At 53.7% G+C, this 63,367-nt stretch overlaps 3 protein-coding genes across 13 annotated transcripts; 2 read left to right on the plus strand and 1 right to left on the minus strand.

Annotated features, from left to right (window-relative positions):
* The first annotated feature begins 1,658 nt into the window (after nt 1-1,658).
* On the plus strand, nt 1,659-20,028 carry SUSD3 (sushi domain containing 3). The gene is made up of 5 exons (XM_060102271.1): nt 1,659-1,746; nt 13,378-13,566; nt 15,149-15,296; nt 16,160-16,312; nt 19,833-20,028. Exons 1-5 carry the CDS (start codon nt 1,659-1,661, stop codon nt 20,026-20,028), a joined length of 774 nt encoding a protein of 257 aa, XP_059958254.1.
* Nucleotides 20,029-27,611: 7,583 nt separating this feature from the next.
* On the plus strand, nt 27,612-41,431 carry CARD19 (caspase recruitment domain family member 19). Of its 8 annotated transcripts, XM_060102423.1 has the most exons (7): nt 27,612-27,747; nt 36,679-36,733; nt 37,515-37,734; nt 39,141-39,298; nt 40,496-40,555; nt 40,803-40,874; nt 41,165-41,431. In XM_060102423.1, exons 3-7 carry the CDS (start codon nt 37,547-37,549, stop codon nt 41,278-41,280), a joined length of 594 nt encoding a protein of 197 aa, XP_059958406.1. In that variant the 5' UTR covers nt 27,612-27,747; nt 36,679-36,733; nt 37,515-37,546; the 3' UTR covers nt 41,281-41,431. The 8 variants fall into 8 exon arrangements, with proteins under 8 accessions (XP_059958406.1, XP_059958403.1, XP_059958408.1 ...); XM_060102420.1 differs by lacking the exon at nt 36,679-36,733; XM_060102425.1 differs by lacking the exon at nt 36,679-36,733 and having other exon boundaries at nt 37,515-37,657; nt 39,141-39,294.
* An 8,340-nt stretch (nt 41,432-49,771) lies between these two features.
* NINJ1 (ninjurin 1) lies at nt 49,772-60,726 on the minus strand. 4 transcript variants are annotated; one of them, XM_060101212.1, is made up of 5 exons: nt 60,568-60,726; nt 52,939-52,953; nt 52,498-52,723; nt 51,529-51,687; nt 49,772-50,368 (listed from the first exon to the last, which is right to left on the minus strand). In XM_060101212.1, the coding sequence occupies exons 1-5, from the start codon at nt 60,640-60,642 to the stop codon at nt 50,334-50,336; spliced, it is 510 nt and encodes a 169-aa protein (XP_059957195.1). In that variant the 5' UTR covers nt 60,643-60,726; the 3' UTR covers nt 49,772-50,333. The 4 variants fall into 4 exon arrangements, with proteins under 4 accessions (XP_059957195.1, XP_059957197.1, XP_059957196.1 ...); XM_060101214.1 differs by having other exon boundaries at nt 51,529-51,691; XM_060101213.1 differs by lacking the exon at nt 52,939-52,953.
* Between the last annotated feature and the right edge of the window lie 2,641 nt (nt 60,727-63,367).

Raw genomic sequence — 63,367 nt, forward strand, 5'->3', positions numbered from 1 at the left:
GGAAGGGGCAGGGCCCTTATGTATCGCACTGAACATCAGCTTCTACCAGGCTACGAAAGCAAAGGTGGGGAGGGGCTGGCCTGCTGGAACCCTGCTCTATTGTCCCACAAGACACCCACCTCTTCGCTGCCACCTGCCAGGCACTCCAGAGCCAGGCCTGTCCAGCTGGGCCACCTCACAGACTTGCAGGAGTGACCACACTGGACTTCTGGCTATACCTCAAGCTTCCGAAGAATTAAGATCTCAAGGCCCTGCATCAGTTGTTCTCTCTGTCACTAACTGCCTAATGGTGGATCCCTGGATTTATCTTGGTATTCACTCCTAGTCTGATGTTTGATCCCTGGGTCTATCTTGGTTTGCACTCCTAGTCTAATAGTGGATCCTTGTGCCTAGGTTGGTCTCCACTATTTAGTCCATTGTTGGATCCCTGGATCTATCTTGGTCTCCACTACCTAGTCTAATGGAGGGTCCCAGTGTCTATCTTGGTCTCCATTCCTAGTTGAATGATCCATTCCTGGATCTATCCTAGCCTGCACTCCTAATCTAATGGTGGATCCCTGTGTCTATATTGGTCTCTACTAGTTAGTAATGGAGGAGCCCTGGGTCTACCTATGCTAATGGTGCACCCCTGGATCTATCATGGTCTCCACTACCTAGTCTAATGGAGGATCCCTGTATCTATCTTGGTCTGTACTCAAATGTTGGATCCATGTGTCTCTCTTGTTCTCCACTACCTATTCTAAGGATGGATCCCTGGATTTATCTTGGTCTGCACTCCTAGTCTAATGATGGAGCCATATGTCTATCTTGGTCACCACTACCTAGTCTAATGGTGGATAAACTCAGTGATCCACCATTAATCTAGAAGTGCAGCCCAAGACAGACCCAGGAAGTCTCCATTATACTAGGTAGTGGAGATCAAGATAGATCCAGGGATCCACCATTGGAATAGATAGTGTAGACCAAGATAGACATAAGGATCCATCATTAGACTAGGACTGCAAACGAAGATAGACCCAGGAATCCTCCACTTACGTTCCCTCAGCTCTACCGGGCTGGTCACCTGATCAGGAGCTGCCCTGAGATGCCCTGGCCGGGGAGGGGTGAGGGGCGTCTATTGAATCTGTTGTCTTAGAGCTCTCTCAGCGGTTGCCTGGGCCTGGGCGGGGTGCTGCGCCTGGGCTGGGCGGGGTCCTAGGGAGAGGAAGGGGCGGGCCGCAGCTCTGAGCCTAGCCAGGGGCCCCTTCAGAGGGAGCTGGGTAGGAGGAGCAAGGAGAGGGCAGGCCCCCCGGGTGTGTGAGCCCAGGGCCAGACCCCGGAGGTCTGAATCCTGACCCCACGACTCACTGAGGACCTACAATATCAACACCCACCACAGAGGGTCTGACCCACAGTGACGCAGATGGGGTTCACATGTGCTACTCACCGAGAACACATGGTCTGTGGGGGGCCCTGGTGGTCGGAGGCGCAGGGGCAGAGGTCAACACCTCCGCAAAGCCCTGAAGCGAGACTTCCCGCTCTGCTGGCTTCGCCCCCTTGGGGATTTGGGTTCCTGCGGGGTCGGCCCCGCCCTCAACCCTGGATGGGCGTGACCAGGCGGCCCCGCCCCCGCTGGCCCCTGCGCGGCAGTCTGGCCGAACGCCGCGGAGCGCGCAGGGATGTGCGAGGAGGCCACGACCCTCAGCCGCAGGGCGAGGCCCGGGGGGCGCATGGGGGACGCTACGCCCGCCCCGGGGAACTGGACAGGTGAGGGCCGAGGTCGCAGACCTCGAGCGGGGCTCTGCGCCCATTTCTCAGACGGGGAAGCTGAGGCGCGGGGTGCACAGCCCTGCGCGGGGGCGGTGGGTGCGGCACTGCCGCGGTGAGGCGCAAAGTCGGAGGACAAACCTCCCCGACGCTCTCCGTCCGCCCAGCAGGCGCCCCAGCGGAGCCGAAGCCCGCGGCAAGCGGCCAGAAACCAGGCGGCGGCGTCCAGGTGCCCGCCAACCCAGGTGCGCGCCTTCTCCCAATGGGGGCCGCCTCAGTGCGGGGGATGTCGGCGTGACGGACGCGGGGAAATCGAAACTGGCCTCACCTAAGGGAGGTGTTCTGGATGCTCAGCTAGCTCCCCAGCCCCACTTCACAGGCGGGGAAACTGAACCTGGGAGAGGGGAGTGACTGCTCAAGGTCCCGCTGCAGCCGAGCCTGCGGGTGAGGCTCCGGGGTCTCCGGAAGGAGGGGTGGGCTGGCTGGATGTTATCTTCAATGTTTGATTTCGAGATTGTTTTGTAGGGGGTTCACCTTCCTGCCTTGCTCGGATAGGGGGATTGCAGCTGAAGCCCCGGACTCGAATGTCGGCCTTGCTCCACGAATGCGTCTAAAATCTAACCCTTTTAGAAACAAAGATAAAGCCGGACCTTGAGCCGCAGATGTTCCTGGAGGTTTACTTTAGGGCACACTGCCCGCTCCCCCTTAAACCTGAGGGTGTTTGCACATCTGTGCCCCAGGCCAGGCGCTGAATTGCACAAGTGGAAGCTGGGCCTGAAAGAGCAGGCTGGCACAGGTCTCACACACCCACACACACACACCCGGGATGCAGCCAGTCATGCTTAAAACAGTGACACCTGCCACCTTGGGGGGAATGCTGGCTTCCTCTCAGATGGGGAAACAGGCCCAGGGAAGTAAGTCACAAAGCAGAGGCATGTGGCTTGGTGGTGTGGAAGCTAAGACCTGATACTGCCCCTGGTGTGGTGGGGTCGGTTTATTTTCTTTGACTCCCTCGGGCAGCCTGATGCCCAGTCCTGAATTTGGTGTTTTGCCCGGTGTGTGAAGAGGACAATGTATGTGCAAGTTGTGCAGCACTGCCTGGGGAGGTGAGTGTCCACTGTGAGGCGGAGGGACTTGCCCAAGGTCAGCCAAGGACAGGGAAGGGGAGGCCCTGACTACATACAAAAGGCTGTTTGCAGAGGACTCTCCTGGGGGAAAGAGGGTCTCAGAATCCAGTTCCTGCCCTCTGGCCTGCCAGGCCTGGCCCCAGCCCTGCTTCTGACCGGCTGCTGCTCAGCCTCCTCCCAGATGGGAGCCCTGTGGGTCCCAGCCTGTGAGTCCTTCCCAGGAATTTAGGGTTGGACCCCCCAACACACACAACGACCTGCGGTGCGTCTCTTTATCTCTGTGCCTCATTTTCTCCATGTGCTAAGCGGTGGGCCCTGTATACCTGCCCCAGGCTTATGGACAGGCCAGGGGGAGCCAGGGAGGGCCCAGTGCACCCACCCTTGCATGGCTCTGCTCCAAGGTAATGCTGCTGTCCTGACTCATCCACTACTCTGCCCCATGGCCCCAGTCTCTTGGGCTCTGAAATGTGCACCCACCTCTCCTTTGTGGGGCAGTGAAGTGATGGGTGTGGGGGTCTCTAGAGACAGTTTGGCACTGTGTAAAACACAGCAATGGGATGGGTGTTTTTCCTGCAATCTGTACAATGGGCACATTATTCTGCTTTTCCTGGAGGAGGTGTGAGAGTCCAGTCAGACACAGAGTCCTAAGATTCTCCCCTCATCTCCCATGCACGATGACCGGGGAGAGGCAAGTGGGGGAAGGCCGTCTCAGAGCAAGGCCTTAAATCTTTATGGCCTTGTTCTGAATGGCTGACGGGGAGGCCATCCTCCCACTGCTCTTAGGCCCCTGGCCTGTCCCTGGCCCTGTTCCCAGGGGAGCTCCAGCACTCCCTGATGGAGGAGATTGCCCAGGAACACGGCCCTGCCAGAGGAAGACCAGTGGCCAGAGGTGACCCTCCCCCATGCCCCTGAAAGCGGGCAGCAGGAGGACTGCTGGGTGGGTGAGGACATGCTCTGTGGACATCCTCTTCGCTTCACTCCTGCCGCCCAGCCACTGGGCCAGCCCTGGGCCCATTTCATGGAGGAGACCAAAGCCCAGAGGGAGTAGGTGGGAATCTAAATGTGGCTTATGTGCCCCTAAGGCCCAGCTCTGGCCTCCCACCATGGTACAGGCAGAGCTGCTGGATGAACAAGGCTCCCTGGAGCCTCGATGTTCTCCCCTGAGAGATTTGGGGGGATGGGGAAGTGCGCTCTTCCTGGTTTGGAATTTACCTGGTTATGTTCTGGAGGAGAATATATATTCCGGGTGTGTGAGCTGACCTGCTGTCAGGGAAGTGCCTGGGAGACCCGGGTCTGGGCCATAGCCAAGGGCCAGGCTTGCAGTAGCTCTGAACCCTGCACCTGCCTCAGGACACACGACCAGGGCATGGGCCTCCTGCATGTGGCTGTCCCCACTGCTGGGGTCTTGGGGGGTCCCACTCTCCATAGATTACCTCTGTACACATGACTCTTTTAATTTCTCTTTGAGAAATTCCTCCTGAGGGTTCCTCTTTCCACTTGGGAAAACTGAGACTCAGAACTCAGACTCAGAAGCAACCTTCCAGTCCCGCAGGGACCCAGGCCCATAGTGGGCTGGTCCAGTGGCCTGCTTCCCCCCATCTCCCACTGTACCTATTGTCCACAGTCACAGCCAGCATAAAAGGTAACTTATTTACCTGGTCTCAGCGGGTGAGGTCAGGGTTTGGGGGCCATGTCGGCTCCAGAAAGGAGGATGGGAGGGATGGTCCTGTGGTCCAAGGTTCCAGATAAAAGATTAACAAGCAAGGATTGTTCTCACCCCCACTGGCCAGGCAGGCTGGGGGAGGCATGGGCTGGGAGGACAGGCTGTCTAGGTCAGGCCATGCACCCCCTGTGTGTTAGGGGGTGGGAGAGAGCATTGCCTGGGGCTGGGGAGTGAGCTGGGAGTGTCGGGCGAACACCTGATGGGCAGGTCTGCCTCTCTACTGTCCAGTGAGCCTATAGGGTTTGCTTTTGGTTTGTATCTTGCTTGCATCAAATCCATTCCCTTTGCTTTTTCTGTTGTTTTTCCTCTCCTCTGAGATTTATTTGTACGTAGTAAAACAGATAGTGTCATGTGGGGTGCAGAGAAAAAAATGCACCAAAGGTTGAGGGGTGCAGGGGTCCAGCCAAAGGAAGGCTGGGGAAGTGTAGCATCCAGTGTCTGAGGGGGGCCGCAAGTGGACGGGGCCAGGAAACAGGATAGGATAGCTGGGGGTGGTCCCCTTCCGGGACCAGTCCTAGGAAAGGTATACAGGGGTAACTCGGTGTCTGTGAGGGTTTTCAGCAGGGGATGGAGGAGGTGGGATTCGCCTCTTAGACACCAAGTGTGGGGAGGGACTGTTGGGGGCCCAGCTAGGGGGTCCAGGGGTCTCCAGGCTGTGGAGGGTGCAGTGAGGAGTGTGAGCAGAGGCTGGGTTTGCAGTGGTTAGGGGATGTGGTCTCTGGAGCCAGCTGGTGGTTTCATGGAATATCCTTAGAAGATGGGTAGACTGAAGCCCTTGTAGTCCCTTGATGCTGTGCCACCTTCCTGCCCCATCTGGGGTACGTGTCACAAGTCCTGTAGAAAGGTCTGGTGGGGGCCCTGCCAGTGTACACGTGGAGCCTTCAAAAGTCTGTGGGCCTCAGTTTCCTCACCTGGAAAATGGGCCCAGCCCAAAGTGTTTGCTGGCCTTCCAGGCCCAGAGAAGGGATGCAGGCCATCCTGTTGGAGTCTGGCGGGTAGCGGGTAGGGGTGGCAGGTGCAGGTATCCTGGGTGCTGTGGACTTGGGGTGGGGGGTAGGATGAGGTATTGAGCCTCCTCCTAGGGGACGTCCCTGAGCTCCCAGGCACAGGTTTAAGGTCTCCACCAGGTGGTCCCACTCCTGTCACCCCGGGGGGGCAGGTCACCCTATTTTGCAGGTTGGGAAGGTGAGTCTGAGCAAGGCAAGGACCAGGTCCAGGACCTGAGGCTAGAGGTGGTGGAGCAGAATCAGACCTGGTGGAGAGGGGCTGGGGGGGGTTTGGGGTCCTAGCAGACCAGGCCCACTTGGCTTCTCTGCCTTCTCCTCTGAGCCTGGTTGGGCTCTTGGATTACTGGGGGTTGAGCTCCTTGCCTCCCAGGTAGGGGAAGGTCACTGCAAGGAGGGGGCCATGGGCAAGGCTCAGCCTCCCTCTACCCTTCCTTACCAGAGTTATTTCCTCTGACCTTTCATTTTCATTTTTAAAAGAAGAACCGTTCAAACAATACACTTATGCTAGGAGCAGGGGCTCCCTGCCTCTGATGGGCGTGAGACCCCTGTATTGGCTGGCTGGAAATGCAGAGTACGAGGCCTGGGGAGAGCGGCCATGACTGCATTTAAAGCCCTCCATTCCGAGTCTCTCAGAGGCCCCTCCTGTCCCCAGCCATGCAGCGTGCATAGTTATGGGGCAGCGGCATTTTCGTTGGGCCTGTGCTTCAAATGTTCTTGTACCTTTCCCTTAAGTCTTCAGTTTGATGCACACCGTGCAGGCATCTGCAGGTCAGGCTTGTTTCCTTTCTGTGGCTTCACCTCTCACCCTCCCACCTTGATGAGGCTCCAGGAGACAGGGCAGGCTCTGGGCCCCTTGGGGTGAGGGGTTAGTTCTGTCTTTTAAGATATGTGACCCCCCTTGGGTGGTGAAATAGCCTGCAGTGCTGTGTCATGATGGGCACCCTTAACCATAGCGGAACCCAGCAGCAGCACAGGATGTGGCTGTTGACAGGCGAGCCCTTTCCCTACGACAGTGGTGGTTTCCTCGCTGGGGCTGGAGCTGCACGTCATCTCAGTCAGCCCCTGTCCTGCCCTCTGCAGCGTTTACAGGTGGGTCAGAGGACCAGATTGGTGACCTGGTCACCCAACTGGTTAAGTGTGGTTTACACCCACACACGTTTGGCTGCAGAACCATCCTGCTGCCTCTGTTTCTGGAGCTTTTTCTCCTGTCTGTGACTCTCCATGCCAGGGCCATTAGGTAATGCAGGGTCTGGGCTGTGCTCTGGTTAGGGAGCCGGACAGCCACCCCCCATGGCTTGGCAGGCCAGCTGGGGCATATCAGGCAGTCAGCAGTGATGCTTGAGGCATTCTCCCCACATTTAAAATTTTTTCAAACATACCACAGAGTTGAAAGAATTTATAACCACACCCCCCCAGCTCTATCCTACCCATAATTTTCAGTAGGCCTGCTTCATCATACCTTTTGCCATCTCTTTGTCCCTCCGTCAAGGCATCTTACTTTTTTGATAAAGTGCTAGTTGCATCTTTAAAAGATGAATACAAGTTTATCCCTTCCTCCTTTCATTCGCCAGGCGCTGGTGCAGGTGCTGGGCAGACAAGTGTCCACAAAGCTCTCACCCTTGCTGACCCCCCAACAGGGGCCTCCCTTCTCTGAGGGCCATATGGGGCTCGGGAGAAAGAAGATGCTTAGCCATGGAAGAATGGAGAAGTAGCAGCTCTAAATTGGGGACTGGGAAGTGTTGGTTGCCTGGTGACCCTGGGGAAGGGGCCACGTGGCTGGCCTGTGGCTGCCCTGCTGTGTCTACCCAGTTCCAAAACCCCAGTCCGCTTCCCTGGCTGGATGAACAGCACGTGTCCAAGTCCATGGATCCTGAAAAAGAAGAGGTTCTTCCTGGGGGAGTGTTGATCACAGCTTTCAACTGTTAGTTTGTTCATTCATTCATTCATGCATTCACTCATTCCTGCTTTGGCACCTGTGGAGACAAAGCGTGGTGATTAATTAAGGGCCTATACTCTGGAATCAAAGTTGGCATCGCTCTGTACTACTGAGTACTGGGGGACCCAAGGCCAGTGAGGGTAATCGGGGAATGTCCGATTGGAGGCTCAGGGTGGGTGCTGTGTCCTCCTTGTCCTGTCTCCCTGGGGCTCCCAGCTCAGGCTCCCCACCCCTTCCTGCCTGCAAGCACCTGCCTGTCCTCTGCTACAGGGCAGGACAGCCTCTCAGGTCCTCCCTGCTGTGCCCTCTGCCCCAAGGGTTATGCAACCCTTCCCCCACACCCTCACCAACCTGGTGGGCTGGTCTTTGTGACCTTGACCAAGCTAAGAAGCCAAAAGTAATAACTTAGGTTTCAAATCTGCATTTCCTTAATTGAAATAAATATGTCCCCTGAATTTTTTAACAGCTTTATTGAGGTATAATTCATGTGCAATACAATTCACACATTTAAATTGTACATTTAAAGTGTACAATTTGATGGCTTTTAGTATATTCACAGATATGTGCAACCATCACCACACTCAATTTTAGGACATTTTCATCACCCCAAAAGGAAGCCCTGCATCTCTTAGACCCTTAAAGGTCACCTCCCGACTCCCCCTCTCCCTGGCCCCAGACAACCACTGATCTGCTTTCTGTCTCTATGGCTTTGCCTATTGTAGACATTTCATATGAATGGAATCATACAATATGTGGTTTTTTGGTAACTGGCTTCATTCACTGAGCATAGTGTTTTGAAGGTTCATCCATGTAGCATGTCAGTTCTTCGCTGCTTTTTATTTCCCGAAATATTCCATTGTATGGGTGGACCATATCTTATTTATCCATTTATCAGTTGATGGACATTTAGGTGGGTTCTGCTTTTTGGCTATTATGAATACTGCTGCTGTGAACATTTGTATACAAGTTTTCATGTAGATGTGTTTTCTTTCCCTTGGGTATATTGCTAGGAGGGGCATCTTTTTTTTTTTAATGTGTCTTTTTCATGGTGGATGTGAACAAGTACCTCCCTGTGGATTTAATTTGCATTTTCCTGAAGCTAATGACGTTGAGCATCTTTTCATGTGCTTATTGGTGGCCATTGGTATACCTTTAGAGAAATGTCTGTTCATATCTTTTGCCCATTTATAAATTGGGTTGTCTTTTTATAATTCAGTATAATAATTTATACATTCTAAATACAGTCCCTTATCAGATAGATGATTTGTAGATATTTCCTCCCACTCTATAGGTTGTCTTTTCACTTTCTTGATAGTATCCTTTGAAGCACAAATTTTTTCATTTTAATGGAGTCCAGTTTATCTATTTCTTTTTTTTTTTTTTAATTTTATTTATTTATTTATTTATCTTTGCTGTGTTGGGTCTTCGTTTCTGTGTGAGGGCTTTCTGTAGTTGCGGTGAGCAGGGGCCACTCTTCGTCGCAGTGCGCTGGCCTCTCACTATCGCGGCCTCTCTTGTTGCGGAGCACAGGCTCCAGATGCGCAGGCTCAGTAGTTGTGGCTCACGGGCCCAGTTGCTCCGCGGCATGTGGGATCTTCCCAGACCAGGGCTCGAACCCGTGTCCCCTGCATTGGCAGGCAGATTCTCAACCACTGCACCACCAGGGAAGCCCTATCTATTTCTTTTGTTGTTTGTCTTTTGGTATCATTGAGAAACCATTGCCTAATCCAAGGTCAGGAAGATTTACCTCTATGTTTTCTTCTAAGAGTTTTTTTTATAGTTTTATCTGTTATACTGAGGTCTTTGACTCATTTTAAGTTAATTTTTGTATATGATGTAAGGAGAGCTCCAACTTTCTTCTTTTGCATGTAAGTATTGTTTTCCTGGCACCAATTGTTGAAAAACTATTCTCTTCCCATTCAGTTGTCTTGGCACCCTTGTGGAAAATCAATTGATTGTAAATATGAGTTTATTTCTGGAGTCTAAAGCCTTGCATTGGACTATATGTCTCTCTTTATGCCAGTGCCGCTCTGTTGTCATCACTGTAGCTTTGTGGTAGGATTTGAAATAAGGAAGTACGAGTCCTCCGACTTTGTTCTTCTTTCTCAAGATTGTTGTTTCGGCTATTCTAGGTCTTTTTTGCATTTCCTTATGAACTGTAGGATCAGCTTGTAAATTTCTTCAAAGGTAGCAGCTAGGATCTGATAGGGGTCATGTTGAATCTGTAGGTGAGCAGAGTAGCGTTGCCATCTTAAACCATGTTAAGTCTTCTGACCCATGAGTATGTGATGTGTTTTCATTCATTTAGGTCTTCTTTAATTTCTCTCAACAATGCTTTGTAGTTTTCAGAGTTTAAGTTTTGTACTTCTTTTGTTAAATTTACTCCTAAGTAATTTATTCTTTTTGATGCTCTTGTAAATGGAATTGTCTTATTAATTGCATTTTTAGTTTGCTCATTGCCACTGTACTGAAATACAATGGAGTTTTGTGTGTTGACCTTGTATCCTGCAAACTCGCTGCACTCATTTATTAGTTCCGGTAGATTTTTAGCAGATTCCTAGGGATTTTCTCGATACAGGATCATGTCATTTAATAGAGAAGTTTTGCTGCTTCCTTTCTGATGTGGATGCTGTTTAATTTTCTTAATTAATTGCTCTGCCCCCTGGTTTAGGGCTATTTCCATATTTTTCTTTTCTAACTTAACCATTTTTTTGTGTTGTGATTTTTGTCATGTCTTATGTAAGTGCTGTTTATATAGGAAAGATGCTCTGTTACATGTATGTTGCAAATACCCACACTCCCTTGTTCTCTGTTAATTAGGAATCTTAAGCTCTGCGTCAGTCCTGTCTGTGGGTGCCCTCTCTATCTGTGGGTGTTGAGCAGGTCAGCCACCACTCCAGGCTTGGTTGCTCATGTTAAAATGACGATAATAACAAGTTCTTCCCTGCTGTCCTCTGCAGATGATTGAGTGCTGCGTGAGGTCAGGAATTGGGGTCCTTCTTGACCAGATGTTTCTATCGGGCCTGCATTGCCGTTGTTAGTGTGACACTCATGATGGACATCTGCAGACAGGGAAGCCTGAATCCCCCCAGATGTGCAGTTTACATGGCAGCCGTGGCCCAGCACACTTCCACCCCTACCACCATCAGCGTGTCATCCAGCCTTGCTGTGCTTCAGTTTCCCCATCTGTAAGATGGAGATGGATGGTCTTCCTCATATGGCTGAAATACAGTGAAGTATCCATTAGGTGCCCAGTGTTGTTTGTGCTGTTCGAATGTCAGCCCCCCCTCCCTGCTAGGTACACAAACCACAAGGATCCGCCCAGGCTCACACTCCTCCCCCCAGCATTTCAGCCTGGTGAGGCACCCCCCAGGTTCTTGGTAGGGCAGAGCTAGGGGGAGCTTGGCCAATCTCAGCCAAACGCTGTCCCTCACTGTCACTGCCCACAGCGGGGTCAAGGAGCCTTAGCCTCCAAGGGCAGAATGCAAGACTGAGGCTGAAGCCTGGCTCTGCCACTGCCCTGTTAACACCCTCACCCTACGTGGGGTAGGGCCAATGGGGCCATGCAAGGGGTGGCTTGACCTCACTGAGCCTCAGTTTCCCCTCTGGACAGGGCTGGTTGTGCACAGACATGTGAAGCACTATCACGGGGTGTGTGAGTGCATGTGTGTGGCCCTCCTGAGTGACAGCTGCTGCCCTTGGGCAGTTCCGGGTGTCCTCTGTCCCCACAGCCTATGTGAAATGGGGTACCATGCATTCCACAGTGGATCCCCCCTCATGGGTGCTTCCAGGTGGATGTGGATTTTGGAGGACTCTCCAGCCCACTACAGATATTCTGGGTATATATTTTGAAAACAGAGCCCACAAAGTTTGCTGGTGAATTGGTTGTGGATTGAGAAAAAGAGTCCGGGTAGGTTCCAAGTTTGGGGGCTGGAGCAAGTAAAGGATGGAGGGCATAGTGGCTAACATCAAAGTTAGAATGGGGCAGGCCAAGTGGTGAGCAGGTTGGCCAGTGCAGGAGCTTGGCTGGATGTGGCAGGCCGAGCGGGCTTTCGGACATCTGTGCCTGGTGCCCAGGGGACAGTCCTAGCTGGAGGTATCCCGTGGAGGACAGGGGAAGGGTTGTCCTGGGTTGGTGTGGAATAATGTCCTCAGCCTGGGCAGTGCCAGCCTCTGTCCGAATCCCCACCACTGCTCCCACCTAGGCCTCGGATGTGTGGAGGGGGTTGGACACAGACGCTGCCTCTGGTCCGTCTCCCTTTTAGTCTGAGACTAACTGCTTTATACACTAGTAGTATACAGTGCTCAAAATCAGAAAGTTCCAGAAAAGCAGAAGGAAGAGCCTCTTGCGTTCAGGCACCAGAAGGTGTGCTCCAGAACCTCGGTAGCAGCTTCATTCCGTATTCTTGAACACCGGAAACAACTCACACACCCATCAGCAGGAACAGGGAAGCAAACAAGGGCATCCATACAACAGGACTCTGCTTCACCGTAAATATGGACAGCTGCCAACACACGCAGCACGGCACCTCTCCCGTCATTGTGCTAAGCAAGGGAAGCCAGACACAAGGGACACGTGATGTATCTGTCACACGTGTGTGTTGAGAAGGTAGGCCCAGAGCCTCCTTGTGTGGTTCCACATCTCTACCCTACAACAAAGGAGCTGTGTGGCTTCAGGAAATGATTAAACCACCCTGTACCTCAGTTTGCTTTCCTGTCAAGTGGGGAGGTATTTTGTGGATTGATGAGTTAATGCACGTAAAGCGTTTGGAACAGCGTCCAGCACAGTAAATTCTATGTGCCAGCTGTTGGCATTGTTACAATTTTATAAAAATGCTTGTGATTGCCACTTTATCCAGAGTGCCTCTCTGTGTCCTTGTATAAGGATATCATTGTAACACTTTAGGATAGCATTGCTGGCATTCATGTCAGATGTACTTTGATTAACTGTACTGATCCCCACAGCTGGAGATGTGGGTGTAGACAAACATCCTGGTATAGAAATCCTGGCAGCAGATACATAACTACTTTGGCTAAATTCTCAGATGTATACACAACATAAAGCTCTTAATACACTTTACCAGACTCTGTCCAGAAAGGTTTGGATCTGTGCCCCCACCAGCAAGTCTGAGTGGAGTGGATCCCAGGCCCTTGCTAACTTCACACATGGTTTCTTTTTTTTTTTTTTTGCCAAGTGGAGGAGTGAAAGATTAGCTCTCATTTGAATTAGTGTTTCTTCAGTTACTACGAGGGCATGCATTTTCTCATGTCTGTTGGCTACTTGTATCTCGTGATTTGCACACCAGTCCATTCTGCTTTACTTGGATGTTCAGCTTTTATTGACGTGTAAGATCTCTTTATAAATCAAGGGTGTTGAACCTTTGCCCTATGTTTTCCAAATACCTTTTCCTAAGTTTTTCATCTGAGTTTGTTTGTTTTTCAGTTATTAGGGAGTAACAAAAGTTTTTGTTTTTTACGTTTAATGAAATCACATCCGTTGATCTCTCTCCTTTTTTTCCCCCTTGATTCTGCCTTTTGAGCTACACTTGGGTAATAATTGTCCTTTCGCTTTTATTGTCTTTAAATGTGTGTTTCTTTTATCAACACCATGGTCTTCAGAGCATCTAGATTTCACTTAATTGTAGGGATTAGCTCCACTTTTGTTCCCAAGCCACTAGTCACACGGACACCACTTCCAATTGTCTGGGTGGCTGTGTGACCTTCTCCAGAGCATCGTGTGGTCATTGGGTCAATGATGCCTGTCCCAGGTGAGGGCTCCTGCCAAGCCCCTGCCCTCCAGGGTGAGGTCCTCACTGTCTCTCCTCCCTTCTCTCCTAGGCATGTGTGTGCAAGTGAAGCCACCCCTGCAGGGCACCTTCCAAGTACTTCGTGGGGACGGTACTTCTGTGGGGACTGTCATCGTGTTCCACTGCCCCTCGGGCCACCAGATGGTGGGGTCTGGCCTCCTCACCTGTGTCTGGAAGGGGAGCATTGCTGAGTGGTCTTCAGAGGCCCCCATGTGCAAGAGTGAGGCCCATTCATTCCCTGTGAGCTGCACCCAGCTCAGCAGCGACCCCTGGTGGGGGGGTTGCTGATTTTGTCCCATGGATGGTGTGGTTGTCCACAGAGAAAGTTCCCTGGGCCTCTGAGTAGGGTCCTGTTCCCAGTGCTGGTGGTCCCTTGGGGCTCCGTGTCAGCAGTGTAGACTCAAGTCCTAGCAGCTGCTCCAAATTCTAGCTCTGCCACTGACTTGGCCTGTCATCTCCAAGAGGTTACTTGTGCTGTCTGAGCGAGTACCTCATCTGTTAAGCAGAAAACTACGTTCTTTCATACACACATGCAGCAAACATTAATAGGATGTTTCGTGTGCCAAGAATCCTAGAACTGGGGAATAGGATTGCTTGGCCGTGGGGCCCCAGTCTGGGGGAGGAGATGGTTTTCTAGTTGTATTTGTTATACGGGGTGTTAAAGGATAATACCTAGCACAGCATTTTCCAAAGTGAAGATACATCTATTGTGTTAATGTGTACTGTGCATTGAAAAGGGCTCTATAGTCAATATAATTTGGAAAAGCCTGGGTTAATAGGCTGCAGGAATTCTCAGAGCCTTTAAGATACTCATGTGGTGGTTGAATCTCTGAGGAGAGTGTCTGTTAGGATTAGACTCCGAGTGATAGAAAACCCAAGATAATGGGGGTTACCAAAATAATGGGGGCTATGAGAGCTTTTTTTTGGCCATGGCCCTCAGGATGGGCAGTCCTAGGCTTGTATGGCACCCCATGGTGGGGACCCAAGTCCTTTCCACGTTATGGCTCTGTTAGGCATGATCTCAACTGCATGATCCAGGCAGTTGTTACAGGATTAGTTGCAGGGCAAGGAAGGCTCTTAGAAGTTGCCCCACACCCCTCCACCCTGTTCACCACTGGCCAGAATATGGTCATGTGGCCACATGTAGCTGCAAGGGAAGCTGTGAGATGTAGTCTTCAGTCTGGATGGCCAGTGTCCAGCTAGGGCTGGGGGACTAGGGACTGGGGAGCGTGATCAGTGTCCACTACAGGGGAGAGTATGCAGTGTTGTTCAAATTAGAATCCTGGGCCTTGATTCCCAAGAACATCATTTAGAACCTGATAGAAGTAGTTCTTGGTACATAGCTAGTTCTTGGTCACACAGCTGATAATGTGCCAAAGGCCCTTTGACCCCAAACACTGGCATTTTTCTTGCTTTTGCACCTTCCTGGAAAGTGACCCAAGAAAGCACCTAGGCCCCCGTAGGGTTTTACCCACTTGAGGCATTGTGAAAATAGACTGTGTGTTGTCTGCTGTCCTCTGGTCTCGGGGGCCCCGTCTGCAGTGGGTGGGAGCCAAGGGGTCTATCATCACTGAACTCCCTGTCAGAGCTTCCCCCAGTGCACCACCAAAAACTCCTACACACCCTCCAAAACCCTGCTCAAACACCCCCTTCCTGGGGGGCAATCTTGCCTGAGAGCCCCACTCCCTACAACAATTTGCACAGACCTTCACCTCAGCTGCCAGCGCCTCCCTGCCTCCCCCATGGAACAGGGCTCCCTGAGGGCAGGCTGGGCCCAAGAGCTGGACTTGTCTCACTCGCAGCTGTGCCTCCCTATGAAACCTTCGGCTTCAAGGTGGCCGTGATCTCCTCCATCGTCAGCTGTGCCATCATCATGCTCATGTCCATGGCCTTCCTCACCTGCTGCCTCATGAAGTGTGTGAAGAGGAGTGAGCAGCGGCGATCCAACAGGTACAGTGACCTGGCACTGCCGCGGGGCACCTGCAAGTCACTCCGAGACTCTTGGGCATGTCAGGGAGCAGGGCTGCTGGGATCTTGGCATCTTGCTGTTCACAGAGCATTGAAGCCGTGGAGGGCACGTGGCTCACTCGCTTGGTCTTCCACAAGACAGGTGACAGGTACACAGGGGGTTGCCTCATTCTGCAGACTGCACACACGCAGTATATGCTCTGCTCTGTGTGGACGTGACGGGCTGACTACACGACGGTTAACTAGGGCCTATAGGTGGAGTCTGGCCCACTTCTACTTTTCTTCACGGAAACCTATCCTTCTTTTCTTTTTGCTATTTTTAAAATTGCGGTAAAATATTTACAATATAAAAGTTACCATTTTGGGCTTCCCTGGTGGCGCAGTGGTTGAGCGTCCGCCTGCTGATGCAGGGGACATGGGTTTGTGACCCGGTCCGGGAAGATCCCACATGCCGCGGAGCGGCTGGGCCCATGAGCCATGGCCGCTGAGCCTGCGCGTCCGGAGCCTGTGCTCCACAAGGGGAGAGGCCACAACAGTGAGAGGCCCGCGTACTGCAAAAAAAAAAAAAAAAAAAAGATACCATTTTAATCATCTTTAAGTGCACAATTCAGGATCATTAGTTACATTCACAGTGTTGTGCCGCCATCAGCTTGATTCATCTCAAGAACTTCCCACCGCCTGTCTTTGTAAGTATAGTTTTCCTGACATTTACTCATCATCCATGACTGCTTTCTCCCTACAGCCGCAGAGCTGAGTAATTGCTCAGGAACTGTATGGCCCTAAAATACTATCGGCCTTGCAGAGGCACACAGGCACCTGAATGTCCTTCCCCCATCTCTCTCCAGGGAGGCCCAGCTGTGGTTCCAGCTGAGAGGCGAGGACTTAGAGACAGTACAGGCCGCCTGCCTCGGCCTCAAGGGCCCCAGCAACAAACGCAGCATCAGTGGCGAGTCCAGGATCCAGCCCATCCAGGCTCACGACAACCACAGCTTCACCACGTGGGCATGGGCAGGGCAAAGGGGCGGTGGGGCAGTGGTGAGGGCAGGGGGGCCCCAGCATGCTGCGAGCCCAGGCTCGCCAGGGCCTCAACTCCCATCCCTGACACAGGGGCTGATGGTCCTTCTAGTACCCGTGCCTGACCCTGCACCCTAGTGCCTAAAGCTGCCCTCCACGCCGTGTCTATCTTGGCACCCCTTGCCTAGAGAAGGAAGCTTCTGGACACGAGTATTACCCCTCACCAGGACCCACAGTGCCCTGTCCACTTGCTCTCTCCTCCCGTCTCCCTCCCTGCTCCTCGGTCTCTCTGTTTCTATCTCTTCTTGTCTCTCTTTAAAAACACACACACACACACTTTTTATGAACCAATACAAGGACATTTCTTACATACTTTTTTTTTGACTCAAGGAGTCTAATCTTGGCTGAACACGGACTGCAGATAGAACATCTCCCAGGGTTGTTACTAGCTTTGAGTGAGCACCCTCTGACCCCAGGATCACAGGGCTGCCCGGTTTCTGGGCTCCTTAAATGGGGCAGGATATTTGTCTTTGGCAGCATTGCCTTTTGCGGACTCTAGGCCAGTGGTCTCCTACAGACACCGTGTTCTGGACTGTCTTGACATTCCCTCAGGACTGCACTCGGGCAGCGTTTCTCATGTGGGTGCCCCATGGGCGGTGCTGGTGTGAATCACAGGTATGGGTCAGGCTGTCCCCCTGCAGGCACGAGGACTGGGCGCTTTTGGCTGAGTTGAGTCCGTTGTTAAGTGATGAAGAAGGGACTCTGCTAAGGGTCACTCTGCTGCCCCCATGATGTCTGACCTGTGGCCTTAGCCTCCAGGGATACTACAGCCAGAATCCGTTGTGGCCCTGGGGGTTACAGGATAATGATTTTAATTCTGTTGCGATTCTGTTATTCCCTCTATGAGGAATGAAAATGAGTTCTGTTTTTTCCTTCCTTTCCTTCTCATTTTGTTTTGCTGTCTTTGTATCACCCTGAACTCATAGGTATTCTTTTCTCAAACTTTATTATGGGGAAATTTCACAAATACACAGAAGCAGAGAGAATAGTGTAACGGGTCTCTTGTCCCCATCTGCTAACCTCAGGGGTCACCGTTCCCTTGCATTATCTGGACCCATGCTTCCTATGGGCCCCAGTCCTTTCTTGGTTGGAGCCCTGTTGTGCTGCGTCCTGATCATGCGCTTTATTCTCCAAGTGCCTCCTCTCTGCACAGATGTTCTGGCCCATTTAGTGCTTTCTCTGCCCCGCCCTGGCGTCGCAGAGGCAGTCTGCTCACTTCCTCAGCCTGTCCCCACAGGAACCTCCCAGGGAACCAAGTGCTTGCCCCTGGCCTGACGCCTCGCTGTGTGACAACTGCTCATGCCTCGTTTTCCTCCCTTGTACAGTGAGGATTATGGCAGGGCTCACTTCCTGGCCCTGTTGAGGTGATATAAGTCAATGGCCTTGACCGGGCCCAGAGTACAGATTCAGTGAGTGTCAGCCGTTGTTGTTAATTCTGCTCTAGGTCCTGGTGTGCACGTGAGGAAACTGAGGCGCTGGAGGAGGTGGCCTGTGCAGGCGTGGCGAGGGTCTGTCTGGTCCCATGTCCACACTCAACGCACCGGGCCTAGCTGACTCCTGGAGTGGCGAGGCCTGTGGGAAGGAATTGGTTTCCTACCTCCTTCCCTTGAGCTTTTGACACACATTAGGCCTACGTTATGATGGCCGTGGCAGAAATGCCGCCTTGCGCCCTTTCCACCTGACTTGACATGTCACTGTGTTGCCATGGTGGTCTGAGACCCCTGGAGCTATGCTCCAGATACTTCAACTGCTGTGCTCAGGTTTGGGGAAATGCTTGTGCTTAGAGCTGTTTTTCTTCTTTGAGATGACATTTTGGGGCAATCCTAGGAACAGACTGTTTAGGCCAAGTCGTCCGAATATTTTTATTACCAAATTCTTTCTCCAGGAACCTGGCACTAGTTGAGCCATTTTTACACCTACACTGTCACTGAGTGTTAATGATTTGTTTTCCGTCACTTACTTAGCAGGGGTGAGTTACGTAGGTGGCTTTCATCAGCATTTCTTTAACATTGAGAAAGAGTGTTCTCTCCATACCTTTGCTTAGCAGTTGCATTGCTGGTTTTAGTCACTTTCACTTTGCTCTGCTGAATCTCCTGCTGATGTTTCTTCTCATAAATAGTGGAAGCTCTGTGTACGTTATGGAAGAGACCCTTACCTGTCAGTTGGCTGCAAGCACTTTCCTTTTTGTTTCGGTTACGTTGGCGTTGTCTTGCTAGTGCACGTCCTTTTCATATAGTCGTGTTTCCTTGGCAGGTTTTGAATTTTCTCCATTGCCCCCTGCCCTGTGGCACCCTCTCCCCATTATAGACCTGTGACACACTGTCTCAGTTGGGAAACCCCAATGGAATAGGGGAAGGAATTGCTGCCTCTCAGGATGTACCATCCTAGGCAAGGCCCAGATACCCCAGTTCTCCCACTGATTGGTGGTGAAACCATCTTTAGTAAGGTGAGGTTTGCCCCTTGGCCTTACTTTTATTTCATAAACACTTCCCAGCACTCACATTATGCCAGGCACTGTTCTTAGCTTTTCCAAATATTACCTGTTCTAACCATAGGAGTGGGCACTATTTTTATCCCATTTTAAGAAACTTGTCTAGAATCACATAACTACTAAGCATGAAGCTAGGTTTGAACTCAGGCTCTGTGGCTCCAAAGTCCATGGACTTGCTCACTAAGTTGACTTTCCTCTCCACTAATTAACTGATTCATTCACACATTCATTGAACCAACAGATAGTTTAATTCCTACTACTGCCTAGAGCTTTTCTGAGAACTAGGTGTGGGTGGCAACATAGATCTGGGAAGGCTTCCTGGAAGAAGTGATGCCTGAGGTGAACAGATTAGGAGAGCCTATACTGGAGGGGAAGGAGACAGATAGCATCTTAAGGGGAGGAAGCAGCCAGGCAGCCTCAGGAAGCAAAGTCCAGTGTAAGCGGGAGATGGGAGCAGGACCAGGGTTTGCTCAGCCTAGAGAATGGGTGGGCTTGTGGCTTGGAGGCTAGAGGAGGCCATTAGGGAACTGAAGATATGGTCCCAGACTCAGAGGAGAGCCTGGCAAGTGTGAGGGTGTCCTCCAGAATGTTCCTGGGGCCCCAGTGTCCCTTCTCTGCCTAGGGCATCCTGGTGCACATAGTTCACACACACTCTGAATAAGCTCCCTTCCTCTACAAAGCCTCAGGAAGCCCCTTCCCACCCTTGGAAGGTGGGTGTGATGCTCCTTGAGTCATCCCCCTTGTATGAGTGAGGGGCCTGAGGCCCAGGAAGGGGCACCGATGGAGGGGCCTCCCTGGGTGCAAGGCAAGAGGAAACGGGGGCCCTCACCTAGGGGCAGCAGTCTATCCCAGGCCTGCTGAAGATCAGGGCCTGGGTACCCAGCATGGTGGCAGAGTTGGGGTTACATGGGGCCCCCGCTCTGCCCCCAGGCTCACACCTCCTCTTCCTGCAGAGACCTTGGCGAGGGGACCAGAGAGCTGGCCAGCATGGCCCGAGGCATTGACAAGGACCCCTGGACCCCCAGTGGCCCCACCAGCTCACCACGTGCCCAGGTGATGGTGCATACAGTGAACCCAGGGCAGATGCTGCCTGCCTCCAGGCCAACTGTGGGAATGCTCAGACAGCCTGCAGCCTATGTCCCGGGGTGACTAAGGTGGAGACCAGAGCCCACAGTGGGAGGGCCAGGCTGACCCCACCAGCCGGCTACTGCATCTCAACATGTGTCCAGCTCAAGACTGGTCAGTGAAATCGGCTTCCGGGTTTAGGGATCCCTCGGGGCACTGAGCTGGGGACCCTATTTGGGGGGGTGTCTGTCCCAGGGGAGCCCAGCTGTAGTGGTTTGTATAGATCGGCTTCCTTGAAACCACCGCCGAGGTTCACAGAACCAGCTGCAGCCTCCCTCTAGTCAGGCTCCTTTGAAGAGACTGGGGGACATTTTAAGCACTTCTAGTTTTGCATAGCCGAGTGGGAAGGTGGCGGCAGGTTTCTCAACAATTACAGCTGGCTGCTTTGTATCTATAAGCAGGGACCCAGCTGGGGTGCTGCATCTACTATCTGTAAAGTTATGGTAAGGGGTATGAAATAAACAATACTTTGAAAAACAGCAAAGGTAAAAATCACGGTCTCAATTTTCAATCCCTGCATAACAAAAACCTCCAGTGTAGTAGCATAAAACTATAGTTCCTTCTTATGACAGCTCGGGGTTCCAGGTTTGCCGGGCTCTACTGGGCAGTGCTCACTGGGGCTTCTCCCATGTGGTTGTGGGCAGCTGGTGGCACGCACTGGGTCATGTCAAAGGCTGGCTGGGTTGCTGCCAGGTGTCAGCCGAGACCTCATGGGGTGGTGGCCGCCTCAAGTGGCCTGGGCCTCCTTACACCATGGCATTCCACAGTGAGAGTCCCGAGTGCAAATCTTACCTGTCAGGGCCTCAGAAGTCACCCTGGGTCACTACTGCTGCATTCCATTGAACGAGGGGAGGCAGCTGGACTCCACTTCTCTCCTGGGCCAGTTGAAATCTGACTTCCAGCCTCCTGAGATTGGGGATGTGATCTCTGGCCATTGAGGAACCTCACTGATGTTTGCCCTCTGAACTCTCCTGCTTCCTGGAGGCCCTGCAGCCACGTTGGGGCCATGAGGAGTGGAGCCTGACAAAGAAGAGCTGGTGGTCCTCAGGAGCCTGTGCTACCCTGAAGCCACGTTTGTCATGGTTTCCATCACTAACAAATACATCTTGATACAGGCCACACAGGGCAGTCCATCTGTCCTCTGATTCACTTGGGAAGCCCCCAGCAGGGGCACTTGGGTGGTGTCACATTTTCAGCTGCCACATAGGTGCCAACAGCCTTTCTGTTCTGGGATACTTTTCCATCAGGTGGGTTCCAGAGTGGAACTGTGAGGCCAGAGGGAGTGTGTGGTGCTCCGGTCGGTGGTGGGGAGGTCACGTGTAGGGACACTGGGTGGGTAAGCTCAGACCCAGCCCTCAACCAGACAATGCAGCATTCACGCTGTGGGGTCCTTGGTAGACTCAGGCCCTCTCCAGCTTTTCTGGGAGTGGCAAGCAGTGGCCCTCAACTATATGCCTCCAAGGGGCCTGTGGGCTCAACTCCATGGGGCCAGGCAGGGATGGAAGGTTCACCCCGATCCTGCAGGGTGTGATCTCGATGCGTGTGGATGCTGTCAGAAACCGCTAGGCTCCTTACGGGGCTTCAGCAACACTGGGCAAGACTCTGAGTCCCTGTCATAAGTGCTGACTCCACCAGGCCCTCTCCATGCCCTTATCAGAATGAGGTGATGGGAGGCTTGCCATGAGGGTTTGGGGGTGCCTTCAACAGGAGGTGGGTGTTTTGTCCCAGGTACCTAACCTTGGGCTACTGGAGCAGAGGACAGGAGGATTGGGGTGAAGTGGTGCAAAGGGGATGGCCCCATCCTGCTCCAGCTCCCAAGAGCTGAGAGTTACAGGGATAGGTGTCCAGATGGCCACAAGGTGCTATAGGGGCAGGAGGGAAGGGACATGGTGCCTAGCTGGAAAGGGTGCAGGCTGGACATCAGAGCCATTGCTCAGGAGAGCTGTGGGGCATGAGGCCTCTGTGGTGCAGCATGCTGGGCCCTGACCCCATCTATACCATGGCCAGGAGACCGAATTTTGGCTACCTTACCTCTTAGGAAATTTTAAGTGTTTTAGAAACTATGCTAGAAACCGGAATGAAGACCAAATATATATTTCTCATTATAAATTGTAATATCACACTTAGGATAACGTATTTAAGGTTCATCCATGTTGTAGCATGCGTCAGAATCTCCTTCCTTTTTAAGGCTGGATAGTATTCCATTTTATGTATATGCCACATTTGGTTATCTATCTATCCCTCGATGGACACTTGGGTTGCTTCCACCTTTTGGCTACAGTGAATAATGCTGCTTTGAACAGGGGTGTGCAAACATCTCTTTGAGACCCTGCTTTCAATACTTTTGTGTATACCGGGGGTTATTTTTAGAACATATAAATCAGAGCAGATCTCCATTCCCCGACCCCACCTCCCCAGCTCATAACCCTCATATTGTCAGCTCCCAGCTGCCTGGCCTGTATTACCCTGTGTGACCTGCCTGTCACCACCTGACCTCACCCTGCTGCTCGAAACAATAATCATCATTATTATCTCTCAGAGTTTCAGGTGAGGCTTGGCAGGGTGGCTGTGTCTCTGGATCTCTCTTGAGGCTGCTGTCAGATGTTGGCCAGGCCTTCTGCTGAAGGCTTGACTGGAGCCAGGGACTCCCTCATGGCAAGTTGATGCTGGCTGTTGGCTGGGGGTCCAGCTCCTCCCTATACTCTTCAGCACTGCTTGGGCATCCTCATGACAGGGCAGCTGGCTCCCCCAGAGAGAGTGATCCATGAGAGAAAGACAGGAACCACAATCCCCTTTACGACCCAGCCAAAGAAGTCACACACCATCACCTCTGCCACATTTCACCAGTCACAAAGACTGGCCTGATTTGCTGTGGAGGAGACTGCACAGGGGTGTGTGACCCAGTATGTTGCAGCAGCTCTTTTGCCCCTTTTCTATTTGTTCATCCCTGTTTTCCTCAGACCTTAATCAGAAAGATGAGATCACTAGGCAACATGTAACACAGCTCCTGATTTTTGCTTTACTGGATGTACACAATGCCTAGTCTGATGTGTTCATTCCTGGATTCAAAGGAGTAAGAATGAAGAATTACATAGTTAAAGAATGACTGACTCTCTACCTCTGTCTTACCCTTGGTACATTTGCAAGGCAGACCACATGGGCAAGGGAACATCCAATTCCAGGGGGACCATGTGAGCAAGACAGCATCCAAAGGAAGATCAGGAGAAGTCAGCAGGTCTGCACGCAATGGAAAAATGACGATGAATCTGACCTCTTACATTAATGATTCACTGAGATCCTTTCCCCTTTTTCCCTTTAAAAGTTGTCATGGCTGAGCAGAATCTTTGGAATTGGTCTCCAGACAAGAGTTCACCTTCTCCCCAGATTGCTGGCTTTTCAGAATTAAAGCACCTTTTCTTTCTATCGACACTTGGTCCTGTTATTGACTTTTGAGCAGTGAGCAGCCAAACCTGAGTTCAGTAACAATGTGAGGGGCCATCTTGGAGGCTGGCAGCCTCCCCAGGCAGCCTCTAGCCTCTTGCTCTTCACAACACTCAGCACCTGCACTCAGATGTGTTTTGCTGCTGTTGATGGAAGCTCCATGGGATCAGGGCTCCTCCACTCTCCCAGTGACAATCTACCTCTTGGTTGGGCTCATGGCGGGTGTTTAGGAGATATTTATTAAATAAATTAATGATTGAATGAATGAACTGTGGCCCTTGGCCATATGAGAATGTGGGAGGAGAATGCCCTTGCACCTCCTCAGTGTTCAGGCCCCTTATCACCCACCCCAACCCTTCGCATGGTCAGCTCTACCCAGGCGGGCTGCTTCTCAGCCCACAGGCACTCTGCATTCCTCCTGCCTCTGGCCTGTGCTTGCCGCTTTATTCAGCTCATCTAATTAGGCTCTAAGTGCATTTCCAGAGCACCTGCTGTAAGTCTGGCACTGTGACCAAAGTAGACGTGGCCCTGCCTTTGGGAACTGACATTCTAGTAGGGAGATGGGTAGCAGGAAGTGCCTGGGGGGGACAGGATGGGGAGCCTGTGGTGGTGCCCTGTGGTGAGGTGTTCCCATGGCCTGGCCCACAGAAGAGCTGATCAGGATCTTGGATTTGTGCCAGTTGTACCCATGGAACACGATGTCCTTATTATGAATGAAATTGAGCAGCGCCTTAGGCATTTCCTCTTTCTCTGAATATACGAATGTTGACTTCTTTCTTTCTGATTTCTAGGAGCTCTTTATTAATTAGGGAGATGAGCTGCTAACATGTCCCAGTTTCTTGTTTGCTTTTTGACTTTGCCTACATGTTGGAGGGGAGGGAGCCCTGAGGAGATCAGGCAGGTGGCAAGTGCAGACACCACGTGGCACGAGCTCTCCCTGCCTGATTTAAACTTGTATTTACTTTCTGATCCCATAAAGCATGCCAGGATTACAAAATTCTATGGAAGCAAAAGTCGGAAGTGAAAGCAGTGGGGGTGGGGGAGAGGGTCAGGGCCAGTGCATCCCGGATGTTAAGGGACAGGTGGGGAGCAACGTCAGTTTGCACCAGTAAGTCCACACAGGGAGATCTGTTTCTCTCCGCATGTGAGACCCCCAGTGTTCAGCAGATTGGGGAGGGTCCTCAGGAGGCCCGCCCTCCCACCTCAGATGGCCCAGCTTCCTGAGTGCTCACTTTCGATCCGAATCGTGCAGTGGCAGTGGGGCAGTGCGCAAGGAGGGAGACATTGCACACACCCCCGACTGTGTCTGGTGGGGGGGAGTGCCCAGGGCCCACCCATTGACCCTTTGAGCGTCTGCCTGCCACTCACAGGGTGGGGATCCCCTGCCCTAGCTTGCCTGGCATGCACATCCCAAGGGGCACAGGGCCTGTCTGCCAGGGAGTGGGGTCCCTCTAGCAAATCCTGCACTTCGGAGGCCCTGTCTTTGCCGAACAGTGGCAAGGTCCAGAAATCTGCTACTCTGAGCTTCAGTTTCCCTATCTGTCCCTTGGTGGGAATGGCATGGAATGTTGGCCACCCAGGAAGGAGTCAGGCCTAGGAGCCCCCCTTCCTCTCTGTGTCCCCTGTCCATCTAGACTCCACACTTATGCCACTGACATTACTCCTAGAGAGTGAAAGGAACTAAGAGAAGTAAATGCTAGGAGCCATTGACTTTTAAAAAACACACAGCCCGAAAGTTGCCAGTTATGTTTTATTCAGGGACCCTAGTGAGGACGGTAGCCCTGGAGACAGCCTCTCAGGTACCTCTGAGGAACTGTTCTGTGAATGAAAAATGTTGCCTGCTATAGCAGTAAACACAAAAGGATGTTGCAGTCATCAGCCGCTACCACTGTCCCCTATGGAGAGCGCTGAGGGAACTCAGGATGCAGACAAACGGGCTGCCCCTTACTTACTCCCCAAACCCTCAGCCACTGCAGCCAACCCCAGCGGTGCACCGTCAGGGGACTCAGGATGGGAAAGAAAAGGATACTGGCCATATCCTAAGGTGCATATCAAAGGGATGATTTCGATGAGCCCAGACTCTTGCATCTTCCCATACAAAGAAAAGCACTAAATTCATCAACTTGAGATACCTGGTTTTCTTTAACAAACAGTAATCTTTTCTTTTTAAACATAAATTTTATTTATTTATTTATTTTGAGGCTGCTGCGCACGGGTTTTCTCTAGTTGCTGGGAGTGGGGTCTATTCATTGCGGTCCACAGGCTTCTCATTGCACTGGCTTCTCGTTGCCGAGCACAGGTTCTAGGTGCAGGGGCTTCAGTAGTTGTGACGTGCGGGCTTCAGTAGTTGTGGCGTGCAGGCTCAGTAGTATGGACTCTAGAGCGCAGGCTCAGTAGTTGTGGTGCACAGGTTTAGCTGCTCCGCTGCATGTGGGATCTTCCCGGACCAGGGCTCGAACCTGTGTCCCTGCATTGGCAGGCGGATTCTTAACCACAGAGCCACCAGGGAAGTCTTATACAGTCATCTTTTGATGTTCCGACTACCTGGTCCTTGTTGCAAAACTCCTATATATCCTGGCTCCTCCCTTACCTATTTGGAGCAGTCCCGCAGAGCTATCTGAGAGGCTACGACCCAGGCTTGAAGTCCTCAGAAAGTCTACCAAATAAAACATAATTCTCAACTTTTAGGTTGTGCAGTTTTTCCAGCTGACAGTTTCAAAGAGTTAAGGAGGAGCCAGGATACACAAGAGTTTTTGCTGAAGAAAGAAAACACAAAGAAACCCCAAAAAACCCATGTAGTCGAACATCAAAAGATTACTAATCACAAAAACAGACATGTCAAGCTAATGATCTCAGTGCTTTTCTGTTTCGGAAGATACAAGAATCTGAGCTTATTTAAATTATTCCTTAGATATGCATCTCACCTATCTGGGGCCTGTATCCTGTTTTTCTCCATCCTGAATTCCCCCCAAGGGGGGTGCTGCAGTGCCTAATGGCTTAATAGTGGGTAACATTTATGTTTATTGGGATGTCACAGGCAACACTTTTTGTCTGCAGAGTCATGACCCAGCATGAGGGATGCAGAGTAATGGGGGAGGGGGAGTGAGGCCAGTTCCACTTGGTGGGCAGGAGGCCCCCTCCAGGAGGGCGGCCGTGGGACCTCGAGCAGGCCTGGACTTCCCCTAGTGCACCCCCAGGTCATGCTATACAGCCCTCCTGCCCCAGGGTGGCACTGCCCGTATTGTCCCACGGACTGGGGTAGGACCCGGCTGGGCTTTTCCGGTAAGCTGGGCCAGACTCACTCTCAGTGTTCGGAGTGGGGCTGGTTCCCGTGTGGTGACCACCACGACTCGGCCCAAGAGTTTTGGGGTTTCCATCCGACAGCTGCACCCATCCTCCAGTTCCTTCATGGGGTGGGGGGTCGGCGCACGGGCACGGTGAACTGTGCCCGGAAGCGCTCCGCCAGATCCGGACCCTAGCCGCCCCGTGACGCCAAGACTGAGCGGGTCCAAACTGGGGAAAGGCCAGGACGGGTTATAAACTAGGCTGCGCCAGAGACGGGGGTGAGGCTCGGGTGAGGGGGGGGACTCAGAGTTGCGCGGCGACGTAGCTGGCGCCGGAGGGGGCGGGGCTAGAATGGGGGCGGCATTTAGAGTGGTCGCGGCGACGCCATCGACGCAGGCGGGGGCGGGGCCTTGTGGAAAAGGGCGGGGCTCAGGGATCTGGTGGTGACGTAGCCCAGGACAGCGGGGGCGGAACTCAGTGAGAGGCGGAGCTGAGAGTACCCCTTGCGAGCGGGAGCTAGGCTCCAGGCTTAAGGCTTCTGGAGGCCTAGTAACTGATGAGGACCGGGCTCAGCGAGGGGCGGGGCTCAAAGGCTGTGGCAGCGACAGAGCTAACGTCCGCGAGGGTGGGGCTCAGTTGGGGCGGGGTTTAGAGCTCTCGCGGTGACAGAGCCGATGCCCCGGGCGCTCGGAAGGCCGGGCCCAGTGAGGGGAGGGGCTAAGGGCTCGGCAGCGTTCGTAGCCCACGCGTTCGGAAGCGGGGCTCGAGTGAGGGAGAGGGATTTAGAGCCCTCGAGGCGACGCAGCCGACGCTATGGAGCGGGCCTATCGGGAAGGGGCGGGCTCAGTGAGGGCGGGGTTAGGGCTTAGCCGCGACGATGCCGGGGGCGGGGCTCATAGGGAAAGCGGGCGGTCGTCACAGGGGTCGACGGGCAGCGGACGGACAGCCAGGCGGACTGACGGCGGCAGGGGGACTGGCCGGGCCAGCTGGGTGCACGGCGTGCCGCCGCCATGACAGGTGAGAGCGGTCCGGGGTCGTGCCTGCCATTTGGGGACGGGCGCGCGGCCACGGTGGCCCATAGGGTCCGGGTGTCCCGATGCCGCACCAGGGTCCGCTCCTCGCGGCGGCGAGTGACCTTGCCCGTGACTGAGTGTCCTGTCGACGAGACGACGGCAGAGCGGCTCGCGGCCCGGGCCGGGTTCTTTGGGGGCGAGGCCACGCCAGGTCCTGGAGGGTTCTTGGGGGCGGGGGCCATGGACAAGCCCTGGAGAGTTATGTTGGGCCAAGGCCACGTCATGCCCTGGAGGCTTCTGAGCGTTGGGGGCCCCGCCTTGGAGGGTTCTGGACGGCGAGGCCAGGTGAGGCCCTAGAGGGTTCTTGGGGACAGAGGCTGGGTCTGGGATGGTTCTGAGGCCAGGTCAGGCCATGGAAGGTTCTAGTGGGTGGGGGCCACGTCGTGGGTGGTTCCGGCAGGGCAGCGGCCAGTGCACGTCTGTAGGTGGGGAGATGCTGCATGGGCAGGTGGGGGAGGTAGGGTTGAGGCCTGACAATGGGAGGTGAAAGTAAAAATGATTCTACTGTGCTTCTGTCAGGAAATATAGACACTCCATCCTCACAGCCACCTGAGGAGAATGCCCAACAGGTGGTGCATCCCTGGGCAGTGTGTGGTACCCATGGGACTCTGTGGTGCCTCCCAGGCTGCACCCCTTGCCCAGCGACAGGCCCAGGGGAATTGTGGACACCGACTCGGTCCCCGAAGGCTTTGTACCCCATACTGAACTGCCCCAGTCTCTCCTTTTCCCAGGATGGGTTCTCCAGCTCAGCCATCCGCCAAGGGCCTCTCTAGAGTGGGGACCCACCCACCACCTTCCTGACCCTAACTGAGCAGGGTGACCCTTCTCTATGGACCTTTCCCTGTAGGAGAAGCTCCATGAGAGAGACAGGCTGGTGACAGAGCCCATGACAGCATGGTCAGGCTGCTTCATGAGGTAGAAGTTACCTAGGGGTGGCCCACGGGGCCAGGGAGACCCCAGAAGTCCCTTTTCTCTCCCCAGAACTCACTGGAGTCCGAGCCTGAGTCCTGCACACAAATAGGATTTCATGGGCAGGAACCTGGTGATTTCCAGGACACCAGTGTCCCAGCCTTAGCCAGAGGAGACCCCAGCTGCTGTGCATTCCCCTGTCATCTCTCCGAATTCTTTTTATCTGTGACTGCTGTTTCTGAGTAGAGTTGACCCTTTGAACTGAGGTTTCAAATGTGAGGGTCCATTTATATGTGGATTTTTTTCGATACATACTATAGTACTACATGACCCCAGGTTGGCTGAATCCTTGGATGCAAAATTATGGGTATGGAGGGCTGACTGTAAAGTAATGTGTGGATTTTCGACTGCTCAGGGATCTGCACCCCCAACCGCTGCATATTGTTCCAGGGTCTGTTGTACCTACTGTGCACCTGGTCTTGCATCAGGTGCTTCCCATTCAGAACTGCTGTATGGGGAAAAGTGGAATATCTCTATGTGTGGATGAGGAAATAGTGTCAGGTTGGGCAGGTGCCCCAGACTGCTGGGGCAGTCAGTGGCAGAGCCAGGACTAGACCCTGCCCAGTCCCACCAATCCCCTTTCTCCCTGCCATCTCTGTGTTCTGAGCCTCTAGAGACCTCTTCCCTCAGAGCCCTTCATTCTTGGTATGGGGAACTGGGGCCCAGAGAGCACAGGCCTGGGAGGGTCAAATGGGCAGGCTTGCAAGGCTGCAGGCCTCAAGTTCCCGGCTCACTGTCTCCATGCACCAGCAGGAACCTGCCTCGTGTTGGTTCTGGGGCCTCTACAAAGGGTTGCAGAGTGAGTGTGTGGGGCCTGATGCATCTGCTCAGGGCCAGCACTGGCCCAGTGTCACTGCAGCAATTGCTGTTGCTGCAGAACCAGTCCCTGCCTTGTGGTGTGCTGGGGAGTGCGCCATCTCAACTCCATACCTGAGGCCAGGTTGGGCACTGGGACAGGAGGGGATTCTGGGAGATTCAATTTGGGAGGGGAGGTTGAGGTCCGAGCATCTGGACTTTGGTTGGGGTGGGGCGGCAGGGGAGCTCAGGAAGGTCTCTTGGCGGGAGGGCAGTGAGCATGAGTTAGCCAGGCGGAAACCACAGGGACAGGTATTCTTGTGCCAAGGGCGGGAATCCTGGGCAGTACACTGCAGTTGGGGGTTGCTGTGCAGGGGTGGCTCAGGGGCCTGGGAGGCCCGGTGAGGGCAAGTGAGGCCAGCTCCCACAGGGCCTCTATTGCCAAGCCAGGCTAACAGATTGGCGGGGGGCGGGGGGTGTCCATGGTTGTGGTGCTGCCAGGAGGGCAAGATGATGGGGGAGGTAGGGCTTAGCAGAGGTTGCTGGTGAAGGCCTGGTGAATTTTATGCCAGAGCATTCCTCTTCCTTTGTCCTGTAAAAACTGTCTGGGACTGTTTATCAGCACTTGGGACCAAAGTGGTTTCCTTTCTTGTGCTTTCTCATGCCTCTGAATGGCTGCGTGGGTGTGGTTTATGTGCATAGCTCACAGACCACAGGAAGCACAGTGCACAGCGGAGCCCAGAGCTTTGGCCCCCAGGCTATGCCATCCTGCCTGGCAGCTGCAGGCAATGGAGGCCCCACCTGGCTAGCAGCCTGCAGGGTAGGAGGAGCCACTGCAAGATGCTGGCCACCATCCACTGACAGCCCTTGCCCTTGAGCCTTGGACCTATGTCCATTCATTCCCAAACTCTTTAGTGAGTGCTTAGTGTGTGCTGGCGGTATGCACAGGTGCACACACTGGTAATGCTGGGCAAGACAGCCTATGGCTTGGCCAGGAACAGACATGATGCAGCTAATTGCATAGTTAATTAGTAGGTTGATTAGAGAGGCAGAAAATTTAGATGTCAAGAGTTGGCCCCAACACTGTGCTGTGCCTGGGTCCTGACCTCGATACATCACTCCCTAGCTGGCTGAGGTCTTAGGCAGGTCTTAGATAAGTCTACTCGTTGTGCTTCAGTTTCTTCTTCTGAAAATGGGGGTGGTAGTCATGCTTGTGTAGCAGAGCTGATGGAAGAATGACGATTATCTGTATGCCTAGAGCCCACAGAATGCCCAAGCATGGGGCACACTCCATGAACTATGGCCAATGTTAACTCTTTAATCAGAGAGGTTGTAGGTGCTGAAGCCAGGTGGCCAGGAGGGTCCTGCCGTATGGTGGTGGGAGGTCCCTCTGCATCCCTGTCTATGGCTTCTTCACCAAGTTGGAGCTGCTGACAAGTCCATTTTCAAGGTTGACTTTCAGAGGCTCGGAGAATCAGAAGTTAGAAATTCATATTCTGGGGGAGAAAAGACCATCCAGGATGAGGAGAGAGAGATGAGAAAGACAGTCTGTTGAGTTGGCCCCATGGAAGAAATCGGGGAGGAGGCCCCACTTGTTCCACCTCAATGACCCATTTTAAAAAGATCAACGTTATTGAGGTAGTGTTTACTTACAAATACACTCATTTTTAGTGAATAATTTTATAAGTTTTGACTAATGAATGCACCCATGGAACAACCAGCCCAGGCCTAATCAAGACAGAACATTTCTATCACTCTAGAAAGTTTCTTCATGCTCCTTTCCAGGGAACCCCACCCACTCCAAGAATTCCTCTGCTTTCTGTGACTCTCATTTTCTTTCTTTAAAATTCAGCTACGGAATTTCCAAATAGGATTTCTTTTTAATTAATAGATTTTATTTTTAGAACATATTTAGTTTATAGAAACTTGAGCAGGTAGCACAGAGGGTCCCCACACCCCATTTCCCGTATTATGAACATCTTGCATTTGTGTGGGATGTTTGTTGCACTTAATGAACCAATATTGATAGAATATTGATAACTTTAGGTATTACTAACTAAAGTTCTTGTGTTGTATATTGCATGAGTTTTGAAAACTTCGTAATGTCCTGTGTCCACCATTACAGTATCATACAAGTAGTTTTACCTGGCTAAAAATCTGTACTCTATGTATTTATCCCTCCCTCTTCCCTAACCTTTGGCAACCACTGATCTTTTGACTGTTCTCCATAGTTTTGCATTTTCTGGAATATCATATACTTGGGATCATATAGTATATAGCCTTTTCAAATTGGCTTCTTTAACCTTTAGCAAAACGCATCTAAGTTTCCTCCATGTCTTTTTGTGACTTCATAGGTCTTTTTGTGACTTCATAGGTCTTTTTATCACTGAATTATATTCCATTGTAACTTACTAAACTGAACCACAGTTTAATATATTATCCATTCACCTTTGTATGTACGTATGTGGTAAAATATACAGAACATAAAATTTACCATTTTAACCATTTCAGTGGCATTAAATACATCCACGATGTTGTGAAGCTGTCACCACTATGCATTTCCAGAACTTTTCGTCATCCCAAAGAGAAACTCTGTGCCCATTAAACAATAACTCCCCTTTCTCCCCTACCCTCAGCTCCTGGTAATCACTATTCTACTTTCCGTCTTTAGAATTTGCTTATTCTAGATAGTTCATGTAAGTGGAATCATACAACGTTTGTCCTTTTGTGTCTGACTTATTTCACTTAGCATAATGTTTTCACAGTCATCCATGTTGTCAAATCCATGTACTAAAATTTTGTCCCTTTTACGGTTGTATAATATTCCATTGTATGTATACCACATTTTGTCTCTCTGTTCATCTGTCCGTGGACACTTGGGTTGTTTTTACCTTTTGGCTTTTGTGAATAATGCTACTCTGAACTTGGTGTGCACATACCTGTTTGAATCTCTGCTTTCAGTTCTTTTGAGTGTATACCCAGGCATGAAATTGCTGAAGTATTTGTTTAACTTTTTGAGGAGTAGCCATACTGTTTTCCATGGTGGCCACACCATTTTACATACCCACCAGTAATGCATGAGAGTTCCAGTTTCTCCTCATCCTCATATTCATATTCCCTCTCTCTCTGTGTATTTATTTTACCTTAATGTGTATGAAGTGGTATCTCATTGTAGTTTGATTTGCATTTCCCTAATGACTAGTGATGTTGAGCATCTTTTCATATGCTTAGTAGTCATTTGTACATCTTCTTTGCAAGTCTTTTGCTCATTTTTGTATTGGTTACTTTATAAGATTTTTTGTTGTTGTTGCGTTATAAGAGTTCTTTTTATCTTCTCTCTATATATATATTAATGCCTAATCAGATATATACTTTGCAAATACTCCCATTCTGTGGGTTGTCTTCACTCTTTTTTTTTCCCACTCAAAATAGGGTTTATTTCTGGACTTTCTAGTCTATTACATTGGTCTATATGTCTGTCCTTATGTCGGTACCACAGTTTTGATTCTTGTAGCTTTGTGGTAAATTTTGAAATCAGGAAATATGAATCATCCACCTTCTTTCCTTTTCAGGATTGTTTTGGCCATAAAAGTCCTTTGAGATTCCATATGAATTTTAGGATGAAAAACAAAAACATGTATTGAGGTTTGGATAGGGATTACGTTGAATTCCTAGATTACTTTGGGTAGTGTTGTCATCCTCACAATATTAAGTCTTCCAACCCATGAACATGGGATGTGTCTTTCCATTTATTTGTGTCTTTTAAAATTTCTTTCAGCAATGTTTTGTAGATTTAGTGTCCAAGTCTTCCACATCCTTGGTTAAATTTATTTCTAAGTATTTTATTCCTTTTTTAAAGTTTTTTAATTGACATATAGTTAATTTGCAGTGTATGTTAGTTTCAAGTGTCCAGCAAAGTGATTTAGTTATACATATGTACATACATATATATATATTTTTTCAGATTCTTTTACGTTATTCGTTGTTACACGATATTGAGTATAGTTTCCTGTGCTATGCAGTGGGTCCTTGTTGTTTATCTATTTTATATATGGTGGTGTGTATATGTTAATCCCAGACTCCTAATTTATCTGCCCCATTCCCTTTGGTAACCATACATTTTCTATGTCTGTGAGTCTATTTCTGTGTTGTAAATAAGCTCATTTGTGTCATTTTTTTTTAGATTCCACATATAACTGTGATATCACATGATATTTGTCTTTGTCTGACTTACTTTACTTAATATGATAATTTCTAGGTCCAACCATATTGCTGCAAATGGCATTATTTCATTCTTTTTTATGGTTGAGTAATATTGTATTGTGTGTATATATATATATATACCACATCTTCTTTATTCGTTCATCTGTCAGTGGACATTTAGCCTGCTTCCATGTCTTGGCTTTTGTAAATAGTGCTGCTATGAACATTGGGTTGCAAACTAGAGTTTTCTCCGGATATATGCTCAGGAGTAGAATTGCAGGATCATATGGTAACTTTATTTTTAGAGTTTGAGAAGGATTGGTATTAGTTCTTTAAATGTTTGGTAGAATTCTCCAGTGAAGCCATCTGATTCTGGGCTATTTGTTGAGACCATTTTAACTACTGATTGAATCTCCTTATTAGTAATAGGTCCTTTCAGATTTTCTGTTTCTTCATGATTCAGCTTTGGTAGATTGTGTGTTTTTAGGAATTTGTCCATTTTTATCTAGGTTGTCCAAGTTGTTGGTATAAATGTCCACAGTATTCTTCTATAATCCTTTTTATTTCTGTAAAATTCACAGTAATATTTCTGATATTAGTAATTTGAATCTCCTCTCTTTTTTTCTTTGTTAATCTAGCTAAAGGTTTGCCAATTTTGTTGCTCTTTCTGGAACCAACTTTTGGTTTTGTTTTTCTATTTTTCTATTGTTTTTCTATTTCATTTATCTTCACTCTAATCTTTATCATTTGCATCCTTCTATGAGCTTTGGGTTTAGTTTGCTTTTCCTTTTCTAGTTCCTTAAGATGTAACATTAGGTTATTGATTTGAGATCTTCTATTTTAGTATGTGCATTTACAGCTGTAAATTTTCCTCTCAGTACTGCTTTCACTGCATCCCTTAAATTTTGGTATGCTGTATTTTTATTTTCATTTTTCTCAAAGTATTTTCTGATTTCTCTTGTGGTTTTCTCTTTGATGCATTTGTTGTTTAATGTTCACATAATTGTGAATTTTCCAGTTTTCCTACTGTTATTGATTTCTAGCTTTATTCCATGTGATCAGAAAAGATCCTTTTATTATGTCAATCCTTTAAAATATATTAAGACACATTTTGTGGTTAACTGTGTTTTGTGGTCTATTTTGGATAATGTTCCCTTGTGCACTTGAGAAGAGTGTATATTCTGTTATTGTTGGGTGGAGTGTTGTGTCTGTTAGGTATCATTAGTTTATGGGGCTGTTCACATCCTCTATTGCCTTATTGATCTTCTGTCTGGTTACTCTATTATTGAAAGTGGTCTGTTGAAGTCTCCAGCTATTATCATAAAGCTTTCTATTTCTCCCTTCAATTCTGCCAATGTTTGCTTTAAATATTTTGGGGCTCTGATATTTGGTGCATATATGTTCTAACTTCTTGGTGATTGATCACTTTATTAATATATAATGTACTTCTTTGTCTCATAACAGCTTTTGCCTTAAAGTCTATTTTTTTCCTCATATTAGTATAGCAATGTAAATTCTCTTTTGGTTACTATTTGTATGGAATATCTTGTTCCTTCCATTCTTTCACCTTCAACCTTTTTCTGTCCTTAGACCTAAAGTGAGTCTTTTGAAGACGGTATATAGTTAAATCATGTTTTTTAAATCCTGAGAGGAAAAAATTCTGTTTCTCTAATACTCTTACATACAGCGCTTATATTTCTCAATACTTCTGACACTTCCGGTTATGGAATGTGTGGGTTTTTTCCCCTACCAAGCAATTTTCCAGTTCTTTGGTGGACACCAACTGGGAGTCCTATAATTTAATTCAATTCTGACACCATCTATCCAGAGATAGTGTCAGATCCCATAGGTTAACTTTAGGCTCAGTCCCACGAGATTGCTCCCACTTGAGATGCCAATCATGAATCCAGGTTGTCACCTGTGCTTCTAACTGACTGGCTATAAATCAGAGTTCCCATGACCCTCTCCTTGTGACCCTATTTGCTAGAATAGTTCACAGAACTCAGGAAAGCACTATTGCTAGTTTGTTACAAAGGATATTTCAAGGATACAAATGAGCATCCGGATGGAAAAGATGCATAGGGCAAAGCATGTGAGAAGCAAAGCATGGAAGCTCCATGCTCTTCCCAGGCAGGCCACCCTCTCAGCACCTCCACATATTCAGTAACTTAGAGTGCTCCAAACCCCATTTTTGGGGGGTTTTATGCAGGCTTCCTTAGGTAGGCATGACTGATTAAATCATTGGCTACTGGTGATTGATTGAACCTCCAGCCCCTCTCCCCTCCCCAGACATTGCAGGGGGAAGTGAGATGGGGAGGACTGAAAGTTCCACCCCTCAAATTACGTGGTTGGTTCCACTGGCAATCAGCTCCCACCCTGTGGTTATTTAGGGGCTTTCGCAAAATCACCTCATTAATACAAAGTCAGATGAGGTTGGAAGGGGCTTGTTATGAGTAACAAAAGATATCCTTTCACCTTCACAGCTCTCATCACTTAGGAAATTCCTTGGGTTTTAGAAACTGTGTGCCAGGAATTGGGACAAAGGCCAAATATATATTTCTTATTATAAATCATGATACTACGAATCCACTTTGCTAATCTATGTCTTTTGATTAGAGAGTTTAATCCATTTACATTTAAAGCAATTACTGATAAGGGATAACTTGTTTCTGCCTTTTTGCTGTTTGTTTTCTGTATGTCTCGTAGCTTTTTTTCCCTTCATTTCTTCCCTTCTTTTGTGTTGATTTTCTGTAGTAACACATTTTGATTTCCTTTTGTGTGTATTCTATGGACATTTTCTTTGTGGTTACCATGAGGATTATACATAATACCCTAAAGTTACAGCTATCTAATTTGAATTGATACCAACTTAACTTCAGTCACATACAAAAACTCTCCTCCTATACAGCTCTGCCTACCCCCCATCCCCTGGGTCCACCAGGAAACAGGACAAGCTGCCACAGGTGGGTAAGGTGGTGCACTTGTTCAGGCAGCTTGTGCTGCAGGAACTTGGGACCCTCCCTCAGAGATTCAGATATTTCTTTGTCAAACTGCCCACCAACCTCTCCCCACTCCTTGCCTTTAAAGACTTGTCATTCTAAGGGACATTCTTAATGGGAAAGATAGCGCAACAGTGATGCTTTAATGGTGATTCTGAAAGAAAAAACAAAAGAAAAGGCATTCCCTAGCCTCCTGGGCAGCAAGCATGCTGGTTTGCTGTTGGTGGCAGCTTCTCAAGGCCTTGCAGATACACTGTGTCTGGTGGCCATGCCAGCACAGGCCACTCCAATCAACAACAGCGATTGTAGGAGCTTCGAGATTGGGCCTTCTCCAGGCTGCCCGTGCCCTTCCTCGGGCCTGGCTATATCCAGAGGGCACTGAGGGGGCCCAACAGACAGCAGATTCTTCGCCCTTCTGAGTTTTTTTTTGCGATAAGCTCTCAGGCATAAAAGATAGGAGCCAGAGGCTTTGCTCTGCTTTTGAGCACTCTGAACCTTTATCACTGCACCCACCCACCCCACTTTCTGGCAAGGGTGTTGGCGTGACATGGGGGAACTCTGGGCTGTGCATGAGCTGGGATGTCAGCAGTTGTCCAGATGCTTGCAGCTTGTACACCTCTCGGTGGGCCCGGGGACCTTGCTGCGAGGGGTCCCTGCCATGGCTGCATCATGGTGTGTGGGTCTCGCCACCCCCTTTTTGGGCTGAGCTGGCTCATTCCCTCTGTGTTCTCTGCTTCTGTTTCAGAGCAGACCTACTGTGACCGCCTGGTCCAGGACATGCCTTTCCTCACAGGCCTTGGGCGCCTGAGTGAGCAGCAGGTGGACAGGATTATCCTCCAGCTGAACCGCTACTACCCCCAGATCCTCAGCAACAAGGATGCAGAAAAGGTGCCAGGGAACCTGAGGCTGCTTTCCCATCCCTTCCTCCCTGGGCTGGGAGAAGCGGGGGGCAGGACAGCTTGGAGGTGAAAACCTGTCTCCTTAGGGTGACCTTGGGCCCAGAACATCAGCTCTTTGAGCCTTAGTCTCTTTATATGTCATCAGGCCTTCTGGCCCCTTCCAGAAATGCTGGGAGGATCACAGGAGACATGTGATAACATGCCACAACATGAGACAAACCTGGGAGGGGGAACAGGGGGAGTGCTGGGGTGGGAGGGGATCAGGGATACCAGACAGGCCCTACCCAGTGCCATAGGGCTCTTCACTCTGCATCTTCCAAAAGTTCAAAGTGGGCAAACGTTTTGGGTGTAATCTGGCCCGTCCTATTCAAGGACACTACGTGAGAGCGGGTGCTCCTTGCTCGCCCCACCCACTTCTCTGGCTCCCCCGTGGGGCTGGGGGTGGGTGCTAGAGACCAGCCGGGGCTTTGGGGTGCAGGACCTGCCTCCCATCTGGGTGACTGAGTGAGCCCTTCTCCTCTTGGAGCTGAGCTTCCTGCCTTGGCACAGGGTAACAGTGCCACGTGCAGGGCTATTTGGAGGGTTGGGGTCTCTCCTAGGGACAGGTGAGATTGATCCTCAACAGAACTAGAATCAACACGGACCCTGCTACTGGCCCAGATGCTTCTTAAGTTACAGAAGTAGTACAGTGAGTTAAAAAGTAGGGGCTCAAATTTATATCTTGTAATTAAAAGTCGAATACACATTCATTGCAAAAAACAATTTGAAAAGCTCAGATGTTTACATGAGAAAAAGGAAACTCCTCCACACACAAAGCTACAGTTCCTTTCCTCATAGGTACCCATGGCTTCTGCTGCACATCTGCCTTTGCTTTGCAGTTTCTGTACCTTTGTGGTTTGACTCTAGTTCCTTGTAGCATGGTACATCACCACCAGGTGGCAGCACCGAGCCATGGCCTCTAGGTTCTAGGGGTCAATGCCAAGTACCCTGTCCATTGACCTTTACAACCACATATTTTTCAGTCAACCACATCAAAAAAGCCACTTTTTTTTCTTCTTAACCCTTGATTTATTTTTTAAAACTTGAATTACATTCCTGTAGAGCGTGAACTACTAGAAATTATCATTACCTCAGAGATTCCCTGTAATGACCCTACCATGTGGGTTTATTATTCCCTTTTTTACAAATGGGAAAACCAAGTCAGCAAGCCACTAAGTTTCCACACTTGGAATAACGTCACCGCCATCTTTCTTGCTGACCTGTCCTGGCCTCCAGTGGGAGTGCAAGGCTTAGTGGCCATGCAGCACAGTCTTGGGTGCCACATGGGAGTGCATGAGGCTGTGGTAGCGATTGCTACCTCCCCGTGCGTGTTCCAAGCCTAGATGGTATCACAGCCATTGAGGAAGCCGGGGCTGGGTGCCGAGCCCAGAGTGCTCCAGCCTGACCTTGTCTTGTGCCCCTTCCTCCTCCAGTTCCGGAACCCCAAGGTATCTCTGCGGGTGCGTCTCTGTGACCTCTTGGGCCACCTGCAGCGGAGCGGTGAGCGGGACTGCCAGGAGTTCTACCGGGCCCTGTACATCCATGCCCAGCCCCTGCACAGCTGCCTGCCCAGCCGGCACGCCCTGCGTAAGTGCGTGTCCCAGTCCCCAGGCCTCGGCATCTTCTTGTTCAGCCCTTCACCAGAGACTGCCCTCTGGTTGCATCTTGTGTGGCCCTCAGAGTATTTCAGACAATATAGATGTTTCGGTCTCCACGTCTCCCTCTCTCTGTCTCTGTCTCTCTGTCCCTCTGTCTCCCTTTTTCTTGTGCCAATTTTTACACAAAAGGTAGCATCTCTTGCGTGCAGCTCTGCCCTTCCCTCTGTAATCTAATGAATCTGGGAACCCTTACACTTCTGCTCAGAAATAGCTCACGGCTGTAGGCTGTACCAGCCTTGAGTGAACTGACCCCCCCCAACCCCCACGACGCAGGTTGCGTCCACTTTCGCCCAGGTAGATCCTCATGGCATGGCTGTTCCTGTAGAACAGTGTCTGGCACAGATGGCTGGTCCAAGACACATGTGTTTTGGTTTAGAGGGTCTGGCCTGTGGGCCCGGGAGGCTTGTGAGCCCCGAGGGGTCCTCTGAGCTGCCAGGTTGGGTGCAGGGAAGGTACAAGCGGGGATGGCAGCTCAGTCCTGAGGCCTCTGCACCCAGGTCCCCAGGAGGAGTGGCTACTGTCCCTCAGTCCTCGGATGAGAGCCTGGAGGCCGGGAGGGAAGAGGTGACTCACCTGAGGCCACTTGGCTGGACCTGGGGCTAGTGTCCCTGGCCCCAAGGACAGGCTGGCAGGACTGGGCCCTGAGTTCCAGCATGGGACGGTCCTGTCACCACAGGTCAGGACCACACAGCCTTCCTGGAGTCAAATACCTACCAGGGTGCCCTCAGGGCTCTCTGGCAGCTGGCTGGTTAGGGGGAGCCCCAGTGGGGTCTGGGGAAAGAGAAAGAGCGCCCTGCCCTCACATCAACATCATCAGACTTTGGACAGACAGGTGTTTGCGCTGTGTTTGGTGCCTTGTGGTTGCCAGGGAACAATGAACCCCCTATTCCATGGTCCTCAAGTTCTCATGAATTGGACAAAAGGAGAAGACACAAAACTGTGTAGGGTTCCCTCCCTGGCGCTGACTCCCCCCAAACACAGCCTGGAGGGCTTAGCGCCGGCACAACCTGAGGGGCCCGGGTGGTCTGGGGGAGGGGGCTCGACAGCCCTCTTGGTTTCCCGAGGGTGGGGCAACCACCTTACCCTCTGGCCCACCCATGACTAACTGCACCCTGTGATTTTGTTTCCAGAGAACTCAGATTGCACAGAGCTAGACTCGGGCACCGCAGGCCGTGAGCTCAGTGACAGGGGTAACCGCCTCCCATGTCCCTTTTCTCTGTTCCCCAACCCAGGGCTCCATCTCTGCCTTGGGGGCTTCTCCATTCCAAGTCGGGTTCCATTCCTGGCTTCCTGTTGGACAGACCCCCTCAGGGTGCTCACTGGGTGCGTCCCTGCCCAGCTGACCCCAGCACAGGGTGTGAGCCTGTCCCTCGAGGCCTCTGGACCCCTCCCCGCCCTCCTGGGCTCGAGGAGCTGCTCACGTGCGTTTCTCCCCAGGACCCGTGGCCTTCCTGACCTGTCTCGGCCTGGCCGCAGGGCTGGCACTCCTCGTCTACTGCTGCCCCCAAGGTGGGTGCTGCCTGGCCAAGCCTCAGCCCAGTCCTCTCCAGACCATGGGGCGGAGCCCTGCCGGATGGACGGAGGCCCACACCTGAGGCCCCCTACTTGTGGCCCAGCGTGGCAGTCCTACGGTTCCTCTCCTGCCATGCTGACCTTGTCGAGGTCCTGTGTGGGGAGCCAGTGCCAAGCAGGCCCACTCGGCATGGGGACCTCACGTCACTCAGGTGTGGGGCTGGCGATGCCATGAGGCTGAGAAAAGGCGCCTTCTCGATGGGTTCTGAGACCCCCTTGTCTTCCAGACCCCAAGGTGCTGCCAGGGGCCCGGCGTGTCCTGGGCTTCTCCCCTGTCATCGTCGACAGGCACGTCAGCCGCTTCCTGCTGGCCTTCCTCACAGATGACCTGGGGGGGCTCTGACCGATCCCATCCCTGCCCGCCTTGGCTGCTTGCTGCCCTGGGGCTGGCTTGCTTTTCTAAGTGTTTATTTCTCACTGTGTATAACTTATGTAACAAGCACTTTACCTTCACTGTACAAAGGTGCTCAACAATATAAAATGTTTGAGTCTTATCCCTTCTCTCAGGAGTGTTTTCTAGATGATTCCAACACAAGACATGACAGCCTGTCTAGTTGGGGCTGACCCTGTGGGCTCTTGGCTTCCCGTGTCCAACCCAAGACCCAGGTCCTCCTCAGTCTGCCTTCTCAGACCCCTGTGGGCCTGGGCCTCACCCCTCCATGTGGGCTACCTGCCCCAGATGACCCCTGCTGTGTCCCCCAGTGCCCACCTCCTGATATCCCCTGCCACGTGTTCCCTTCCCTCCCTCCCTGGCCACCTTCCACTGCTTCTCTCCAGAACTCCCTACCTTGAACCCCTCCTGCCATCCCCTGCCTGGGTGTTGTTGGTCCCCACACCTGCCCCTGCCCATCTTCCCTCCTTCCCCAGCCCTCAGCCCCAGGTGGGGAGGATGGACGGGGCCCACTGGGCTGCTCTGTTACCCGAGCCCTGGGCCATGGAGGGGCGCCAGCCAAATGTCTCATGATACCTAGTGCCAGTATATGTTAATTTGATTCCTCTTAGCAGCCCCAGGAGGTGGGCTGCTGTCCCTGCTTTCCTGATGAAGAATCTAAGACTGAAAGGAGAGATCACTCAGCCAGGACGGGGGGGGGGGGGGGGACCCAGTGCGTGAGGGGCTCCACCACCATCTTCATTCCCTTCCTGTGACACGTCCCAAGGAGATACCCCCTCCGCTGTCATCCCCCTTGTCTCTGTCCAGTCACCAGAGCCAACACCCAGATCCTGGGCCCTCGAGGCCCCTCATACTACTATCCTGGAAATGGAGCCCCTCCCCCCTGGGAGGCGATGACCCGCGCTTGGCGGGTCTGGGGAGGGTTCATTTGACACAGATATGGTCAGAGCCTAGAAATGAACACAAAGTCTTGTCCCTGATCCGAGGTGGAGAGGAGGTTGAGACAGAAGAAAAAGAGTCCACAAAAACTTCTGGAACTGGGCTTCCCTGGTGGCGCAGCGGTTAAGAGTCCGCCTGCCGATGCGGGGGACACGGGTTCGTGCCCCGGTTCGGGAAGATCCCACATTCCGCGGAGTGGCTGGGCCCGTGAGCCATGGCCGCTGAGCCTGCACGTCCGGAGCCTGTGCTCCGCAGTGGGAGAGGCCACAACAGTGAGAGGCCCGCATACTACAAAAAAAAAAAAAAAAAAAAAAAAAAAAAACCTCTAGAACTTTTAGAGATGAAAAATGTAATTGTACCATCTGAAGTCTTGGGCTCTGGCTCCTCACGCCCTGCCCCAACAGCCTGGGGTTTGGCCATACCCGAGCACCTTGTCCTCCTCAGAGTTGAGCCCCTGTATTTGTCTTGGGGACATGGGCCTGTCCCCTTGACCAGGGTGTTTGTACCTATTTGTCTCACCTGCCGGCCTCAGGCTCAGGATCTTGTCATGAAAATGTCCCTCGTGGACACAAGAGGGTGAGTGTACACGTCCAAGAGGGTGCTCTGTCTTTGGCTCTGGGGGCCCTGTGAGCCAAGTCCCCAGTGCCTGCCACCCTCCTGCAGGCTGTGGTTGTCTGGCACCTGTCTTTTATGTGGACCCCTGTCACCACCCTCATTACTGATGAGGGAGCTGAAGCTCAGAGCCCAGGACCGCACAGCTGCCAAGAGTGCCCTCCCCACACACGTGCACGTGTACACACAGGCATACACACATACATGCACACATACACGAAAAGTGTGCACATGTACACGTGCACAGTGCTCAGATACACACGTGCACCGCACTAGGCATGGGCTGCCAGGGCCTGGGCCTGGCCCCTGCTGGGCTCCTCTCCCCGTTGCCCCCACCCTGTCAGCTCTTCCCTCTCCAGCCTCTTTGGGGAAACAGAAGTATGTTTGTCAACCCAAGAATCATCATGAGCTTGCATTTTCCATAGGGGGTTTCCGGAGGAACCCACAGCCTGACTCCAGGAATGACGCTACCATTGGGCCCCCAGGAGGGGTTCCACTCCCAGGTTTTAGTCTCTCAGAGCATGTGGGAAGGAAACAAGATGGGAGGCAGAGGAATCAGCTTCAGGACATGGTCTCTGGCTGATTCATTCAGCCAGCTCTTGGGCTAGTTCACTCATTTGCATGCCCAGCCATTAAAGTGAGGGCCAGGGCAAGGGAGAGCCAGGCATAGGAGCTCTCCTTTCTGCCCTGAAGCCTGGAACAGTGCAGCTTCCCACTCGCTCCTCCACCTCTGCACTGCAGGCTGTGGGTGGGTGTCTCCAAATTCTGAGCCTTAGTTTACCCATCTGTAAAAAGGGACACAACCTTGGGACCCCTCCTTGAGCATGGATATCCTGAGCTGGATAGCACTGCTCCAGGTACTGTTCTCTGGAAATTGCTTCACGAATTTACCACTTTGCTGGAAGGCACAGCTAATGCATGTTCTCTCTGGGACAGACTCCCGTTGGGTGAAAGGAGTGCAGTTGCCAGTGCTCAGCGGGGAGGACACAGGTGCCACCCTGAGCTGAATGGACTGAACGGATCCCCCAATGGCTGCGCCCCACGTGGAGGTTCCTCTTGATCTTGTTCAGGGTCCAGGGTTAGGGGTGCTGTGAACGTGCCCACTCCCTTCCAGCCTTCTCAGGGCTGTGAATGTGCACCGCACTCCAGGTCTCTTGCAGACAGTTCCCCATGTAAACTGGCTCTTACTGCTGCAGAGACTGACTGGAGGCCACTTTCCCAATTGGCCAGCCAGACCAGGGTACTAGTCCCTGCACCTGCTCTGGACTCTGAGCTCAGAAGGTGGCAGGGGTTCTCGAGGTCAGCAGACCCCTGAGGCCCAGCCCAGCATGTCCTGTCCAGTCTGCAGCCCCTCCACCCAATGAGAGCGAGCAAGATTCTGATTCCGGGGGTAATTGCTTCCTGGGCAGATGCCTGGGGTATTCTTGATGCTTGCCCTGCTCTCTGACAGACACGCTTGGGTCAAAGTGACACATGCCCGGTGAAAGTGACAGACACAACTAGGTAAAGGGCACTACTGGGTGAAGGTGACAGACGCCTGACTGTAGGTGATGGAGACATCTGGGTAAAAGTAAATGAGGCCACTGTGTGAAGGGTGCAGGCGGAGCAAACACTGAATAAGCCAGTGCCTCGATCTCAACCTTCCAACCTCCTGAAATAAATGTTGTTTATACGGCACCCAATCTGTGGCCTTTGTTATAGCAGCCCCGAACTAAGACAGCACCTTAGAGGGAACATCCCAGAGACAGGCCCCGCAAGCCTGTGGCAGGGAAGTCCTGGGTACTGTCCACCCCCCGAGACCTGTGAGACCCTGTGGCAGGGTTCCATCCCCTGAGCGAGGGGCGGTGAGTGGCTGTCCCAGGTCTCAGGACCCGTCTGGTGAGCTGTGATAGTCCAGGACACCTATTCCCTTGGCTTGAGCTGGGCTACTTCTTGTGACTGCTGACTTTCTCCTTCCATCCATGACCTACCAAAGCCTTGCCCTGGAGGTCCAAAGCAGCCCCCGAGCTCAGGCTGTTCCTGGACCCTTCCGTGGATCCCCGCCTCAACGGCCCCTTCCCCGACCGTGCCTGGACTCCGTGCCTGCAGCTGAAGTCTGCGACAACAGCCCAGACCAGCAGCCAGGCCCCTCTGCCATCTGCCTGCCCCTGGCTGGTTGCTGCCATACAATGCCTCTGCTCCTGGGCTGGGACTGAGGGATGTAGAACAATGGGGCATCCATGTCTAGGCACAGTGCCTCCCTGCATGAGGCCACGCCCTGCCAACCACCTTGTCAGTCAGTGACCATGACCCGGAATGAATTAAGTCCATCAGGGTGTGAAAGACACCATGGGCCACAGTCTCCCCTGCTGGCCCCCTGACCCACTGTCCCCCGTCCCCACCTCCATACCTCAGCAACTGGAACTGCCCATGATCCATGCCTCTGCACCTTTGCACGTGCTATTCCCTCGGCTGGAACACTCTTCACTAACCATCCGCCCTCCACCCCCCATCTACTTACTCAACCTGGGTCTTATGTAAAATGCCATCTCCACCAGGAAAGTCCCCCCAAAACTCTAGGAAGAAAAGAGTAGTTCCTCATCCCGGCTACCACAGTGCTGGGATGACTGTCCCATCTCCAGTCTGCCTGGGGTGGGGAAGAACTCCCACGTGTAGGGAGAGGAATGAGGGAGGGTGTGAGGAGGACGGGAGGGATGGAAGTGATGCGGGCATTTGGGAGAAGTGTGTCTGTGAGGAAGGAGGTGTGTGTGTGAAGAGCAGTGGACCTGTGATGCAGGGAGTTGGGCCCTAGATACTCTTGCCAGCAGTGATGTGGTTCAGGCTGGGTGAGGTCACAGGCTGGTGTTTGTGGAACCGGAAATGCAACGGCAATTTGCACAATGCAGGGTTTCCCTCTGGGGAGAGGACACAGGGTCCAGGTGGGGGTGTTGACACTTGGAATCTGGGGTGGTTATATCCAGTTCCCGCCAGGTCGGTGCTCTGTGGACTATCTCAGAGAAGATACTGCTCACCCTGTGCCTCCAAAACCTCTGCATAAACCCCAGGCGTGACCAAGCTCTGGGTCAGGTCCCTGCTGTATGGGCTCTGGGACCCCAGTCTTGTAGACTGGATGGGGGTTTGGGAGCACGCAGCAGGGGCCCTTCCTCATCGCTGGCCACGTGGCAGCTGGGACCTCAATTCTTATTCCACCTGGAGGCAGGCCTGGAGCCCCATCTCCCTTCTGAGGACACCAAGGGCTGGGGCAGGGCCTAGGGGGCATTGCTGCCATGGGGCATCTTCCCTGGGCCACACACAGGTCCAGCAGCTTAGCTTAGTTTCCCATGAAATAAATACTTGAGAGAAAGGGAAGAAAAACGTTAAAACATTCAGCTCCCTGATTTTTTTTTTTTTTTTTTTTTTTGTGGTATATGGGCCTGTCATTGTTGTGGCCTTTCCCATTACGGAGCACAAGCTCCGGACGTGCAGGCTCAGCGGCCATGACTCACGGGCCCAGCCGCTCCGTGGCAGAGTGGGATTTTCCTGGACCGGGGCTCAAACCCGCGTCCCCTGCATTGGCAGGCGGACTCTCAACCACTGCGCCACCGGGGAAGCCCGGCTCCTTAATTTTTATAAATAATGTGGTGAGAAAAGAGGAATTAAGTTCAATTAAAGGCAGGTGGGAGAGAAGGTGCCTGAGAGAGGGGAGGGAAATGGGTAGGTGGGTGTGGCAGGTGTGGGAAGGAGGAATGACCCAATCCTGCAGCAAAAGTCCACCTTCTTGGTCCACTGGCCCCCATCCCACCCTGGCCTACCTTCCTCAGAGCCCCCCGACTCACCCTGTCCTCCCCCCACCCAGGTCAAGTGGGCCAGGGCCTTGAAGGGTGGACAGTGGGGATGGAGAGTCAGGGAAGGAGAACCTGTAGAGTAAAACGGACCTAGAATACTCCCAGGGTTTGAGCCAGGCAGGAATAAACTGTGGTGTCCTCGGACACATGCAGGGGACATGAGAAATGAGGAGACAAGAACAAGGGTTCCCAGAGGGACAGAGGGGTCCTGTTTGGGCTTCCACTGGCACAGAGCTACTTCCTCATCTGGTGACTCTGCCAGGGGTGACCTGGGGATGACTCATCTATCCCTACCCCTATCTATCATCTATCTATCTATCTATCATCTATCCACCTATCTATCATCTTTTTGTCATCCATCCACCAGTCATCATCTCTCTTTTACAGTAAGAAGGTTAAGCACACAGTCCCCCCAGAGCTTGCTCAACAAGCTCTGCATGACTGCCCCCTCCCCTGCACTGACCACCCCACACTCCTTCAAGGCCAGCCCCAGCTCATGTGGCCTCAGGGCTCGTGCACCACAGCCTGTCTTTTCCTGGGGCTCCCTCCCGGTCCTGAGTCCTAGAGCATCGGTCTTGAGAGCTCCCCGGCTCTTGACTTCCCTGTGTGTCCCTCTGTGGAGTCCCCCAACTTGGCACGTATGTTTCCTTGCTTCTTACTCCTTAGGGTCTCTGCCATCCCCAGGGAGGGCAGAGAAGTGTCCCCGGGTGGGGCAGCTGCATGGTAGGGCAGAGGGGGTAGTTAACAAGCAGTGGATGTGTTAGGGTCTCGGAGGACTCCCTGAGGGTTGTCACACCCACCTGGGTCTGGCTTGGCCCTGACTCGCTCTCTGGGCCTCGGTTTTCTGTCCATCCCTTGGCCACTGTGACACGTGCACAGGGCTCGGAACTCGAGGAGGAGCGAATCTATTGCAGATATTTACTAAGTACCTACTGTATGTCAGACACAGTGCTGGGGACATAGGCTGTGGGTGGTTGCGACCGGTGGGAGAGCCAGGTCAGACCAAATAGAAGTGCAAGTATGAGTAGGGGTCCACCTCCTCCCCCAGCTCAGGCAGAGCTCCCTCAGCCTTCAGGGAGATGGTGGGCAGGACCCTCCTTCTCGGGGAGCAGCCCTGGTCTTGGGCCAGACGGTGCAGGGGTAGTCAGGGCTCAGATATGGGCCCCAGGGGGACACTGTGGGCAGTGACACTAGCCAATGGCACCGAAGGCAGAGTAAGCCCAAATGGCCCACCATGACAGTGACCAGCAGTGGTGGTCAGGAGGGCCAGTGGGGAAGACCTCAGGGCACAGCCCTGACCCTAGACAGCAGCAGCACATGCCATGGACCTGAGACAGGAATACATCTGGAGTGAGGGTCAGGGGGCCGGAACTGTAGAGACACGAGCCTGGGTGCTGGTGGGTGGGCAGGTGGGGGGCAGTCATATGTACCTGTTGGGGGAGCAGCTGGGGCAGGGGCTGTAGGGTGCTGGGATGCACAGACCCACCTACTGTCACGCCCTGTCCCCAATGCCCCTAGCACCCGTGGAGGCCAGCCTGGCTTGGTGACCTGGGAGCCAGTCCAGCCATCTGGGGCTTAACCTCTCTGGCCACATCTGGGCCAGCTTCCTGTCCTGGCCAGAGGAGGAACTAAGCCATCTGTTGGCCACATCCATGGTTCACACAGGCTGGCATCCGCCTGGTGTGGCTGCCAGCCAGCCCACACCACAGGCCACAGACTGCTTCAGGCTATACCAGGCACGTGGTGCTGGGCAGCATCCACTTGTGCTGGGCCCTGGGCAGGGCTGGACCTGGGGGCATGGGCCCGGACACCATCCTGGACCCACCATGAGGGCCAGGTGGTAGGGGAGGTTCACAGCCAGGAGCCTGACCTCTGCTGCCTCCTGGCAGTAACAAGGCAGCCAAGGTAAGATGTGCTCATAGGAGAGGTGGTCCTCTGTGCCACTTGTTCCCGGGGCCCAGCCACCTGCACAGCTCTGCATCTGACCCCTCTGGCTGGGGTGGCCCCCAGGTTCACTGGATCCTCTGGGAACATGTGTCCACCCACTGCCTACCTGCCCGTCTTGCTTCTTCATGGACCTCGTCCCATATGTGGATCACCTTTAAAAACCTTCCTTATGGGACATTCAGACACACAGAAGAGCAGAGAGCTGGCCCCGTGGCCCCAGCTCTGCGGCCACTAGCACCTTCCATCTTATTTCATCCATTTCCCTATGTTGTTTCCTGGATTATTTATTTAAAGTAAAGCCCAGGATTAGATCATCTCACCCAGAAGCACTCCTGTTTATCAATCACTTTGTGCAGAGTTGAATTTTCAGCCCCACAGAAGCCTGCTGGGTCACCTGAATGTCTTAAGGGAACAAGGTGTTGGAGCTGCCCCAGGCTCAGAGTGGAGAGGGCGAGAGGAGCGACGGGGGAGAGGCCTTGGGAGCTCCTGGGGGCTGCATCCCCACCCGGGGCTCCAGTTGCTTGGAGGGGATTCTCAGGTCTCTCACCTGGAGAGGACCGAGGGCGTTGCTGCCTCCAGGAGATGAGGGGGTGGGGCCAGCAGGAGTCAGAAAGGAGGTGACAAGGGGGCAGAGAGTGAGGGCTCAGGCCCTAGAGGCCACAGGGTGGACTGAGGGAGCTGGAGGGCCCAGCCAGGTGAGATGTGGCCCCACGGCCCCCCCAAGACAGCACCTGGCCCTTGTTGGTGCCTCTGCAGGGTCGAGGCTTGCTCAGCACCAGCCCCACTCTCCTCGGTCCCCTTGGCCTGATTGACCAGCAGTGCCCAGCACCACCACAAGGTGAGCCAGTACTGTGGGTGCAGAAGGGACCCGTGTGGGCATGCACACTGCAGGAAACGTGGGAGTGCTGGAACTTTCCATGAGGGTCTGGTCAGGGGTCACCAGGCTGAGTGCCCCGAGGACACATGGGGGTGATGTCTGGAGATGCCAACAGAGGCTGCTCCCCACAAAGGTCACAGGCTTGTGGGGAGAGAGAGGAGGCCTGCACAGGCTGGTGCTGTGAGGGACACGGTGCACAGCACCCAGGCCTGGGGGAGGGGAGGATGGCACTGGGAGCCACACGAAGAGGAGCATCAGCTTTACTGGTTACTTGTACTTAGAAAAGTGGGGGCTCGGACCGCCAAGGAGGGGCTAGGGCCCTGCCGAGTCACTGCTGGTGGAGGGTGTGAGGCCTGAGTCAGTGGCCATGGTGGGGGTCCCACAGAGTCACTGGTGGTCTACGGTCCTGGGTCAGGAAGTGCAGAGGTCATGGGTCACTCAGGGTGGGCAGCACACAAGGCCAGGACACTGCTGCACTGGCAGAGGGAAGGCGTCTCCTCACCCCTCTGGAAATGTCCTGAGACGGCGCCAGCCTCTTGCCCCCCGCCATCCTTGGGCCTGCTGCATGTCCACGGCAGCGACGACCCTTGCTGAGGACTCTACAGTTCTGTCTTCTGGGCCTCACCGCGCCAGGCTCCGGGAGGAGGAGCAGCTGAGGATGGAGCAGGCCCTGTGCTGGCCAGAGTGGCCTGACCACCGTGTGTGGCTTGTTTGGACGCAGCCCAATGGGGCCAGCCTGGGCTATGGCGGTTTGGGGGAATGCGCGCACAGGAGGGTGGGCCTCAAGGGCAAGGCGCCTCCTGGGTCTAGGCAGCTGCGGCCAGGCACGATCCGGGGGCATCTGCAAAGAAGGGAGGGGAGAGGCATGAGGGTCGCCAAGGCCAGAGGGGCCTCCAGTTCTGTTCTGGTGACCCTGCCTCAGTGTTGTGTCTGGCAACCAGCCCACAAATGTTGGGGTCACTCCGACTCCGGAATCAGACAGCCCAATTCTGACCTGGGAGAGCCCCAGTTTCCCCTCCTGGGTCACTGTCAGGATTTAAAAGCCTGGTCCCAGCACGCTCTGATAGGGGCCCTCTGAGAGCAGGGGCCGGCGGGTGGACATGTGCTGTGGGGCCCACAAGGTCTCCTTGCTAGGCTGACGCTAGGAGAGAGTCAGGACTGTGTCTGGGGCACACAAGCAGGTGATTAATAAGTGGCCCAGTCATCATGCAGTGAGTGAGGGAGCAGGCTGGCATCCAGAGGGCTCCACGGGGGACAGACTTGACAACAAACTGGTGCCAGCAGCTGGGCAGTGAATCTGATGCCAGGTGGGGCCAATAGCAATGGCCTGGGCAAGTGGAGGCCAGATGCTCACAATGGGGCCACACAAAGGCCCTGCTCCCAGCATCTTACCTCATTGTCCACTTGGTCAATCTGTAAGGTTTTCTAGTATGCCCCTGACACATAGGTGCTGGCTGTGTAGGGACAGTCTCCTGTTCACTCTGCTGCGCTAGTGGATGGACAGTTGTCTGTTTGTGGCACCCACCTCTCCTCTGGGGCAGGCCTGAGGACGGCTGGACCCAAGGGTGGGTGGACCTGTGTTGTGCAGCCCTGGCCAGGGCTCCAGACTCTGGACACATGACACAGGCCAGACCCACTGACCTTCTGCATCTGCCCTCATGACAATCAGGGTTGCCTGTGTCTGAGGCCCCACGAACCATCCTATAGTAGGGGCTTGCTGAGTGTGTTATGAGGGTCACTCGACTTCCTTTTGGCTCCTGCTCCCAAGTGGGGTGACCCTGAGCAGGCGCTGGGTCTCTCTGAGCGAGGACAGTGGGCTGAGTGTGGTGTGGGGGTGCGCACGGCCAGGGGCGCCCACCCTGCAAGGCCCAGGTGAGGGCAGATGCAGTCACAGGGGCTCTGCATGAAAGACCCTGAGTTCCCCACGCTGGGTCAGTGGCCCAGTGGGGTGAGTGGGTGGGCTCGTGGTAGACCCTGCCGGGGCCGGCCCTGACAGCTCACCTGAGCCCCTACTGCCGGGGTGCCATGTCCATCGTGGGCTTCTGGACGCCAAAGGCAGTGATGAAGATGTTGACCACGACGATGATGAAGACCAGGCCGGTGGCCAGATTGTTGAGGAAGTCCAGCTTGGCATGCTTGGCAGGGTTGTTGAGGTCATACCTGACTGTGGGCGAGAGGGAGCAGGCACTGCCCAGGGCTGTGCAACACCAAGGGGCCCTCTTCTGTCCCCCCGAGAGAGACATGGCTGCCTTAGTACATTACAGACAATGGGCTCTGGCCTGGGCCGTCTACCACTGCATCCCCCCTTGTTCAGTGAACAGAAGCTCAGAGGGGCCTGGTGCCTGGTCACGAGGTGGAAGGGATGGAGGCCCAAGGCCCAGGCTTGGATTTTAAGGCACAATGTGCTGAACATACACAGGCAAGCACCTTTCTGAGTGCTGGTGCATGACAATCCAGCCATCCTCACACCTACCCAAGGCTGTCCTTATGTCCACTTTCTAGGCAAGGAAACAGAAGTCCAAGAGGTCATGTAACCTGCCTGAGGTCACACAGCCAGGCAGAGGTTGTGGGGAGCCCAAAGCTCTTGCTGCTCTTAGACCTGACCCTCACCTTGGGGGCAGGACTACCACCTAGTCCCTACAGACCGCCATGAGGTCTAGAGGGTACACAGTAGGCGCCCAGTACATATCAACTCTTAGTATCGTTATGACATTTTCCTGTGTCCTCAGCTTGGGTGAGTGGAAAGATGGAGACATGGGGGTCCCTCTGGGGGCCACGGTGGGAGCTACATTTTGGACCACATGCCTAGTGAGAAGGGCCGGGGCTCCTGTGCGGCTCTGCGAGGGCCTGGAAAACGCTCAGTGGGGTAAGTGACGCATCCCAAGGTGCGTGCAGGCAGAATCAGCTGACCGTGGGGCAGGGGTACCCCAGGGCCCTCCCACTGCTGGGGGCCCCTGCCCAGGCACGCACCAAGGAAGATGAGCAGCACGCCCACACCAATCTGCAGCATGAGGGAGATGGAGATGAGGACCACCAGGGGGATGAAGAAGGCGAAGCCAGGGCCCTGCTCGATGACAGCCTTCAGCTGGGAGGCGTTGGCCAACAGCAGTGCGATGTCCAGCATGCTCTCGGCCGCACTCTTCTTATTGGCATAATGGTTCATGTTGATGGGCTGGTTCCTGCCCCAGCGGGGTGGCTGCAGGGAGGGGGGTGGTCAGCCTGGGCTCTGCGGCAGGGGGCTGCAGGCCTGGGCCCACCCTGGTGTCCCCCCCTTTGAGCCTGGTCTCCTTCCCAGGGATGTGGGGGTTGATCGGATCAGCAGGTGAGGGCCCAGATGAGGGCTCGAAAGGGAAGTGCTTATTAATAGAACAAGAGGCCCAGAGAAGGCTGTGCAGCCCCTGCAAGACCCACCCTAGGAATCAAGTCCTGGAAGAGAAAGGAAACAAAACACAACCTTAGCACACACTCTGGTTTTAGATGGGAAAATGCCGCCAATTGTCTGCCTGCCATGGGCGGGGCCGTCTGGCAGCCTTCCCTGCGTGCCACTGCCTGCCCTCCTCTCCAGGAGGTGATTGGTGCCAGGGCAGGAAGTGACATGACCGCAGCTGGATCCCAGATCCCCACATACTCGCCCAGACCTGAAACAAGTCTTCCTGGGATGGCGGATCCACCCAGGCCATCTCCCAGCTGTGCAGGCACACAGCAGGTGCTCAATAGATGCCTCAGCATTCTACAATGCAACTGAGCTTAGCTTCTTCCTTAATTTTTATTAAAACATTTTTTAAACCCACTTTACTGAGGTGTGATTGACACACAAAAAGCTGTACATAATAAACGTGAACAACTTGAAGAGTTTGGAGCTAAGTGTGTACCGTGACACCATCACCACATGCAGGGTCTTCTCCTGACCCTTTATTATTAGTATTTGTGATAACACTATTATCACCCTTAGAGTGCTGTACTGGTCACGACATGCTGCACAGTGGATCTCCAGGGCTCATTCTGCCTTCATGTTCACGTTGATAAAACAGGAACACAAGTCCTGATAACTCTTCCCTCACTTCTGCCTGAGAACATCCCCAGTCCTCAAGGCCAGGGCCCCTGTCACTCCCAAGGGCCCTCCATGCCCCAAGGCCCCACCCAGAGCTGACTCCCCCTGTAGGATTGGCTCTTCTCTCCCGGGGCAGGAGGGGGGTGGGTAGTTAGGCAGGAGAAGGCCTGCCTCAGAGGCTGGAGTCCAGGCCACAAAGGCCCCTCCCAGGACTGGAGTCTACCTCTTGGGGCGGCTGTTTCACTTGAAGCCAGCTCTAACTGCCAGGCTTCCTCTTTGTATCCAGCCCGTCTGCCCTCCTCAAGCTGCCCCTGGCCAGGCCCCTCCCCAACCTCCCAGGACAAATCTGCACCCCTCAGCCCTGGCCACTTGTCCACAGGAATCCCTGAGCCACTAGGCCTCCCGGGGCCCTTCAGATCTTGTTTCTAGAGTCATGAAAGATGCAGGGATGGGAGGTGGGGGTTCTGGGGAGGGCAAACCTCTACTTTGTGCAGCTGGAGATATTTCACCGTGGAAATTACAGAACTACAGAAGGGCGGGGTCTTCATTTTTACATTATGTCTTTTAAGTTTAATCTAGAATAACATGCCCAGGAGGGAGGATGGAACGTAGGCGGCTCTGCTATGTCCTGCTTTCCCTCAGTGTCCGTTGTTCTTAAGTAGCAAATCTACTTGGTTTAAAATTCGAGACCCAAGAGCCCCCAGGGAAAGCCTCCTCTGCTGGGCCCAGGGCCCTGGCCTGCTCTTTGGGAAATTCCATGTGCAGCCTGGGGTCTCCTCTTTCTTTCTTCAAGTCTCCCCTTTGCCTCTCCATGCCAGGCCTACAGCTGCACTTACAGCTGGGTGGGCCACACCCCCAGACCAAGAACACCCAAGGCACACCACTCCTCCCCAGGGTCTGTGCCCCCCACCCTCCAAAAGCACCAGGCTATCTCCCAGCTCTGCTCTTGCAAAGCGGCCCATCCGGCCACGCTTCACCATGTGTGTGCTCCTCTGCGTGTGGGCATCCTGGAGACACTGGCCCGCTGGCCATGTGCCCCTATGTTTCATAAACCAGAAGGGCCAAAATGTCTTCCACACACACTTAAGTACCCAATACACATCTACACACAAGCACAATACATATATGTGTATAAGCCTACACAAACATGTATACACAGGACACATGCACAAACACATATGAGCACACATGCAGACACATGTATACATAACATGTATACACACATATACAATACATATGTATATATGCATTAACAAACACACATACACACACATATGTACACATCCAGGCTAACTGTGGAGGCTTCTGAGGAGGAGGGAGAATTCCTTTTTATTCTGAGCTCTCTTGAACTGTTTAAATATTTTATGCCCATGCAGCTACATGCACATTCAAATACAAAATGACCCCATCAGCAGCAGTGCCCCCAGCACAGGGCGCCTGTGCCCCGTTGTCCTCCACCTTGGGTGCCCAGGGCACAGCCCATCATCTTACTCACCCTTTAGCTAGGTGCTTTCCTCCAGGGAGTCACCCTGTCCTCACACCCCACTTACCGAGGGTAAACTGAGGCTATATGGGGAGAAACCTTGTCCAAAGCCAATAGCAAGTGAGGGTTGCACTGGGATTTGAACCCAGGTCCCCGGGCTCAGAAGCCCTGAGAGCTGACACCACAGTCCCCTTGGGCCCTGCAGTGGGGGTCTGGGGTCTGGGTCACCTGTGAGCCTGAGTGCTCAGAAGTCCCCAGCCCCTGGCTCTAGCTGAGTGACCTCAGGACAGCCAGCCCCCTCTGGGGTTCAGTCTCCCATGTGTGCAACAGGGCCACGGAGCAAACATGCCGGGAGGTTCTGGGGGGTCTGGCCACTGTCTCAGGGTCCCAGTTAGCAAGCAAGGGCCCCAGGCCATGTGCCCCTCATGATACAGGGCACTTCCTGCCCATACGACCATCTGCTTCCTGTTCAACCTGTGCAGTGATAAGGAGCGCTGGCCAGAGGCTGCGGGCCAGGGGGCCGGTGGGGGGAGCTCTGGTCAAGCCCCAGCTTACTATAGCCTGGCAGTGTAGCCTTGACAACACGCTCCCCCTTCACTGGGCCTCAGTTTCCCCATTTGTACACCCCAGGCCACAGTCTGGGAAGCTCTACAACCTACCAAGTGCCCCCACTAACACTGAGAAAGAGCACTGTTCTCCCATTCTATAGAGTGGGAGACTAAGGCTCAGGGGGGTTGACCCAGGGCTACTGTGAGGGAGGGGCAGACCAGAATTTGAACCAGCCTATCCACCTCAAAGCTTAGGGCCACCCAGGACATGGCACAGCTTCATGTCCACCCTGGCCAGGGGGCCCAGGAGGTTTGTGTGGCAGGGGCTTGGGTGGGGAGGAGGCTGCAGAGCTGATCTGCTTCTCCCGTGCCTGCCCTTGCGTCCTAGGCCTTCTGCGGAGGGGCTTTGAGCTGTGGAGGGAGCTCTGGGCCCTAGAGGTGACCGCTGCACAGGTGAATCCCAGGGAGGCTGCTATCTTGGGAAGGTCACTGGGGCTGGCGGGGGGGGGCGGTCAGAGCCCACCTCTCACAGGTGCGGGCAGAGCTCTATGGGCCTGGACAGGCCACCTGCCCACCCAGCTGCCAGGAGCCATGCTGGGACCCTCTCACTGAGACCCCTGACCATGACCTGGGCAGTGCAGGGAACAAATACCCAGTTTAATGTGTCCCTAGGGCCAAGAAGACTTCCCTGAAACCTCAACGGCATACCAGAAGCTGAGTCAGCTTGGGGCTGCCAGACTTTTTTCCCTAAAAGCCAGGAAGGAGCCTGTGGGGAGGGAGCTGGCTTCGGCAGTGATGCCCACGGGGCTGGCTCCTTGAGCCCGCTTTCTGTGGACAGAGGGTCTCATCCCAGCCATTGGTAGGCACCTCGCAGGGACCCAGGCCACCTGGCCCAGGGTCACACTGCTGGGCAACCTCGGCTCGGACAGGGAGGGGAGCTAGGACAGAAGCAGGATTCAAAGCAGGTCTGTGGTACTCAGAGAACCCAGTTTCAGCACAATGCATCCTCCAGTCCACCCTGGGCTTGGATGGGCTGCCCGTGGCCTCCAGCTGGGCCCAGGAGGTCTGGCCCACCCCCAGCCTCCTGCGTGTACACTCTCTGCTCCCCTGGGAGACAAGGGCAGGCCAGGGCCGTGGCCCACTGAACCCCTGCAGGACCCCTCAGGGGTTTGGTTATGCACTTCCTCCAATCCTGCCTGCCCCCAAACCCCATGTACAAGTATGGAACAAGGAGCCCACGTGGGAATTCCTGCCCACGCTCCCAGAGCCCAATTTCACATCTGTAGAACCAAGCCCCCAACAAATCTATGAGGCTCATCAGCTACCCTGGGAGGAGCTGGGGTGCGGGCCTTCCATCAGCACCTATCCTTTATCATCTCCATATCCTGCCACACCACGGACCAACAGAGTGACTGGTCTGTGCCTCGGTTTCCTCATCTATAAAATGGGTACATAAAGGGGAGTGAATGAAGGGCTCAGAGGCCCAGTGGCTGGTCCGAGCACAGCTGGTGCAGGGCAGGACTGGATGTGCCTCTTCCTCGCCACCCAGGTCTCACCACTTTGAAAGGTTGCCTCCCAAATGAACGGTACCAATTTGTAATTAATTCCACTTAAAATATCCATAACAAGGAAGAGAAAGTGCTAGCCCCAGAAAATGCATGAGCTGAGTGAGACCCGGGGTGCACTGGAGGTCCAGCTCCAGATGCTGGGCTATGGCAGCCACTCCTGCATAAGGCCCCTCCCCTTGGGCTCAGGGGGCAACAGTGGATGTGCGGGCTCTGGCGGCCTTGCCTCTGGCTGGGACCTCAGAACTGACTGGGTAGGATCTGTTGGGGCCTGGGGTTCCCTTGTCTGACCCACTAGTGCGGGGCATAAGCTGTTACTGTGGCCACCGCCTGGACTCAGCATGAAGCCACCTGCTCCAGGTCACACTGGCTTACTCCTGCACTGTCCCCACACTGTCTGCACCCAGCCAGCCCCGAGATGTCTCTTGCTCCCTGTCTGAGTTCATGGCAGGAAGTTTCCTGGGGTGGGGGGCGGGGGGGGCTCCCTGCTGCAGCTGGGCTGGGTTGGGCAGTCCCGCTTCCTGTGGACTCAGCAATGGCCAGCAGTAACCCCGCAGCCACATCAGGGCTGCCTTTTGGAACATGGCCAAGACCCCACCAGCCTCGGGATCTGCCAGGAGAGCAGAAATGAGAAAAAGAGCAAACTTGGGACTTCCCTGGAGGTCCAGTGGTTAAAACTCCACGCTTCCAATGCAGGGGGCATGGGTTCGATCCCTGGTCGGGGAACTAAGATCCCATAGGTCGTGCAGCGCAGCCAAAAAAAAAAAGTTTAAGAGGAAAGAAGCAAACTTCCCCCAGCAGCTGAGGCTGTGCACGCACCCCTCCCTCCCAGGACTTGGCTTCCAAGCCCAGATGTGGCCCCAGGAGCCTCACTGCACCCTGTCCTGCCACCTCCCTGCTGTGTCCTCAGCTGGCTGTGGTCCCAGAGTCTGCTGCAGGGTCCAGTGCAGCTGCCCCCTGAGAGAAATCCCCGGGCATGACACAGTCAAGGGCCACATTTATTTTCACAATAAAATTGATGTTTACTGTTCCTGTTGCTGCCAGCCGAAAGTGAGCTGACTTAGTGAAGACTCCAACTCACTCCTGTGGGGCATCTGAGCAGACGGGCCTTGCATGGAGGCCATGGGGGTAGGGGGCACGTGGAGGGGGACATCTGCAGAGCTCCCCCACCACCCTGGCCCGACTGGGCTCATCTGCCCAGGGATTACACGTATAGCTCTTCCCTGAGCCCAGCCACCCTGGGAGGTGAGTGATCCTGCCCCACTTCACAGAGGAGGAAACAGGTTCAGAGAGGGTCTGCACTGGCCCAAGGCCGCATGGCAGGGCGTCTCGAGACTGATGGGGGCTCTGGGCCTGGGCCTCCCACTCAGTCCTCCTGCAGCCAAGGACATAGTGGTGACCCAGCCCACACACCCTGTTGTCTGGGGCTCTTGCTTAAGTGGGGACATATCTGAAGATCCTGGGGTTTGCCCCTCCTCCCAGCAAGCCTTTTCTACCCCTTCTCAAGCAGGAGCTTGGGGCTCAGATTCAGGCAGGGACCGCCGGGAGAGAAGGCTGTGGAAAAGCCAGGTGAGGTGCAGGGGAAGGGCCATGCCTGTCCACAGGGATTGCACCTGAGGGAAGGTGCTGCGCTTTCCAAACCCTGCCTGGGCTGCATCTTTGGGAGAGGGTCTTGTGTGGCAGGCAGGAATGTTAACAAGGCTGTGTGCTATTTCCTACAGCACTTCACACACATTAGCCCATTTAATCCTCACCATCACCCTCTGAGGGAGGCCCTACTCTCACCCCATTTCGCAAATGAGAAACTGAGACACAGAGTGATGTGCTCAAGAACACAGTGAGGCAGGTCCTGAGGGTGGGAAGGGGAAGGCGGAGGCTGGAGAGCAGTGTGGGTGGGCCTGGGCCCCAGGCAGGCTGAGCAGAGCAGCCTTCAGTGCTGACCATCTCTCCCAGAGCCTCCCTGCCTGTGACTGGAGCCACCCTGGAAGAATGTGTTCACTCTCACATGAGCTTCCAGCCCCTCCATGGCCTCCATAGCTGGCAAGGTCTGACCTCCCATACCACCTCCAGCTCCCCAGCTCCAATGTATTGATACTTGGTGGTCCAGCCCCTGGGCCTTTCTCCCACTGTTCTCCCTGCCTGGGATGCCCTTCCCAGGCACACCCGTACCCCATTCCAGTCCTCCAGGGCTCAGTGCCAATGTCCCCACTGGTCAGGAAGCCTTCCTGACCCCACTCCCACCTGCCTTCAGGACCAACCCCTGGGAGTTCAGCACTTTGGCCGTGGCTTCTCCGTCTGGACCGGTCTCAGCTCTCAGACTGAGTGGTACAGGGCTGCAGCAACTGCAACTGGTCCCAAAGCCAATGAATGCAGTGATCCCTGAGCACACCTGTCCTGCCTGCTGAGGGCCCGTTCCCCAGTCCAAGGCCTTGCTTGCCCCACATGTTCTCCCCCCATCCCCTAAACGTGGCCTGTTACTACAACATCGCCTAGGACTGGTCACCCACACCTGAGCAGGGCCGGTCTCTGCCCCAGTCAGGCGCACATGGCCACCGTCCCTACCCCCAGCCCCAGGGGGTCAGAAACTGAAAGAATGTCCAAAGTCAACAAGTTGGGAGGGCAGTGCTCAGGACTGCGCCACAAACAGAGGCCTTGGGGAAGTGCTAGTCCAAGGCAAAGCCAGTTAGGAACGGCTACTCTGGCCCTGCCAGTAGGACAGGACCCCAGGGTGGGAGGGTACCAGCTGTAATATGGGACCACTGCCAAGGCCTGCCCCATGCCCACAGTGCTTCCAGGCCAGCAGGGCAGGATCTGAATAGAGCTTCTCGTGCGGGTGGAGAGAGGAGAGGGGGCCACAGCGGCCCCAAGATCCCCATCAGGGCACGCACAAGACTGTGCGGTCTCCGTGGACACCGTGGGTGACGTAACTGTCTGCCCGCTTCTGGCCTGGGGCCCAGAAGCCGAGATCCACTCCGCCCAGTCCGGGCGCGCATCTAGCCGGCGGAGAGGCAAAGTTGGAGTGTGGTGTGGGAGCCGGGAAGGCAGGGGCCCGCGGGAAGTGGCGGGGGGAGGGGGGAAGGTGGCGCCCAGGCCCCTCGGCTGTGCAGCTCGGTGTGGGCGCTACCTGCCCCGGGCCACGTCCGGCATTCTGCCAACCGCCCAAGCCCCCGCTCACCTTCCGGGGTGGCTGGAGCCCCAGGGCCACCGCTGGGGCCCCCGACCGTGCGGGTAGGGGGCGGAACGCACGGGGCGTGGCGATCACCGCCACCCTCAGTGAGGACGCGGCGCGCAGCTGGTCGGCGCCCATAGGTCCCTGGGGGCCGCTGGCGCCGGGCTCTGAGAGGGCGGGCATCGGCCAAGGTCGCAGAGCGGCACGGGGGTAGGGGTGCTTACCGAGGCGTCCGGGGAGCCAAGCGAGCCCGGGCGCACGTCGCCATTGAGCTCATACTCCTCGGGTCGCGAGTCCATGGTGCGACGCTGGGGCAGCCTTGCTCCGGGCCTCAGGGTGGCCGGCGCCTCAGCCGCTGAGACCCTGCTGCGCACCCGCCCCGCCCCCCCGTCGGCCCGCCCCCCGGCCCGCCCAGCGCACGCCACCGCCCTCAGACTCCGCCCCCAGGCCGGGTCTGGAGGCCTTGCTGGTTGGATCTAGACTACCGCTCTCCTTCCCAGCGTGGGCGGCAAGGGCCGCGGGATTCCCGCGCTGTGTTTCGGCACTCTTAGGCCCCGGACCTCGCGTGTTCGTGGTAAAGTACGTCGCCCTCTGTGCTCCTGTCGTGGACACTTTTAATCCATAAAACGAGGACAAGAACCGGCCTTTCCCCGGCCGCTTCACTAACTGCAGAACGCGCTGTGAAGGCGAGCGGGCGCTCCCGCGGGTGTGGGTTTTATTGTTTTTTTTTTTTTTTAACGGGGTGAGGCTCACCCCGGGGGCCCCACTGCAGGTCTCGCCAACACATCGTCCGCCCCGCACCCGGAACCTGAGTCAACGAGTCGTGTGGGTCTCACACCCTCTGAGCCTCGGCCTTCTCGTCTAGGAAATGGGGGCATGAAGGCCTCCCACGCACTCACGAGGGGAGGGAGGGGGGAGGCAGAGAGCGGATCACCACAGGTTGGGCCCGCTTTGTGCCAGTGCCCGCCTTTGCCCCTCATGAAGCAGCCTCTGTGTCTTCAGGCAGGGCCCCCTTGTTTGGGGTGGCACCCTGTGTGTGCCCGTGTCAGACGTTGGGGGTGGCTTGAGCGTGTTGGTTCCTCCAGCCATTGGCTCTGTCGGTCAGGACGCGGGCCTCTCCCAGAAGCCAGGTAGGTGCGAAGGGGCCAGGCATTATCTCCCCAGGCAGGTATGCGAAAGTATAGGCCTCTGTGTTCTCCTGTCCTGACCCTGACCCGGCTCCCAGGCCACCTGCTTTTCACTCCTAGTCGCGCCGCCGTCCCCCTCCCCACCCCTGCCCCTTTTCCGCCCTCTCTCCCGGTGTCTGCTGATGTCTTCAGCAGAGTGGCCCAGGCAGGTGGCTTGACCTCTGTGCGTCAGCTTCCCTGCCTGCGAGGGAGATGAAGGCCATGTGGGCATGACCTTCCCCCTCCACATAAACCAAAGACCAGAGAGGGTAAGCAGCAGTGCCCAAGGTCAGGAGATAGTGAGTTACATTGGCCTGGAGCTGGAGGTTCATTCATTCATCCTGTAACCACAGAGTGCCTGCTGTATGCCATGCCCTGTTCTAGGTGCTGTGGGCTGGAACAGGACTTCTGGGGCAGATGGGAGGTGGCATGGGACAGCCCTGCGTGGGGCCAGGTGCATCACTTTTTGTCTTACAGCCCTGGGAAGCAGGTGTTACCCCCCACATGATGGGAGGAAACTGAGGGAGAGCTGGGAGGAGACCCAGGAGGGCCACGCTCAGAACTGGGAGGATTGTGCAGTCCTGTAAGAGTGGACTGGATGCTCTCCCGGGCTAGTCTACCCAGCCAGCGGGTGGGCACCCATGGGCGTTGTAACCTAGTGCCTGCCTAACCTGTGATTGCCCTCCACACTGGACCCTCCTTGTTTCCCCCTGCCCAGAGCCTCACCCCCGCTGCTAGAGGGAGTTTTGAAAGTGAAATAGAAGGCATGGAAAATGCAAGTCACCCTGGAGATTTATCAGAAAAAGGAATCTTCCGCTAAACCCTGCTCCAGGTCCTCCTCCTGACCTGCTGGCATGTCCAAACCATTTGTGGTGGCGGACAGGCTGGGGGCCGTGGGGTGCCCACAGCACTGGCTGAACCCAGCTGGGCGCTCGCCCGCTGTATGATGGGGCTGGTTTCCTTCTCTGTTCAGTGAGGTGTTTGGATTTGATTCCCCAATGCTCTGCCCATGGTGGGGGCCTAGTGTCTAGGGTCTGTATGGGCTGCCCTGGGAGCTTGTCCTGACCTTAGCCCTGAAGTCCTGCAGCCCACAGTTCAGACCAACAGCCCTCCCTTTTGTGCAGGTGTGGGCAGGGCCTGCCCAGTCGCAGCACCGCTGAGGGCCCAGTGCCTCCCAGTGGGACATCAGTTCTGCCCACACACAGCCGTCCCGTGAAGGAGGAACTGCTGTTGACCCACTTCATAGCTAAGGAAACTGAGGCTCACAGAGGCAGCTACTGCCTCAGTCCTAGTTCACAAAGCCACCATGAGTGGGGGCACAGCAGTGCCTGGGGGTCTGACCAGGCCTGGGCATGGTGGCCATTACACGTAGCAGTTACTGTTATTCTCACCTAACCCACAGCTAACTATTCATGAGCAGCTGGAAATCCAGATTTTTAAAACATATATGTATCTATGTATTTCTTTGGCTGTGCCAGGTCTTAGTTGCGACGTGCGAACTCTTAGTTGCGACGTGCGAACTCTTAGTTGCAGCATGTGGGATCTAGTTCCCTGAGCAGGGATCGAACCCAGGCCCCCTGCATTGGGATCGTGGAGTCTTAGCCACTGGACCACCAGGGAAGTCCTCAGATTTTTTAAGTTGGTGTTATTCATGCAGAAGCACTAGCCTCTCTGCCCTAGGGGCAGTGCTGGCTCCTGGAGGGGCCAGGGAGAGGGCAGCCAGGAGGGAGGGCTCTGAGGTTGCAGGGGAGGCCCCAGGTGTGGGGGTGGGGCAGGTGAAGAGAGGCGGGAGGAGAGGGCTTTGTTCCCGCCTGTTTGCTGAGTAAGAGGGTTTCTGTGGGTGTCAGGGGTCTCTCGT

Source organism: Mesoplodon densirostris, chromosome 6, assembly GCF_025265405.1.
Source record: "Mesoplodon densirostris isolate mMesDen1 chromosome 6, mMesDen1 primary haplotype, whole genome shotgun sequence".
Classification (NCBI taxonomy): Eukaryota; Metazoa; Chordata; class Mammalia; order Artiodactyla; family Ziphiidae; genus Mesoplodon; species Mesoplodon densirostris.

Excerpts from the sequence above, each read along its gene's own strand:
- SUSD3 (XM_060102271.1), top strand. The coding sequence starts at position 1,659 with ATGTGCGAGGAGGCCACGACCCTCAGCCGCAGGGCGAGGCCCGGGGGG. Across the intron at positions 13,567-15,148 it reads AGAGGCCCCCATGTGCAAGA|CTGTGCCTCCCTATGAAACC; the intron begins GTGAGGCCCATT and ends TCTCACTCGCAG. Across the intron at positions 15,297-16,159 it reads GAGCAGCGGCGATCCAACAG|GGAGGCCCAGCTGTGGTTCC; the intron begins GTACAGTGACCT and ends ATCTCTCTCCAG.
- CARD19 (XM_060102420.1), top strand. Across the intron at positions 39,299-40,495 it reads AGCCGGCACGCCCTGCGTAA|AGAACTCAGATTGCACAGAG; the intron begins GTGCGTGTCCCA and ends TTTTGTTTCCAG. Across the intron at positions 40,875-41,164 it reads CGTCTACTGCTGCCCCCAAG|ACCCCAAGGTGCTGCCAGGG; the intron begins GTGGGTGCTGCC and ends CTTGTCTTCCAG.
- NINJ1 (XM_060101212.1), bottom strand. The coding sequence starts at position 60,642 with ATGGACTCGCGACCCGAGGAGTATGAGCTCAATGGCGACGTGCGCCCG. Across the intron at positions 51,688-52,497 it reads CGTGCTGCTCATCTTCCTTG|GTATGACCTCAACAACCCTG; the intron begins GTGCGTGCCTGG and ends GCCCACAGTCAG. Across the intron at positions 50,369-51,528 it reads CCCCGGCAGTAGGGGCTCAG|ATGCCCCCGGATCGTGCCTG; the intron begins GTGAGCTGTCAG and ends CCTTCTTTGCAG.